General features: G+C 47.0%; 1 protein-coding gene and 1 pseudogene across 1 annotated transcript; both read left to right on the top strand.

Moving 5' to 3' along the window:
- Positions 1–2,935: 2,935 nt before the first annotated feature.
- LOC120864661 lies at positions 2,936–4,104 on the top strand (annotated as a pseudogene).
- A 22,730-nt stretch (positions 4,105–26,834) lies between these two features.
- On the top strand, positions 26,835–66,324 carry RASGEF1C (RasGEF domain family member 1C). Its single transcript, XM_040241407.1, has 14 exons — positions 26,835–27,074; positions 29,097–29,279; positions 29,449–29,571; positions 30,708–30,845; positions 37,976–38,176; positions 39,066–39,140; positions 50,516–50,605; positions 52,167–52,269; positions 52,811–52,890; positions 52,971–53,066; positions 56,452–56,547; positions 58,514–58,637; positions 65,042–65,114; positions 65,625–66,324. The coding sequence occupies exons 2-14, from the start codon at positions 29,130–29,132 to the stop codon at positions 65,647–65,649; spliced, it is 1,374 nt and encodes a 457-aa protein (XP_040097341.1). The 5' UTR covers positions 26,835–27,074; positions 29,097–29,129; the 3' UTR covers positions 65,650–66,324.
- The last annotated feature ends 5,355 nt before the right edge of the window (positions 66,325–71,679 follow it).

The following is a 71,679-nucleotide window of genomic DNA, read 5'->3' as shown; positions in this document are numbered from 1 at the left end:
TGGCTCTATAGTGCTTACAAGAGGCCCTCCCTCCAGGCTCTAACGGGGCAGGGCCCACAGAAGGGTCGTCCTGACCGCACCCACTCACTAGAGAGAGACACACGTCACAGCCTGCGGTGAGGAGGGGCCGAGGGCAGGGGCCGCCTCAGGGCCGCTTGCACAGCTCCCACCACGCTCACGACTCAGGCCTGAGGAGGAGGAGGACAAGAGAGGGACGCGAGCGGCTGCCGGTGCAGCCCTCGGCTGAAGCACAGACAGTGGCTCGGCTGAGGCCTGGGGCCGGGAGAAGAAGCTGGGGACGGCTGACTCCGGTCGGTCACGGGAGGGCGGGGAGCCTCGCCCGGGGCCCGGGCGGGGGCCTGGGCAGGCCAGGCAGGGCCGTGCCTCTCAGCCGGCGGGCGGGGGTTGGGGGAAGACTCAGCCGAAGAACAGCTAGCGCTTTCATTCCTGCGTCCTCGATTCACGCATCTCAGTGACAAATGTGTTTTCCACACAGTCTTGAAGTTCATTGTCTGTGGTAAATAAGACTTTTGTTTCCCCTCCCAGAATGAGCCACTCTCCTCCCTGGCAGCTGTCGCCTGGCTGGCTAGCCCCACGGAGCCGTACGGTCACCACTGGTAGCCTTGGCCGCTGGCCAGGCGCCCCTGAGCGCTTTCTCTGCCCTCATCTGTCTGCTGTCGCACCAGTCCCCTCCTCGTGGCTGTCGTTTGTTCATTCATTCATTCCTTTATTTAGCCCTGCAGCAAGTGCTAGGCGAGGCCCGTTCCAGATGGTGATGGTACAGCCTTGATCAGGGCTGGCAAAGCCCCACCCTCAAGAACTCATGGTCACATGAGGGGAACAGGGGCCAAACAAGTAAATAAGATACACAATAACTTCATGCCACAGGAATATGAAATGAGGAGGAAATGGCAACCAACTTCAGTGTTCTTCCCTGAAAAATACCAAGGACAGAGGAGCCTGGTAGGCTACAGTCCATGGGGTCTCAAAGAGTCAGACATGACTGAATGACTAAGCACAGCACCAGTGTGGAGAATGACTGGGCAGTAAATACCACGTGAACCTGTGGTCAGAGATGGCTTTGATGGGGGATAAGAGGGAAGCAGCCAGGTGAAGGCCTGGGGGAAGGGTGTTCCCAGTGGGGGAAGCACAGAGCCCTGAGGTGGGAATAAGTGTAGTGTATGCAAGGAAAGGATTTGCGGCGAGGTTGGAGAGGTGGGCTTGGAGCCCAGTTGGTGGGACTTCACGGACCATGAGAAGGACTTTAGAGGAGGTCCAGCCATTCCATGGGATGTAACCAGTGATGGTTCTGATCATGTTCCAGTGCTGCGCTGGGCACGGACACTCACAACCTCTCCATGCTTATGTGGGCTTATCGTCTGCACTGTGTATGGGGGGAAACTTGGGCTCAGGGAGGAGCCCACATACCCACCTGCCAACAGCTTCTCCTGTCCCAGCCTACTAGCCCTTCCCAAGTCTGTCTCTATAACCCCAGCTGCTCAGAAGACCCTTTCTTTACTCGGCTCCTCTTGTGGCCACCTCCAAATGCATTGGACCTAGCCCCCTGACCACTGCATTTCTGAAGGCTTCTTCTAGAAGGCGACACTGCAGCTGGATATTCAAAATGAACAGAAGGGTCTTCTAAAATGGAAAAAACAACTGAAAACTTGACTCACTGATGGGAGTGTGGATACATATGTGGGGCACAGCAGGCAGGCATTACTGGAGTAGTCTTGCTTACTATTTTTTTTAAATAAAAACTCATTTATTAAAATGAAAATATTCTGTAATGAAATTTTACATTTCTATCAGAATCACCATTATCACTTCCCACAACTTGAAAGTTTCCATGTAATGAAAACATGGAATGTTAATGTAATGAAAACAAACATTATTGATTTTTTAAAAGAATAAAACTACAAAAATATAAACACCAACATTTGGGTTGTAGGATCATGTAAGTATGCTCCATTCTGTCTCTCCCACTGACTGCAGCTTAAAATCAAACAGGATGCATGGAGTAGCTACTTTGAAAACTAAGTAATAACAGGCAGATTGGAAAGAAAATCATAATTTGAAGTACCACCTAATTGTCAGTGAGCTTACCATTTTTCCTCCACTGGTGTTCCCTGCCTAAACTCAGGGCAGCCTGAAAACTAAAAGGGACATCAACAATGACACAAAGAGCTTTGGGAGACATCTGCTGATTCTGGCTCAAGGAGCAAGTGAGCGGTCTCTTAGAGAGAGCAGGACACTACATTTAAGAATATCTTTCCTGTGCTCTTTTATACTCCAGCTCACAAGCAATTCCACAACAGCGTTTCATGGACCCTGTAAGAACCTAAAACTCTGAGGAAGGGGAGGCTTTCTCTCTCAACAGATGCGTTATTGCCCAACTGAAGGCAGGATGAACTTGGCACTTTTCTTTCTCTTTTGTCCTCCCACCGTTTAGCCCTAGGTTCAGGCATAGTCATGGGAAGTGCATAGCAGAACTGGGTAAGCTGGGTAAGCAAAGCCCTAGCTCTCTGGCTTGAAGACCAAAAAAGGGAGCTCCAGGACAATGGAAAATTCTAGAGGAGGTCAGGAAAGCTACCTCATAAAGTTTTTTAATTAACTCCTGGGCTAACCCCCAAGCTGCACAGGTTGGGATCTGACTCTAAAGAGTACATCATAGGTTTTGAACTTCCAGATGTTCAAGCTGGATTTAGAAAAGGCAGAGGAACCAGAGATCAAATTGCCAACATCCGTTGGATCATAGAAAAAGCAAGAAAGTTCCAGAAAAACATCTGCTTCGTTGACTATGCAAAAGCCTTTGACTATGTGGATCACAACAAACTGTAGAAAATTCTTAAAGAGATGGGAATATCAGGCCACTTTACCTGCCTCCTAAGAAATCTGTATGCGGGTCAAGAAGCAACAACAGTTAGAACTGGACATGGAGCCACCATCGCCGCAGGGGCCTGGTAGCTCTGCTGCTCTGGAGGACTCTTGTGTGATTAAAAAACCTCTGAAGAAGCCCTGACCAGATGGGCATGAGTTATTACCACACAGAACAAAAGAGCCTTCCCCACAACATTATGGGAGAACATGAAGAACGGGTCCTTTGAGGGACAAAGCCAAAACCTTCCAAAGAGTAAACAACTTGGAGCCAATAGGCTGTGCCTTAAAAATGATGCACCCCAAGCAAAACACAAAAAGAATAAAAAGAAAAAGGAGTATTTAAATGAAGATGCAAATGGATTAATGGAATATCCAAGACAAAACTCACAGACAGTTCACAATGGTGAGATGATAGCAACAGTCAGGAAGCAAGGGGAAAAATTGTAGTTGCCTTAAAGGATGACAGTTGCTGGGAAGGAAGACGATCAAAAAGACAAGCAGCAAAGAAAAATGCACTGGTATGTTTCCACTGTAGACAGCTGGCCATGGAATTGCAGATTGCCTTGCTGCCCTTGAGAATCAAGAAATGGGCACTGGAATACGTTACCGGTGTGGATCCACAAGGGCAAGGGTAAAGTAGACCCGGCTCTTGGTGAACTTCCTTTTGCAAAAACTTCCCATTTGTGGGGAAATGGGACATCTGTCCAGATCTTGTCCTGATAATCCTGAAGGACTCTATGCTGATGGTGGTGGCTGCAGACTATTAGGCTCTGTGGGACATTTGAAGACAGATTGTCCTAAAAGTCAGAACGCAGATCAAATGGTCGCAGTTGGTCACTGGGGCAAAAGGAACGAGTGCAGCCGATGAAGAAATTTTGGATGTGCCTAAACCACAGAAACCCGAAACAAAGATACCTAAAGTTGTTAATTTTTGATGATTAGTACTCTTGGTTGTTCAACATTCTGAACTGGGCCTACTTCACAAGTTAGAGCTGGACTGTTGCTTGGAGGCCTGTATTGTATATATCAGGTATGGCCAAACCAGTTCCTGAGTTCAGTCCATCAAAGAGCATTCTACCAGTGTTTGGAGAAAAGCACTGAAAAAAGTACAAGATGTTTAAAATGGATTTTCTAAAAGAATATATTTTTGACCAATAGAACTTAGGTATAACTAAGTGTCTGTATACCCGATTGTACATCTTTTTTTGTAATTATCTTTTTCTTAAAAACAAAAATATACATTAATATAAACTGTCCCTAAACATAGGATAACTGCTTTGCATTTGGAAATCCATTTGTGGCCCTATTATTTTCTTGGTTCAAATTATCAATTTATGTTTATGTTAGAACTTTATTTACACTTGCCACAAATGTATTATTTTTAAAATATTAAATAAAAACTCATTTTCTATTAAAATATGGACATGGAACAATGGCCTGGTTCAGAAGTCGGAAAAGAGCACATCAAGGCTGTATATTGTCACCCTGGTTATTTAACTTACATGCAGAGTACATCATGCAAAATGCTGGGCTGGATGAAGCACAAGCTGGAATCAAGATTGCCATGAGAAATATCAATAACCTCAAATAGGCAGATGATACCACTCAAATGGCAGAAAGCAAAGAGGAATTAAAGAGCATCTTGATGAAGGTGCAAGAGGAGTGAAAAACCTAAAACTCAGCATTCAAAAAACTAAAATCATGGTATCTGGTCACATCACTTCATGGCAAATAGATGGGGAAAAATGGAAACAGTGGCAGGTTTTATTTTGGGGGGCCCCCAAATCACTGCAGATTGACTGCAGCCATGAAATTAAAAGATGCTTGCTCCTTGGAAGAAAAGCTATGACAAACCTAGTTCAGTTCAGTTCAGTTGCTCGGTCATGTCTGACTCTTTGCAGCTTCATGGACTGCAGCACGCCAGGCCTCCCTGTCCATCATCAACTCCTGGAGTTTACTCAAACTCATGTCCATCAAATTGGTGATGCCATCCAGACATCTCATCCTCTGTCATCCCCTTCTCCTCCTGCCCTCAATCTTTCCCAGCATCAGGGTCTTTTCAAATGAATCAGCTATTCACATCAGGTGGCCAAAGTATTGGAGTTTCAGCTTCAGCATCAGTCCTTCCAATGAATATTCAGGACTGATTTCCTTAAGAATGGACTGGTTGGATCTCCTTGCAGTCCGAGGGACTCTCAAGAGTCTTCTCCAACACCACAGTTCAAAAACATCAGTTCTTTGGTGCTCAGCTTTCTTTATGGTCCAACTCTCACATCCATACATGACTACTGGAAAAACCATAGCTTTGACTAGAAAGACCTTTGTTGGCAAAGAAATGTCTCTGCTTTTTAATAAGCTATCTAGTTTGGTCATAACTTTTCTCCCAAGGATCAAGCATCCTTTAATTTCATGGCTGTAGTCACCATCTGCAGTGATTTTGGAGCCCCCCAAAATAAAGTCTGTCACTGTTTCCACTGTTTCCCCATCTATTTGGCATGAAGTAATGAGACCAGATGACAAACCTAGACAGCACTTCTGAAACAAACAGAAAGAAAGACTATATCAGCAAAGAAATAAGAGATATAAAGGACCAAATGGAAATCTTAGAACTGAAAAAATAACAATAACCCAAGTCTAACAGAATTGGTAATGAGAGAGAAAATGCTCAGTGATATTGAAGGTAGTTTGGTAGAAAGTATCCAGTCTGAACAATGGAGAGAAATTGAAAGAAAAATTAACAGAGCTTCAGGCACCTCTAGAATAACAGCAGAAGTCTAACACTTATGTCACTAGAGTCCCAAAAAGATAGGAGAAAAAGTGTAATTCAGAAAAAGTGTTTGAAGAACCAATGGCTGAAAGCATCTCAGTTTAATCAAAGATATAGATCCATATATTCACGAACCCCAAAATAAGGTGTATTCCAAACAGAATAAAACACAAAGGAACTCATGCCCAGATACATCATAATCAAACCACTGAAAAATAAACACAAAGAAAAAATCTTAAAGAGCTACCAGGAGAAATGATGCTTTACTTATAAGTGAAGAATGCGTCAAATGATTGTGGCTTTCTCATTAGAAACCATAGAGGGCAGAAATAGTTGAAACATTTTTTAACATGCTGAAAGAAAAGAACTGTTAACCCACAGTTCTAGAGCCATTGAAAAGGTCATTCAGGAATGAAGATGTTACAAGAAACACTCAGATGAAAGAAAACTAAGCATTTATTGCCAACAGACCTGCTCTTTTGCATTGTTAAAGGAAGTTGCCCTGGTAGAAAGGAAATGATGCCAGAAGGACACTTAAAACATCAAGAATGAAGGAAGGGTAATAGAAATGATAAATATCTATATAAATACAACAGACTATTCTCCCTTTGAATTTTTAACATGTGTTCGATGGTTGAAAACAAAGATGATAGCATTGTCAGATGAAGTTTTCAGTGTATGTAGATGTAACACATAGATGCTTACAATACAGAGGAGAGCGGGTAAAGCACCCTAATGGTGGCTGTTTTTTCTGTTTCACTTGAAGTGGTGAAAAATATTGATTCTAAATAGACTATGAAATGTACATACAAACATACTTCATTTTCTTGCACTTTGCAGATGTTTCATTTTTTACTAATTGAAGGTTTGTGGCAACTCTGTGTCGACTTAAAATAGTCACAACCTAAAAGTTAAGAGTTATGTTTTATTCAGTGGGAATTTTTGCATCTCAAGTCTCAAGTCACCCTGAGAGAGCTGCTCCAAGGAGGCAGTAGGTGAGGGGGAGGAACCAGGTTAAATAGAAGTTTGCAACAAGGGGCAGGTAATCTGAACAGTAAAAGATTGTTTTTAATTAAGGAAAACCAGATATCTCAAGAAATTGAGCACTGTTATGTCTACGGGAAGATGCAGGAGTCTAGGCTCACTGCAATCATTCGTTGCACGTCCATCTCAACTATCTGGGGCCAATTTGTCAGTACAGATCACAGGTATTGTTCCACAGGTGTTGATCTTCCTGTTTTCCCTGGAGAGCTGGAATCGCTGATGACTGTGACATTCTTGTTTATTGATGTGGCAGGAAATACTCCATTTCTACCCAACAGCCTTTGCCCACTTTGTGTCTCTGTGTTACAGTTTGTTAACAATATTCCAAACTATTTGATTATTACTGTAATTGTTATGGTGGTCTCTGATTAATGATCTTTGACAATACTATTGTAATTGTCCTGAGGTACCACAGACAGCACCCATAATGTAACAAATTTAATATATATATATATCCTGCTTGCTCCACCAACAGCCTGTTCCCCAACTCTCCCCCTCTCCTCCAGCCTCCTTATTCCCTGAAATGCAACAATATTGAAATTAGATCAATTATAACCTTACAAGGGCCTCTGAATGTTCAAGTAAAAGAAAGAATCACACATCTCTCACCTTAAATCAAAAGCTAGAAATGATTACACTTAGTGAGGAAGGCATGTCAAAAGCCAAGATAGGCTGAAGGGTAGGTCTCTTGTGCCAAAGTTAGCCACGTAGTTAATGCAAAGGGAAAGTTCTTGAAGGAAATGAAAAGTACTACTCCAGTGAACACACAAATGATACAAAAGTGAAATAACCCTATGACTAATATGGAGAAATTTTAGTGTTCTAGTTAGAAGATCAAACCAGTCGCAACATTTCCATAAGCCAAAGCCTAATCCAGAGCAAGACCATAACTCACTTCAGTTCTATGAAGGCTGAGAGATGTGATTTTGAAGCCCAAGAAAATAAAGGCTGTCACTGTTTCCATTGTTTCTCCATGTATTTTCCATGAAGTGATGGGACTGGATGCCATGATCCTAGTTTTTTGAATGTTGAGTTTTAAGCCAGCTTTTTTACTCTCCTATTTCACCTTCATCAAGAGGCCCTTTAGTTCCTCTTTACTTTCTGCCATAATGGTGGTGTCATCTGCATATCTGAGATTATTGATACTTCTCCTGCAATCTTGATTCCAGCTTGTGCTTCATTCAATATATCACTTCACATAATTTACTGTGCATATAAGTTAAATAAGCAGGGTGACAATATACAGCCTTGACGTACTCCTTTTCCAATTTTGAACCAGTTTGTTGTTCCATGTCTGGTTATAATTGTTGCTTTTTAACCTGCACACAGGTTTCTCAGGAGGCAGGTAAGGTGACCTGGTATTCCAGTCTCTTTAAGAACTTTCCACAGTTGTTGTGATCCACACAGTCAAAGGCTTTTGTGTAGTCAATGAAACACAAGTAGATGTTTTTCTGGAATTCTCTTACTTTGTCTATGATCCAACAGATGTTGGCAATTTGATCTCTGGTTCCTCTGCCTTTTCTAAATCCAGCTTGAATGTCTGGAAATTCTTGGTTCACTTACTGTTGAAGCCTAGCTTGAAGGATTTTTAGCATTACTTTGCAAGCATGTGAAATGAGTGCAATTGTGTGGTAGTTTGAGCATTCTTTGGGATTGCTCTTTTTTGGGATTGGAATGAAAACTGACCTTTTCCAGTCCTGTGGCCACTGCTGAGTTTTCCAAATTTGCTGGCATATTGAGTGCAGCACTTTCACAGCATCATCTTCTAGGATTTGAAATAACTCAGCTGGAATCCATCACCTCCACTAGCTTTGTTCGTAGTGATGCTTCCTAAGGCCCACTTGACTTCACATTCCAGGATGTCTGGCTCTAGGTGAGTGATCACACCATCGTGGTTATTCAGGTCATTAGGATCCTTTTTGTTTAGTTCCTCTGTGTATTCTTGCCACCTCTTCTTAATATCTTCTGCTTCTGTTAGGTCCATACCATTTCTGTCCTTTATTGTGCCCATCTTTGCATGAAATGTTCCCTTGGTATCTTTAATTTTCTTGATGAGAACTCTAGTCTTTCCCATTCTGTTGTTTTCCTCTGTTTCTTTGCATTGATCAGTTAGGAAGGTTTTCTTATCTCTCCTTACTATTGTTTAGAACTCTGCATTCAGAGGGGTATATCTTTCCTTTTCTCCTTTGCCTTTAGTTTCTCTTCTTTACTCAGCTTTGTAAGGCTTCCTTGGACAACCATTTTGCCTTGTTGCATTTCTTTTTCTTGGGATAGTTTTGATCACTGCCTCCTGGACAGTGTTATGAACCTCTTTCCATAGTTCTTCAGGAACTCTGTCTATCAGACTAATCTCTTGAATCTATTTGTCACTTCCACTGTATAATTGTAAGGGATTTGATTTAGGTCGCATCTGAATGGTCTAGTGGTTTTCCCTACTTTCTTTAATTAAAGTCTAAATTTTGTAATAAGGAGTTCATGATCTGAGCCACAATCAGCTCCCAATCTTGTTTTTTCCAACTGTATAGAGCTTCTCCATCTTCGGCTGCAAATAACATAATCAATCTAATTTTGGTATTGACCATCTGGTGATGTCCATTGTAGAGTCTTCTCTTGTGTTGTTCGGAAGAGGGTGTTTGCTATAACCAGTGTATTCTCTTGACAAAACTCTGTTAGCCTTTGCCCTGCTTCATTTTGTACTCCAAGACCAAACTTCCCTGTTACTCCAGGTGTTTCTTGACTTCCTCCTTTTGCATTCCAGTCCCCTAGGATGAAAAGGACATCTTTTTTGGTGTTAGTTCTAGAAGGTCTTGTATGCCTTCATAGAACAATTCAACCTCAGCTTCTTCAGCATTAGTTGTCGGGGCATAGATTTGGATTACTGTGACATTGAATGATTTGCCTTGGAAACGAACCGAGATCATTGTATCATTTTTGAGATTGCACCCAAGTACTGCGTTTCAGACTTTTGTTGACTACAAGGGATACTCCATTTCTTCTATGGGATTCTTGCCCATAGTAATAGATACAATGGTCATCTGAATTAAATTAACCCATTCCAGTTCATTTCAGTTCACTGTTTCCTAAAATGTTGATGTTCAGTCTTGCCATCTCCTGTTTGAGCATCCAATTTACCTTGATTCATAGACCTAACATTCCATGTTCCTATGCAATGTTGCTCTTTATAGCATCAGACTTTACTTTCACCACCAGACACATCTACAGCTGGGCACTGTTTCTGCTTTGGCTCAGCCTCTTCATTCCTTCTGGAGCTATTTCTCTGCTCTTTTCCAATAGCATATTGGGCACCAACCAACCTGGGGAATTCATCTTTCAGTGTCTTTTTTTTTTTTTTTTTTTTTGCCTTTTCATACTGTTCATGGGGTTCTCAAGGCAAGAGTGCTAAAGTAGTTTGCCATTCCCTTCTCCAGTGGACCTCATTTTGTCAGAACTCTCCACCATGACCTGTCCAGCCTGGGTGGCCCTACACGGCATGGCTCATAGTTTCGCTGAATTAGACAAGGCTGTGATCCATGTGGTCAACTTGGTTAGTTTTCTGTGGTTGTGGTTTTCATTCTGTCTGCCCTCTGATGGAGAGGACAAGAGGCTTATGGAAGCTTCCTGATGGGAGGGACTGGCTGTGGGGAAGACTGGGTCTTGCTTTGGGGGACAGGCCATTCTCAGTAAAACTTTAATCCAATTTTCTGCTGATGGGTGAGGTTATGTTCTGTCCCTGTAGTTAGGCCTGAGGCCAAACTATAGTAGGGTAATGGCAACCTCCTTCAAAAGGACTGTGACAGTTAGTGTCACTGACCCTGTGGCAGGCCACTGTAAACCTACACCCCTACCAGCGACTCCTGAACACTCACAGGCCAATCTGGCTCAGTCTCTTGTGGGGTCACTGCTCCCTTCTCCTGGGTCCTGGTGCACACAAGGTTTTGTTTGTGAGTCTCTGTTTCCCCAGTCCTGTGGAAGTTGTGTATTCAAATGGCACTGGCCTTCAAAGGCAGATTCCCTGCAGACTCTCAGTCCCTTTGCCGGAGCCCCAGGTTGGGAAATCAGTGTGGGGCCTTGAACTTTCACAACAGTGTGAGAACTTCTTTGGGATAATTGTTCTCCGGTTTGTGGGTCGCCTGCTCAGCAGCTCTGCTGCTGCTGCTAAGTCACTTCGGTCGTGTCTGACTCTGTGTGACCCCATAGACGGCAGCCCACCAGGCTCCCCTGTCCCTGGGATTCTCCAGGCAAGAACACTGGTGGAACTAATGGTGACCTCCTCCAAGAGGATTTATGCCAGACAACGCTCCTCCCAGGTCTGCTGCACCCAGAGCCCCTGTCCCCGTGGCCGGCCACTGCTGACCTGTGCCTCTGCAGGAGACACTCAAAGGCAGGTCTGGCTCAGTCTCTCGTGGGGGGGTCACTGCTTCCTTTCCCTGGGTCCTGGTGCACACAAGGTTTTGTTTGCACCCTCTGAGTATCTCTGGCAGGTATGAGGTTTGATTTTAAATGCAATTGCTCCCTTCCTACCACCTTGTTGCAGCTTCTCCTTTGCCGTTGGACATAGGGTATATTTTTTTTGGTGGGTTCCAGCATTCTCCTATTGACGATTGTTCAACAGCTAGTTGCGATTTTGGTGTTTTCACAGAAGAAGATGAGCACACATCCTTCTATTCTGTCAAGCTCTCATTTACCCCTCCCCCAAATCCTAGGGCCCTTAAGGACTACACTGAATCTACTCGGTGTGTGTTGTATCAGTGAAATGACAAAACCTGGATGACAGCACATCTGTTTACCTCATGGATTACTGAATATTTTAAGCCCATTGTTGAGACCTACTGCTTAGAAAAAAAAGATTCCTTTGAAAATATTGCTGCTCACTGACAATGCCCTTGGCCACCCAGAAGCTCTGATGAAGATGTACAATAAGATTAATGTTGTGTTCATGCTTCCTAACACAGGATTCATTCTGCAACCATGGACCAAGAAGTAATTTCAACTTTCAAGTCTTACACTTTAAGAAACACATTTTGTAAGGCTATGTGTGTGTGCTCAGTCACTCAGTTGTGTCTGACTCTTGGTGACCCCAGGGACGATAGCCTGCCAGGCTCCTCTGTTCATGAAGTTTTCCAGGCAAGCATACTGGAGTGGGTAGCCATATTCTTCTCCACGGATCTTCCTGACCCAGGGGTCAAACCCTTGTCTTGTGTATCTCCTATATTGGCAGGTGGATTCTTGACCACTACACCACCTGGGAAGCCCCTTTTGTAAGGTTATCTCCACCATCAATAGTGTTTCCTCTGATAGATCTGGACAGAGTAAATTGAAAACCTTCTGGAAAGGATTCACCATTCTAGATATCATTAAGAACGTTTGTGATTCGTGTAAAGAGGTCAAAATATTAACATTGACAGGAGTTTGGACAAAAGTTGTTTCCAACCCTCATGGATAACTTTGAGGAATTCAGGACTTCAGTAGAGGAAGTAACTGCAGATGTGGTGGAAACAGCAAGAGAACTAGAATTAGAAGTGAAGCCTGAAGATTTGACGGAATTGCTACAATCTCATGGTAAAATTTTAATGGAGGAGGAGTTGCTTCTTCTGGATGAGCAAGGAAAGTGATTTCTTGAGATGTAATCTACTTCTGGTGAAGACGTTGTGACAGTTGTTGAAATGATAATGAATAATTTATAATGTTACATAAATTTATTTGATAAATTAGCAGCAGGGCTTGAGAAGACTGACTCCAATTTTGAAAGAAATTCTACGGTGGGTCAAATGCCATTGAGCAGAATTGCATGCTACAGAGAAATTATTCATGAAAGGAAGAGTCAATCAATGTGGCAAACTTCATTGTTGTCTTATTTTAAGAAATCGTTGCAGCCACCTCAACCTACAGCAATCATCACCCTAATTACTTAGCAGCCATCAGCAATGAGATAAGACCTTCAACCAGCAAAAAAAAAAATGATTCACTGAAGGCTTAGATGATGGTTAGCATATTTTAATAATGACATCTTTTTAAAATTAAGGTATGTACATTTTTTGACATAATGCTATTGGACACTTAAGAGACTACAGTGTAAACATAGCTTCTATATGTACTAGGGAACCAAAAAATTTCATGTGACTCACTTTATTGCAATATTTTATTTATTTTGGTGGTCTGTAACCAAACGGACAATATCTCCAAGATATGCTTGTGTATTGTAATCCTTAGTTCAACCTTTGAAAAACAATACAAAAAGATACAGTAAAAAGCCAAACAGATAAATTAAAATAGAATATTAAAAAATGTTCAAATAATTCCAAAAAGGCAGAAAAGGGGAAATAGAGTTAAAATAGAGGCAACATATAGGAAAAAATGGTTTCTATAAACCTAAAACTACTCTGAAAATAAAGCATCTTTTAAAAAATATAAAATGTTAGCCCTTATCCAACACATCAATTAAAACATTAATTGTAAACAGTCTAAGCATGCCAATTAACAGACAGAAATTGTCAGAATGGATTTTTTTTTAATGATCCAATTTTATGCTCCCTAAGTTCAGTTCAGTTCAGTCACTCAGTTGTCTCTGATTCTTTCTGACCCCATGGACTGCAGCACGGCAGGCCTCCCTGTCCATCACGAACTCCCAGAGTTCACTCAGACTCATGTCATCACCATGAGTTGGTGATGCCATCCAACCATCTCATCCTCTGTTGTTCCCTTCTCCTCCGGCCTTCAATCTTTCTAGCATCAGGGTTTTTTCAAATGAGTCAGTTCTTCGCCTCAAGTGGCCAGAGTATTGGAGTTTCAGCTTCAGTATCAGTCCTTCCGATGAATATTCAGGACTGATTTCCTTTAGAATGGATTGGTTGGATCTCCTAGCTGTCCCAGGGACTCTCAAGAGTCTTCTCTAACACGACAGTTCAAAAGCATCAATTCTTCAGTGCTCAGCTTTCTTTATAGTCCAACTCTCACTTCCATACATGACTACTGGAAAAAACATAGCTTTGACCAGCTTTGACATTACTTTGTTAGCAAAGTAGTGTCTCTTCTTTTTAACATGCTGTCCAGGTTGGTCATAATTTTTCTTCCAAGAAGCAAGCGTCTTTTAATTTCATGGCTGCCGTTACCATCTGTAGTGATTTTGGAGCCCGCCAAAATAAAGTCTGTCACTGTTTCCCTTGTTTCCCCGTCTATTTGCCATGAAGTGACTGGACCAGATCTTAGTTTTCTTATTGTTCTTTTGTTCTTATTGTTCTTATTGATCTTACTTTTCTGATTGTTGACTTTTAAGCCAACTATTTTACTCTCCTCTTTCACTTTCATCAAGAGGCTCTTTAGTTCCTCTTTACTTTCTGCCATAAGGGTGGTGTCATCTGCATATCTGAGGTTATTGATATTTCTCCCAGCAATCTTGATCCAGCTGTGCTTCATCCAGCCCAGCGTTTCTCATGATGTACTCTGCATATAAGTTAAATAAGCAGGGTGACAATATACAGCCTTGATGTACTCCTTTCCCAATTTGGAACCAGTCTGTTGTTCCATGTCCAGTTCTAACTGTTGCTTCCTGGCCTGCATACAGATTTCTCAGGAGGCAGGTCAGGTGGTCTGGTATTCCCATCTCTTTCAGAATTTTCCACAGTTTATTGTGATCCACACAGTCAAAGTCTTTGGCATAATCAATAAAGCAGAAATAAATGTTTTTCTGGAACTCTCTTGCTTTTCCGATGATCCAACGATTATTGACAATTTGATCTCTGGTTCCTCTACCTTTTCTGAATCCAGCTTGAACATCTGGATGTTCACGGTTCACATACTGTTGAAGCCTGGCTTGGAGAACTTTGAGAATTAGTTTGCTAGTGTGTGAGATGAGTGCAATTGTGCAGTCGTTTGAGCATTCTTTGGCATTGCCTTTCTTTGGGACTGGAATGAAAACTGACCTTTTCCAGTCCTGTGGCCACTGCCGAGTTTTCCAAATTTGCCCCCTAAGTAACTTATTTCAAATATAGTTGATCCTTGAACAACACAGATTTGAACTGTGCAGGGCCACTTCTATGTTAATGATTTTTAAGTACATACATACTACAGTGCTATACAATCAATGGTGCTTTGAATCCATAAGTGCAGAACTGCATATTCAGAACTACAGATATGCAGTGCTGACTGTAAAGGTAAATGTGGATTTTTGACTACGTGGAGGTTCAGCACCACCAAAACCCTGCATTGTTAAAGGGTCAACTGTATAATGACTTAGTTAGATTTAAAGACAAAGAATGGTAAAGGGTACACCGTGAAAATATTAATCAAAAGAAATCTAGAGTAGCAATATTAATAACAGTAAACTTCAGAAACTTACCAAAGATAAAGAAGGATATTATATGATGATAAGAGGATCAGTTTACAAAGTGTACGTAACAGTCCTAAATGTGTATGCTTCTAACAGCAGAATATTAAAATACATGAAGCAAAACTGAAAGAACTGAAAGAAAAAATAGACAAATCTACAAATATATTTTACTTATGGACCTCAAAGTTTCTCTCTCACTAAACATTAGAACTAGTCAACAGAAATGAGCAAGGATGCAGAACTGAACAGTGCCATCAAGCAGCTGGGTCTCATTGATGTTTACACAACACTTCACCAAGCAACAGAATGCACTTTCTTTTCAGATGCACATGGAATATTCACCAAGATATATTATGTTGGATCATAAAACACATCTTAACAAGCATAAAAGCATTGCACTACACCTTTTGTCTTCTGACCATAAATGAATTATTATATTGGAAATCAAATATAGAACAGTAACAGAAATTAAAAGACGCTTACTCCTTGGAAGGAAAGTTATGACCTAGGCAGCATATTAAAAAGCAGAGACATTACTTTGCTAACAAAGGTCCGTCTAGTCAAGGCTATGGTTTTTTCCAGTGGTCATGTATGGATGTGAGAGTTGAACTATAAAGAGAGCTGCTGCTGCTGCTGCTGCTAAGTTGCTTCTGCTAAGTCGCTTCAGTCATGTCCGACTCTGTGTGACCCCATAGACTGCAGCCCACCAGGCTCCCCCATCCCTGGGATTCTCCAGGCAAGAACACTGGAGTGGGTTGCCATTTCCTTCCCCAATGCATGAAAGTGAAAGTGAAGTTGCTCAGTCGTGTCCCACTCTTAGCGACCCCATGGATTGCAGCCTACCAGGCTCCTCCGTCCATGGGATTTTCTAGGCAAGAGTACTGGAGTGGGTTGCCATTGCCTTCTCTGAAAGCTGAGCACTGAAGAATTGATGCTTTTGAACTGTGGTGTTGGTGAAGACTCTTGAGAGTCCCTTGGACTGCAAGGAGATCCAACCAGTCCATCCTAAAGGAGATCAGTCCTGGGTGTTCATTGGAAGGACTGTTGTTGAAGCTGAAATGCCAATACTTTGGCCACGTGATAAGAAGAGCTGACTCATTTGAAAAGACTCTGATGCTGAGAAAGATTGAGGGCAGAAGGAGAAGGGGACAACAGAGGATGAGATGGTTGGATGGCATCACCAACTCAATGGACATGGGTATGGGTGGACTCCGGGAGTTGGTGATGGACAGGGAGACCTGGCATGTTGTGGTTCATGGGGTCACAAAGAGTCAGACAAGACTGAGCAACCAAACTGAACTGAACAGAAAAGTCTCCAAAACACTTAGAAATTAAACAACACGTTTCTAAGTAATTTGTAGGTAAGTTAACAGGGGAAATCTGAAGAAAAATTAGGAAATATTTTTTGCTGAATGAGAATGAGAATATCAAAACTTGTGGGATATGCCTTAAAAAAAAAGAATTGATAGCATTAAATTCTCACATTAGAAGGGAAGAAAGCCTTACGTCAATAATTAAAAGGTTCCCCTTAAGAAACTAGACAAAGAAGAACAAGATAGAACCAAAGCAAACAGAGGGAAGGAAATATTAGAAATGTAGAAATCAATGATATTAAAAATATACTGTGCCCATGGGGAACACTCGACATAGTAAAGCTATCAGTTCTCCCCAAATGAATCTACAGATTTGCTACAGTTCCAATCAAAATCCCAGCAGGATTTTTTGTAGGTATAGACAAGGTCATTCTGAAATGTATATGAAAAGGCAAAGGAACTAGAATAGTTTAAAGCACCGAAATATGAGTAGTAAAAGAACAAGAATCTATTTATGACAATGCATGCCTGTAAAGAAGTTCCTCTGATTAACAAATGTTACTAATGAAATGCTGTTTGGCTTTGAGTTGTTCAGGGTGACACAGAGGAGATCTAAGTCAGGAAGATAGTTCTGTTTTTGGCTCTAGGAGGAATCTGAGACTCCTCTCAGTCTGCCAGGCATGGTGGCTTGCGATCTGTAGTCCCTCCTTCCACTACGGAGGACTGGGAATCCTCCAAGTTGGGAGCCAGCGCTTGGACCTGTAATGCAAGTGTTCCCTCTCTGGGCCTCAACTTCTCCACCTCCTGGTCCACCTGTATTCTCACCTGGCACTTTGAGACTCAGAGGTAAATTCCCAGCCTCTACATGGGACCTCTGTGGCCCAGAAATATGGAGAAATCTAAAGGTGCACAAACATCCTGATTTTCAGAAAGAAGGCAGGAGCTGTGGGCAGGAAGCCAGGTTGCTGTTGACATTGGGCAGTCCTTGCGCCCCTATGCAGACCAGAGCTAGACAAGGTCAGGTACCTTCCCACTCCAGTCCCACCAATTCAGTGAGAAAATGAGGCCCAGAGGAGGGAAGCATTCCATCCCAGGCTATACCATATATCAGTGGCCAAAATAGGACCAGGATCTAATAGTCATCCGTCCACTTACTCATTTCTTCATTTTAGATGTGTTTGGGGGTATAGTCACAGCCATGGTTTTTCATGAATGTCAGAGTTGGATCATAAAGAAGGTTGAGTGCCAAAGAAGTCATGCTTTCAAACTGTGGTGCTGGAGAAGACTCTTAAGAGTCCCTTGGATTGCAAGGAGATCAAACCAATCAATCCTAAAGGAAATCAACCCTGAACATTCATTGGAAGGACTGATGCTGAGTTGAGTCATTGAAAAGGACCCTGATGCTGGGAAAGATTGAAGGCAGGAGGAGAAGAGGGAGACAGAGGAAGAGATGGTTGGATGGCATCACTGACTCAATGGACATGAGTTTGAGAAAACTCCTGGAGATAGTGAAGGATAGGGAAGCCTGGCATGCTGCAGTCCACGGGGTCACAAAGAGTCAGACATGGCTTCGCGACTGAACAGCAACAACCATGTGCCTAAGCACAGTTCAGGCACTGGGGATGGTGCAGTGGACATGAATGACTGTTCCAGGGTTCTTGATCTTACAGGGAAACAGAGATGAAATAAGTAAACAAACAGACACGAGAATTTTGGTAGGTATCAAAGACTGAGAAAATAACCCTGGTGAAGGAGGTCTGTATGCTGTGATCTGAGATGATCCAGTGTGCATTTCTCCTTTACTTTCAGTGACCAAGCCTTGGGAGACACAGGGCTCTCCACAGTGTCTCAGCCTGGCAAGACTGAGGTGTCAGTCAGGCACTGGACATGCAGCAGAAGTCTGAGCAGTGAGAGTGGGCTGCTGTGTCGTTTCTATTCACTTTCATTCACCAGTACCCATTTTACCCCCTACTAGCCCCACCCCTCCCTAACCAGGTTCTAGCCAGTGGGGATAAGTGGTTCCTGGAAGTAAGGAAGCATGGCAGTTAGAAGGGTAAAACAAAACCACTTCACTGTAGTTTGGGAGAGCAACTGGCCAGTGTAGTTTGATTCCCTAATAAGAACTGGTGTCTTTCAGCCCAATGATGTCCGTTCTAGAAGTATGTCCTCAGGAAACAGTCAAGGTTATAGACTAAGAGTAAGGAACTGACCAGATGGATTATGGAGCAAGAGAGAGACCAACTTTCCCTTTTTGAAAGGCTCTGTTTTTATTTACTGACCTGTGGTAAGTATTGGTGCTGTCAACCTGCACTCCACAGATTGCCTGCAAGCTGAGCCCTGGGATTTCAGAAACCCTAGCTCCCCAAGATACGGAAGCAGCAGGCTCTGTCAGCAAGTTGAGGGCCATATGGAACACAAAAGCAACCCATGCCAGTCCTCTCCTCACAGTCAAGTATGTTGGCTGGCCTCCCAAAGGTAAGGCCAGGTGCATTCCCATGCTGGGTAAGTGCCACCTCTGGGCTCAGGTCTGGGGGAGACTCTAGCACCCTCACAGTATCCCTTCAAACAGTAGGGAACAGGGAGGAGCCTTTCATGAGACCCAAACTGAAAAGAGATGAGTATCCCAGCTCCAGGCTTTGTTTAGGGAGGGAGGGAAGGAGGACCACAGAGTTTGTTGAGCCTTGGACAAGATGCTGCCATAGCTCAGAGCAGCCAAGTGTGAGATGGCATAGTCCAAGCCCCTACCTCAGTTGGACCCTTTCCTCCTCTGAGGTTCCAGTGAGGGTGGGGGAAGGGCTTGGCCATATGCTGCAACTTCTTCTTGAGCTGAGTCCTTTAGGGGCTGCTCAGGGGGTTTCCTGCCAGATGGAGGCTGGGCCATGCTGAGATTCCCAGTAATCAGGTTGCCATCCTCAAACTCTCAGCCTCTGAGCACAGCTCCCCCGTTAAATTTCTGAGCTGTGTCTGTCTTCCACTCAGCATTTGCCTGTTTCCTTCCCAGGGCCAGGGGTAGGAGCTGGGTCTGGAGTCTGGAATCTGGGTAATAGTTACTAGCTGGTAACCTTGTCCACTCTACTTTACCTTGTAGGGCCCAGACTTGCTCACCTATGGAAGTGGACGATCATTCCCATATGGTCATTTTAAGGATTAAGTGACATGTGAGAACAAAAGACACGTAAAGCCTGATGTAGAATCTTTCTTCTTGAAGTGAAACCCCTGAGGGTCAGAAACTGTCTGGATCAGATGGGGCAAGTACTTGATCCAGGACCCTTGAAACAGCCCCAAGTTTAGCTCCCCTTCCCCTAGGGCACAGACGTTCCCTGTTCCTTCCCAATCAATCCCAATCCCAAAGATGCCCACTTGACTCTCTCAGTCATACTGTGGGCCAGCAGAGGCTCCAGATGCCCTACCTGGGGAGCAGGTCCTGCCTGGACCCTGTGAGAAAAGCTTGGAATTTAGGTCTCTTCTTAGAGCTTCAGATAGCCATGCACAGAGGGAAGTAAAGCTGAAATATGGGCCCGAAGAGGCCATCTAGATGGGTTTCTCTTTCTTTCTTTCTTTTACAATTATTTTTAATTGGAGAATTGCGTTACAATGTTGTGTTGCTTTCTGCTGTACCTCAGTGTGATCAGCTATAAGTATACATATATCCCCTCCCTCTTGAGCCTCCCTCGCACCCACCCCCATGGGTGGCAAGAGCTCATAGCAGGGGAAGAGGAGGCCTCGGGCTTTCAGAACGCATACAGATTCAGGGACTGTGTGGCCCCAAACCCTCCCAAAAAGCTGCGAGGGGATTAGGAGCATCATCCTACAAGCCTCATCTCTGTCCCAGAGCACATGTGGCCTTGATGGAGCTATGGAACAATATAAGATGCTCGTTCCCACTAGTATTGTTTTTGTTGGAGTGTTTTCCATGGTTGGTTTCTGGAAAATCCAAGACTATTAGAATTAATGAGGTATAAAAATCCATATACAAAACCTACTAGCAATACTCAATTAAAGATATAACGGGGGGACATCAGGGAAGACAGTGGCATAGAAAGTACCAGGATTCCATCTCCAGCTCTATGACAGTAAAGCTAACATAATCTGTCTAATGTAATTATTTTCACACTCTGGAGTCTATTTAAAGGCTTGCAACTCCAAGAGAAAGACTTAAACAGTGAGTCTTAATTAATTTTGGTCAGTTTCAGGTCTGAATATGCTAACAATATCCTCCACCCTTCAGCCTCATGGCAGGCAGCCATGCCCATGGCGAGCAGTTTGTTCATGGTTTATGGGAGCCAGGGTGGGCAATAAAGCCCTTGTTCTCCAAATATTGGGGGCCTGAACTTTTATGCTTATTGCTTCTGATCATGGAGGCACAGATCCAGAAGCAAGCCAACTTAAACAATCCCAACTAGCTGAATAGGCTTCAGGGAATATAAAGAGCCAGAGCCTGGTTAACCCCTCTCTTCTTTTTTGTTGTATTCCTCTTTTGGGAACCAGCCATTCAAGGATTAGGACTTTTTATTTGTTGCTTAATAAGCAGCCACATGTAGGAGAGAAATTTTAAAGTTACTGTACATGCCTGTAGAAAAGTGCAGGTTCAAAAAGATCCAGAATTTTAGATCTTAATCTTACATATTAGGCTGATCCCAGCACAAAGGCACTGTGAAGAAATTAAAAAAAAAAAAAAAAACAGGAAACCCTGGGGAAATCTGATTTCCAGATTTCAGTTACTACATAGTAAGACTCAAACATCCAGTTTTCAACAACAAATTAAAAAAATCTTAAGGCATACAAAGAAATGGACCATTGGAAGGAGAAAAAACACAAACCATCCCTGAGAAAGACCAGATGATAGACTTATTCAACAAAGATGAGGTGACCAGTTAAGAAAACTATTCAGAAACAAAATATAAATATCAATAAAGAGATGGAAAACATAAAAAAGAATCAAAAGAAATTTTGGAGCAGAAAAGTATAGTACCTGAAATAAAAAATTCACTAGATACATTCCAAAGCAGATTTGAGCAGATAGAAAAATCAGTGTACTTGAAGATAGGATGATTGAGATTACTGAGTCTTAAGAACTGAAGGAAATAAAGGAAAAATACTGAAGAAAAGTGAACACAGCTGAAGGAGCCTGGGGAACACAAATAAGCAAACATACACAGTGTGAGGCTCCCAGAAAGAGAGATAAAGGAGCATAGAGATTGAGGAAATGACTCCCAAGATTTGATGAAAAACATGATTATGAATGTTCAAGAAGTTCAATAAACTCCAAGTGAAATACACTCAAAGAGACACATGATGAGATACATTGTAACCAAATAGTGAAAGATATGACAAACAGAACATTGAAAGCAATGAGAGAAGCCAATTGCCATGTACAGGAGACCCTCAACAAGATTATTTTCAGATTTCTCATCAGAAACCTTGAAGGCCAGAAAGCAGTGGGTTGATATAGTCCAAGTTCTGACAGTAAAAACATTGCCAACCAAGAATTCAATACATAGCACAAGTATCCATCAGAAACTAGAAAAAGAAGAGCAATCTAAACCCAAATCTAGCAGAATGAAAGAGTTTATGAAGATCAGAGACTAAGTAAAAAAAAATATGGGATAGAAAACAATTATAGAAAATCAATGAAACCTAAGGTTGTCTCTTCAAAAAGATTAACAGAAATGGGAAGCATTTAACTAGATTGACAATAAAAAAGGAAATTACTCAATTACTAAAGTTAGAAGTGAAAGTGGGGACATTACTTCCAATTCTACAGAAATAAAAAAGGCGTATTAGAAAGTACTGTAAACAATTGTATGAGAACAAATTGGATAACCTCAGTGAAATGTACAAATTCCTAGAAACACAAAACCTATCAAGAATGAATCACAAAGAAAATCTAAATAACCCAGAGAGATGATAAGAGGAGGGAGGTGGGAGGGGGGTTCAGGATTGGGAACTCATGTACACCTGTGGCGGATTCATGTCAATGTATGGCAAAACCAATACAGTATTGTAAAGTAAAAAAAAAAAAAATTAATAAAAATAAATAAATTAAAAAAGAATGAATCACAAAGAAAATCTAAATAAACCTATAATTAGTAAGGAGATTGAATCAGTAATCAAAATCCTCCTGACAAAGAAAAGCCCTGGAGCTGATGGTTTCACTGATGATTTCTACCAAACATTTAAAGAAGCATTAACACCAATCCTTCTCAAACTTTTCTTAAAAAGAGGAAAGAACACTTTCTTATTCTATGAGAGCAGTGTTTTTCTGATGTGAAAGCGAGACAAAGACACTGCAGAAAAAGAAAACTTTAGACCAATACTTCTCATGAACATTGATGCAAAAATCCTCTACAACATACTATCAAATTGAATTCAGCAGCATATTAGAAGGACCCAATGGGATTTATTCTTAGAATTAAAAGGTGACTCTCCCTGGTGGAGCAGAGGTTAAAGCGTCTGTCTGCAATGTGGGAGACCTGGGTTCTATCCCTGGGTCGGGAAGATCCCCTGGAGAAGGAAATGGCAACCCACTCCAGTATTCTTGCCTGGAGAATCCCATGGACGGAGGAGCTTGGTGGGCTAGAGTCCACGGGTCACAAAGAGTCGGACACGACTGAGCGACTTCACTTCACTTTCACAACATATTAAAGTCAGTTAATGTAACACGTTGCATTAAGAGAAAGAAGGAAAAAAATCATTTTGATTGATGCAGAAAAATAATTTGACAAAATCCAGTATCCTTTAATGATAAAAACAGTCAACAAACTAGGAATAGAAGGAAAGTACCTCTACAATAATAAAAGCCACTCATGAAAAACCCACAGTTAACATTATACTCACTGATCAGGAACAAGACAAGGATACCAATTTTTGCCAGTTCTTTTCAACATGTTGTTGGTGGTGTTCATTGGCAAAATCATGTCCAAATCTGGGATCCCATGGACTGAAGAACACCAGGCTTCTCTGTCCTTCACTATCTCCAGGAGTTTGTTCAACCTCATGGCCATTGAGTTGAAGTCATCCAACCATCTCATCCCCTGTTTTTCCCTTCTCCTGTCCTCAGTCTTTCCCAGGATCAGGGTTTTTTCCAGTGAGTCAGTTCTTTGCATCAGGTAGCCAAAGTATTGGAGCTTCAGCTTCAGCATCAGTCCTTCCAATGAACATTCAGGGTTGATTTCCTTTAGGATTGACTGGTTTGATCTCCTTGCAGTCCAAGGGACTCTCAAGAGTCTTCTCCAGCACCATAGTTCGAAAGCAAGACTTCTTTGGTGCTCAACCTTCTTTATGGTCCAACTCTCACATCCATACATGACTACTGGAAAAACCATAGCTTTAATTGTATTCAACATAGCTTTAACTCTATTCAACATAGTGCAAGAATTTCTAGCCAGAGCAAGTAAAAGAAATAAAAGGCAACTAAATTAGAAAGAAGTAAAATTCAGTTCAGTTCAGTTCAGTCTCTCAATCGTGTCTGACTCTTTGCGACCCCATGAATCGCAGCACACCAGGCCTCCCTGTCCATCACCAACTCCCGAAGTTCACTCAGACTCACGTCCATCGAGTCAGTGATGCCATCCAACCATCTCATCCTCTGTTGTCCCCTTCTCCTTCTGCCCCCAATCCCTCCCAGCATCAGAGTCTTTTCCAATGAGTCAACTCTTCGCATGAGGTGGCCAAAGTACTGGAGTTTCAGCTTTAGCATCATTCCTTCCAAAGAAATCCCAGGGCTGATCTCCTTCAGAATAGACTAGTTGGATCACCTTGCACTCCAAGGGACTCTCGAGTCTTCTCCAACACCACAGGTCAAAAGCATCAATTCTTTGGTGCTCAGCCTTCTTCACAGTCCAACTCTCACATCCATACATGACTACTGGAAAAACCATAGCCTTGACTGGGCGGACCTTTGTTGGCAAAGTAATGTCTCTGCTTTTCAATATGTTATCTAGGTTGGTCATAACTTTTCTTCCAAGGAGTAAGCATCTTTTAATTTCATGGCTGCAGTCACTATCTGCAGTGATTTTGGAGCCCCCCAAAATAAAGCTGTTTGCAAATGAATGACGTTATGTGGAAAACCCTAAAGATTGCACACCAAAACAAAACAAAACAAAAAAATCTGTTAGAACTAATTAACAAATTCAGCAAAGTAACAGGATACAAAATCAACCCCAGAGAATTAGTTGTGTATCTATACACTAACAATGAACAATCCAAAAGGGAAATTAAGAGAAAAGCTCCATTTACAATAGCATCAAAAAGAATAAGCTCAGAAACTTATATTTAGAAATCAAATCCGTTTAGCCCAGGAGGCAAAACACTTATACCCTGAAACCACAAAACTTTATTAAAAGAAATGGCACCAACAAATGGAGATAACCTGTGTCATGGATTGGAAGACTTAATGTTGTTAAGATGTTAACACTATCCAAAGCAATCTGCAGATTTAATGCAACCTGTTTCAAAATTACAGTTGTGTTTTTTGCAGAAATAGAAAACTATCTAAAATTTATCTGGCATCTTAAAGAACCCTGAATAGCCAAAACAATCTTAAAATAGAAAAACAAAGTTGTAGGAGTTGTACCTCCTGATTTCAGAATTTACTACAGAGTAATCAAAACAGTATGGTATTGTTGTAAAGACAAACACATAAACCAATGGAATAGAATAGATAGCCCAGAAATAAATGACAGTATATAGTCAAACTATTTTTGACAAGAATGCCAAGACCATTCAATGGGCAAAGAACAATCCTTTCCCAAATGATGCTGGGAAAACTGGATATCCACAGGTCAAATAATAAAGTTGGACCATTTTCTAACACCATATGCAAAAATTAGTGCAACATGAATAAAAGACCTAAACATAAGAGCGGAAACTATAGAACTCTTAGAAGAAAACACTCGGGAAAAACTTCATGACCTTGCATTTGGCAATGATTTCTTATATATGACATCAAAGGCACAGGGAACAAAAGAGAAAAATAGATGAATTGGACTTCACCCAAATGAAAAACTGTGGTGCATCAGAGAACACTGTCATCAGAGTAAAAAAGCAACCCACATAAAAGAGGAAAATATTTGTAAAACACAAAACTAGTGAGGTATTAATATCTGGAATATATAAAGAACTCTTCAAACTCAACAACAACAAAAAAAGCTTAATACAAAAATTAGCCAAGAATTTGGACATTTCTCCAAGGAAGATGTATATGAATGGCCAATAGACACATGAAAAGGTGTTCAATGTCACTGATCATTAGGGAAATAAAAATCAAAACCATGATAAGATGGCATTTCATACCCTAATGGTGACTACTATCAAAAATAAAGAAAATTGATATTAGCATGGATGTGGGGAAATTGGAACCCTTTTATTTTATATTGCTGGTAGGAATGTGAAATGGACAGCTGCTGTGGAAAGCAGAGTGACAAAGCGGGGAGCCACCCAAATATCCATTGATGGATGAGAGTCAGGCTGACGGTGAGAGTGAGGGTAATAAAGAAAATATAGTACAAACATACAGTGGAATAATTATAAATATCCAGCCATAAAGAAAGGAAATTCTGACACATGCTACAACATGAATGAACCTTGCTGACCTCATGCTAAGTGAAATAAGCCAATCCCAATAGGACAAATACTGCTGGGCAGCATGGGTAGTATAGTGGGGAGCATAGCTGCCTTCCAGAAAGACAAATACTATATGATTCCATTTATACAGGTAGCTAGAATAGTCAAATTCTTAGAGAAGAAAGTGGAATGATGCTGACCAAGACCGGGAGGGAGTGGAGAATGGGGAGTTATTGCTTAATGGACATAGAGGTTTATTTGGAGAAGATGGAAATTTTCTAGAAATGGTGATGATTGAGCAACTAAATGGTTAATGCCACTGAAGTGTACACTTCAGAATAGTTAATTGGGAAAAAAAAAAAGGACCCACCTGCCAGCGCAGGACACAGAAGAGACATGGGTTTGATCCATGGGTCAGGAAGACCCCCTGGAGGAGGGCATGGCAACCCACTCCAGGATTCTTGCCTGGAGAATCCCATGGACAGAGGAGTCTGGCAGGCTGCAGTTGGGGTTGCAGAGAGTCAGACATGAGGCAACTTAGCACCCAGGCACACCAGTGACACCGCTGGACCTGGACTTCTCTTCTGGGATGCTTTTTGATTACTACATTGTAGAGAAAAAGGAAGTAGATTAGGGGTTGTTTCAGACCACCAGCTTGTGGCTGATCGCCTAGTAACTGCTAAGGGGATGAGGGTTTCTTTTCTGAGAGTGACAAAAGTATTCTAAAATTAGCTTGTGGTGAGGGTTGGACAACTGTGTGAATATACTAAAAACACTGAATTGTTCACTGAGTGAGTGGACTCTATGGTATGTGAGTTATATTTTAGGAAAATTGTTTTAAAAAGCAAAAAATCAGAATAGTTAAAATGGTAAATTTTACATTAAGCAAATAACTATATGCTTAACAATTTTTGAAAAAGATATAATGGAAGAGAGGGAAGAAAAGTGACTCTGATTTGAAGTTGTGACCTACCACAAGGATAATCGCCAGCAGCTGTTGATAGCTGGTTTCAGGAGCACCAGCCACAAAGCCTGACGAGCAGGGTAGCGGGCCATTAGGCCACAGCCAGCTGGGACAACCTGGAGAAGCACAGGAGTACTGTCGACAAGGCCTTCTGGCACAGATCTCCATTGGCATTTGGAATTGCTACTCACATTGTGTCCTAGGCCCTTGCAGGTGGTGAGTGCCCGTGGGGAGGGCTGACCCTGGTGGTCCTTTCTTCTCCGTGCCCGGTACTGTGCTGAGGGCTTTGTGTACTTACTCTCACCGGCTCCTCTCCATAAACAGAAGAGGAGAGATTCTCTTCCTGTTCTCAGTGCACAAAGGCACTCTTCGGGGCCAGTTTCTAGGAGTGTTGTCTCCCTCTGTCACCTTGGTCAGGCCAGACCCAGTGCCCACTCAGGAAAGGATGCTTGAGAGAGCATCTCTTCTCCTGTCCCCTGGACGCACTGCACTGGCCAGCTGAACACGTTTCTTCTGTGCGTTCTTCAGAGTTCCATTTACGGCAGCCTTTTTATGCCAACGAGCAGTGCTGGGGGTGGGAGCAGCGGAATGGGCCTTGTAGACTGGCCACCCAGGAGCCAGAGATGTCGTTTCTAATTAGGATTTGAAACAGGTTCCAGGGAGAAGATCCCAGGTGTCTGGCAGGAGAAAGCAAACCTTGCTGGCCTCAGAGGGTTCTGTTAATATTTAGTGGGACTGGGGTCCAATTTGGGCTTTGCATGAGGGGCAGAGGCGGCACCCACCCGAGAGCTGACCAGCATACCCCACTGAGCACTGGCAGCCCCCGTGTGTCCACACGTGCAGCCGCTTGCCCACTGAGGGACAGGAGACAATTTTGTGAAATGTTTAGTTTCATCAGCTGAAAACTGGACATTTACAACTCTGCTGGAAAGGTACAATAAAGCTGGGGCTGCCCTGGCAGGTGTCTCCACTGGTTCCCACACCCCCAGTCACTGTGGCCCCCTACCGTGTGCCCTTAGGACAGCCCTCCGTGGGGCTCCTTCTGGTACCCAACCTCAGCTTGGACTCTCCAAGTCCAGAGGACAGAAACAGGCTGGGGCCAGGGTCTGCCAGCGGGGTATCCGGGGTAAGGTGAGCAGGGTGATGGGGAGATGAATCCCTGGAAGGCCCCTGGAGTGAGCCTGCAGGACTCCACAGTTAAGACTGTGGGGGCAACTTGAATGTCACATGGGGGATGGTTAATTAGTCACAGGCTTGGCCAGGACTTGTTTCCACATCTGCCCCAAAGGCTTCATTCAGGAAGACTGGTCAACAGGGATATATGTAGAGCCTGAGAGAGGAAGTGCTGTCCACTGCACTCTCATGGATGGGCCCCTGCTGCAGGCCGGGCCCTTGACCTAGTACTGGAGCAGAATACATGCCTGTTCTGGCCCCACCTGAAGGAGGTCTGGCTGGAAACGTTTCTTCACACCGGCTGCTGGCTGCACCCCAAGCACTCCGCAGTGCTGACAAGGAGAGACTTCTGATGTCCACCAGAAGGCAGGCCCAGCCTTGATGGGGTCGCTGCAGGGAAGCTTTCAGCCATGGCCAGAGGGAATGGAGGATAGAAGATGATGGGAAAGCCTTCCTGCAGGGGGAGACAGCTGGACAGGTCAGTGGGTTCTCATCGCAAAGACCTGGAAGTCCAAGCTGTGGAGGCCGCGCCTAGAGAAGCTCAAACACACTCATGTTATGGAGCAGTCCACAGAGCAGCTTCAGGCACAGCAGGATCCAGGCCTCAGCCTCTGAACTCAGGAACGCGCTTTCCTGGCTCCTTGAGGGATAAGATGGTCCCAACAGTGCCATCACATCAGCTCAGGGACCTCGGGGAAAGAGCTTTCAAGTAGCACAAGTTCTAGGACTGCATCTGCCCCCTCTAGTTAGGATCAGGTCCACCTCTGACTCATTCTTGTGGCCAACAGCACGGCAAATGTGCTGATTGCCTAAGCCTGGTCAAAAACAACCTTCACTGTAAGACTCAACACTGGAAGCAGCCAATTCCTAAATGGCCAGGACTGATAATGAAACAGAGCTGGCTCCTGGGGGATGCAGTGGCTTGGGGAGCTGCCATCCCTGGCAGACCTCCCAGGAAGTGATCACTGGGCTCGAGTGGGCACAGAAGTGCCTATGGGAGGCAGGGCCTGCCCAGCCAGGGATCCTGGGGGACCAGCAGATCCAACTGCCACCTTGCCATTGCAGGTGGGCACGCCCCAGACACTCAGCGCATCCGACATGGTTACCCCGGGCAGCCTCGGCCCACCCCCGACCGAGCCCACGGATGGCGAGCAGGCTGGGCAGCCCCTCCTGGGTGGAGCTCCGTCCTCAGCCTCCCTGGACACCCTGATCCAGCACCTGGTGCCTACTGCCGACTACTACCCTGAGGTGGGTGATCCACCCAGCGGGGAGGAAGGGTAGCAAAATGGGCTCTGTCCCACCATGCCTGGGGGAGACAGCAGAGCTGGGGCTGGCTGGGACTGGGGGTGCAGGGGCTGGGAGGCACATCCTCCCGGGCCTTGTGAGCACATGCTGCCTTTCTCCTGTGCCCCCCCAGAAAGCCTACATCTTCACCTTCCTGCTGAGCTCGCGCCTCTTCATCGAGCCCCAGGAGCTCCTGGCCCGGGTCTGCCACAGGTGCATTGAGCAGCAGCAGCTGGACAAGCCAGTGCTCGACAAGGTGAGAGGCAGGGCAGGGTAGCGGGCCTCCGAGTGTGCGGCTCCCCCCTGACATGCCCTGTGAATCAATATCTTAGACAGGCAGAAATTGCCCCTATTCACTTGCCAGGGGGTTCTGACTTGTCTGAAGCCCAGAGCCAGAAGGGCAGAGTCAGAATCTTTAACCCCAGTGCTGTTTTCCAGGGTCTTAGGGGAGCCCCTGGGCTCACACAGCCCAGAACTGGGCCCCCAGAGGATCACGAGAAGAGCCCCATCTGTGGCCGGGGGTGGTCCTGCAGTGCCTGCTGCACTGCCTGCCCCCCGCATCTTCATTCGATCCTTTCTTCTTCCGCTGGTCTGCTGATGGCTCAGCCTTCCCTCAGCACCCCACATCCTTTCCTCCGTCCCTCACTGTATTCCATAAGCTGCGACTGTCTATTTATACACGAGTCAGTAGGGTTCCACTGTCCCGTGACAGAAGCCTGGTTTCAACAGACCTAAGACCAAGGGACTTCACTGGCTCACATGACTGCAGTCTCGAGCTACTGGGGCTCCAGGGCCTCAAACATCAGTTGTCTTTCTCCCTAAGACCCCTTGCTTTGTTTTCCTCTGGGCCAGCCTCTCTCTTGCTAAGGCAAGTTCTCTGCCTGGTGACAGGTGGTCTCCGTGGGTCCAGGGTCCTGGCCTACCCTTCCCAATCCTATGGAAGGAGGATTCCAATAAAGATCCTGATCTCGTTGGCTTAGCTTAGGCGGCATGCCCCTCTGTGGGCCAGTGCCACACCCTGACTGGCCAGCACTGATCTGGCTTGTTCCTGAAGCCCTGGGGGAGGGCCAGCTGAAAATGAGGGAGAGGGAGGGCCCCACAGGGAAACTGAGATCCCGTCACCACAGAAAGGGAGATAGAAGGACTGGCGGTTATAAGTAAGAGATGACCCCCATTCCAAACATGTGTCTGCCCCCTCTGCTCTCCGTGGTCAGCCCCCATGCCCGTCTGTCTCCTGGAACAGAGGAAGGAGAGGCCCACCTGCCCCCAGCCATTGCTGCTGCCCTAGGGCAGCCGACATGCACAGTGAGTGGCTAAGGCAGGGGCCGCTGTGACCCCCCATCTCCCAAGCAGCCCTCACCAAATGCAGACGACTCTTGGCTTGCCTTTCAGGCCCGGGTCCGGAAGTTTGGCCCCAAACTGCTCCAGTTGTTGGCCGAGTGGACAGAGACGTTTCCGCGGGACTTCCAAGAGGAGTCAACCATCGGTCACCTGAAGGACGTGGTGGGCCGCATCGCCCCCTGTGACGAGGTGGGCGAGCCAGGCCAGAGTCCTTTCAACCTGTCTCCACCCTCACACTTGGGACCTGGGCCTGTTCCCAGGCTGGCCTCTGGGCCCTCATCTCCCTACCCGTACCCTGGGGCCCCTCTGAAATCAGCCCTTCCTGCCCCATCAGAGAATCGGGCACTGGCAGAGCTGGCAGGGAAATCAGGCCTCTAGGTCTAGACCTGGGCTCTTGAGCTCTCTCCTATCCTGGTCTCATCAGATGGCAAGAGATGGGCTCTTACAGCTGCCTGGTCAGGCCAGTGACCCAGCACGCTGGCTTGGCAGAAGCCTCTTCCCCAGTAGCTTGGGAGGCAGCCTATGTAATGGGCATTGGGAGAACCATGCCCTGTTCTCCCAGCTCCATTACTCTGGGGAAGGCACTTAAGTGAGAAAGAGGAACAAAACTCCTACCTCCCAGGACTAGGGTGAGAACACAGAGGGGAGAGCATGTCACTTGTCTTGGGAGGACTCTGAATGCGGCAAGCTGATAGCCCCACAGTGGGTCTGAACCCAGAGCCGCAGGAGCCAAACGAAACTGCTAAGGCAGGCTGAGCAACAGGAAGCTGCAAAGTCCAAGGCCTAATGAGGCTCAGAAAGGGAGGCCCTGCCCTGATTCAGAGACAGGGCAGGCAATGAGTTGTTCTGAGAGCTTGATGAGATGAAGGTCCTCTCCTCCTCTGCATCCCTTGATCCATCTGGGGATTGATATGACACTTGGCTTAGGTGCAGCAGGAAACGTTCAGGGAAGGCTCAATGACTGGATAGATTAGGAGACGGGAGCAGGGAGGGGAAACGGCGACTGGTTCGCTACATAGTTGGCTACTTTGATGGGTGAGTGGAGCTGGGAAGAGAGATGTTTGGGCAGTTGGGTAGGCAGGGAGATTAATAGGATAAGTGGCTGTGGAAGACTGATGGAAAGACATGAAGGAAAAAGGCAGAAATGATAACTAGTGAGTGGGTAGATGGATGAACAGATGGATGGGAGGGTGGGTGAATGGTTAGGTGGATGGGTGTGTGTGTGGGTGTGGACGGGTGGGTGAGAACGTGGATGGGAAGGTGGGTGGGTGGGTGGATGGATGGATGAGTGGGTAGATGGATGAGGACAAATGTTGGAATGGAGGGAGGAAGGGTAGATAAATGAATTGATGGATCTGTGGGTGACTTTATAAAAGGGGAGGTGGGCATCACGGATGGATGGAAAATAGATGGGTACAGAGACAGTAGATGGATGGATGGATGGATGGATGCAGTAGAGGGTTTGTAGGGGGATGAGAGCCCAGTCCTCTGCTTTATCTCCACTCCCCCACCCCCCTGACAGTAGGCCTCAAGCAGTGTGAAGTCTAAGCCATTGACAAAATGGATTATCTGCCCTTGTCGGGCCTGCCTCTCCATTGGCAGAGCCATTTCAGAGGCAGACCCTGCCATTCTGGCCACAAGGCTTTGGGACAGGTGTAAATCCTGGGCTTGTTTCTTTGAGAAGCAGCGCCTCCTCACTATGCCCTCAAGAATCCGCTGGGAAATCTTTTCTAACCACCGAGTGGATGAAAACAAGACACAGCCAAGATCTGTGAATGGGCTGTCAAAAGCAGTCATCCACCAGGTGTGGATTTTCAGAGCTAACTCATTTAGAGTTAGCTGCTGCTGCTGCTGCTGCTAAGTCACTTCAGTCGTGTCCGACTCTGCGACCCCATAGACGGCAACCCACCAGCCTCCCTCGTCTCTGGGATTCTCCAGGCAAGAACACTGGGGTGGGTTGCCATTTCCTTCTCCAATGCACGAAATTGAAAAGTGGAAGTGAAGTCGCTTCAGCCGTGTCCGACTGTGTGTGACCCCATAGACGGCAGCCTACCAGGCTCCTCCGTCCATGGGATTTGCCAGGCAAGAGTACTGGAGTGGGTTGCCATTGCCTTCTCCTTAGAGTTAGCTAAATAAGTGTTAAGTAACTCATTTAGAGAATTTCTCATCCCTTCCTGTGGAATCCAGTTAGGTATGCTAAGTGATGTAAACCAGAGCTGAGATTCCCTAGTCCCCGTGCCACCCAGCCAGGTGTAGGCCAGAGGTGCCCCATCTGTCTTTGTGAGTCCCACGTTGCCCCTCTCCAGAAAGCACTTACTCCCAGGGGATGTGTGGTAGATGTCACTTCCCTTTCCTGATGCTTCAGGCAGCCTGCAGGCAGCTCCCTTCCCAGCACAGACATAGTCTTAGCTGAGAAAGGAATTGGTGAGCTCTGAACCAAACTGGTAAGTCAGGACCCACGGGACTCAGAACCTGAGGTCAGGGTCAGACCTTCTGAGCCCACAGCTGTGTGACTTTGGGCGAGGTGCTTCCCCTCTCCAAATTTCAGTTTCTTCATCAGTCAAATGGAGATTATAACTGTTCCCACCACACAAGTCTGAGGCAGAATCCCTGCAGTCACCTGTGCTTGTATTTCAGCACTTGGTAAACGCAAGCTATGATGAGGAACAAATTCTCTCCAAAACCCAGGCACATGGAGATTATTTTTAACTTTCATGAAACTTTGTTATGGAACTTTTCACACATATACAAATATAGATAGTAGTAACCATGAAGTCCCGTGTGCTCACCGCCTAGGTTCATCAGTTATCAACATTTGGCCAAACTCGTTTCTTCTCTCCTTTCACACACTTCCCCTCCCTCCAAATGTTGGTTTGTTTGGTTTTTTTTAATCATAGACATTATATATTTTGCTCCAAAACCATTTCAGAACCCTCTTGTAAAAGATTTCTTACCCAGAGATGATAAGATCAAATGATACAAAGTGTTGTGCACAAAACCCTGGGGAAAGCACCAGTGTTTCCAGAACGTGTGTGTCTTGGGGTTACCTAACCTCTCTGGGCCCGAAATTATTTTCTGTAAGAGGGAAGATGATAATCCCTCCCTCGCAGGGCAGTGAGGAAAACAGGGCTGTTCAGGAATGTGAAGGAGGTAGGACAGGCCAGTGGGGAGCGGGGCTTCCCCGTCAAAGTGGCTGTGAAAGCTGACGCCTTTCTCTTCCTGCCTGACTCCCTGCCGTCTCCTGGAAGCCTCACGTCCTCCCTGTGCTCCCCACCACCTCTCAATAGCCCGGGACAAGGGGCTGGAGGGGCTCTGAGGAGGCCCTGTCCGTGCCTGTAGAGTCTGAGCTGCTCCGTCTTCGGGTCCCCCTCTGCTGGGCAGGAGACCCTGCCTTAGACGGTGGCTCCCATGCCCTCCACCCCCCAGAGGTTGGCCCAGCCATTTCACTTCAAGAAACCCAGCAGTTTCACCTTTTGGTGATCCCGAAGCTGAAAGAGACGGGGGGCCCCAGGGAGGCCTAGAGGGTCAGATACCTGCTGAGAGAGACAGGCCAGGGAACAGCAGTCCCCTGGCCACACGCACTGGGCCCCTCAGGAGACTGGACGGGCAGCCCTCTCGGCCACCAGGCTCGCTCTCCAACTCACACGGCTGTCTGCCGGCTCCCCGGGGCCACGGGTGGCGGCCGCCGACTTAGAGAACAAGCTAGCGATGGGTGCAGAGCTCCCGCCTGTGCTGCTGGCCATCGGCCACGGGCTCGCTCAGGAGGGAGCTTTCAGGAACTTTAGAAAACAAGGGTCTTTACTTGTCTGGATGGAAACCGACCCTAATCACAAAACACCGGGTCCAGGAGAACTTGGAAGTCCCTGGAGAGCACTGCCCCTCACCCAGGCCGCCCTGTGACAGCGACCTCTGCACTGATAGCCGGCTCTGCACGCAGCACTGTGAGAACTGAGGACGACAGAGAAAACAGTCCGGCCCCTGTCCTCCACCAGTGGGGGAGCTGGGGCGGCAGGGCGGGCCGGTGCTCCAGAGGTAGGCCGCGACAGCGACGGGAACACCTGGGCTTTCTCGGGGGTAGGGCCCCGGGCCTGCCTGCATTCACCAAGATCACACAGCCTGCATCCACAAGGCGGAGAGATCGCTGAGCAAACGAGACAAGGTCGAAGAGAAGGTCAAATACCCTCCCCACATTCAGAGTCACCAAAAAAAACCCCAACAGATAAGCTTGAGGTTAACAGCACTAGAAAATTTTTAAATGAATTAGCACACAGTCAGTGGCAATTTGGAGTGGATATGGGTTTTATAGAAACAAGTCCTGCTACATCGTTTGCACAGTTTTAAAAATAGGGGCAGTGCGCGGCTCTATCAAACTACAGCCACAGACACACTTCATCCTTGACCTCGGTAGGCTCTGCAGTCTGCCTTGGAGAGGCTGACTGACGACAAGCAGGTGGAGGCCAGGTTTGTCCAATCCACTAATGTGTGTGGGTCCCTCCTATTCATTCTGGGTACCAGCAAAGAGAGACCCAGCGTGGCCTTCATGGAGCTCGTACTCCAGCGAGAGGCTTGGGCAAGGACTGTGAAGGAAGGGAATGGAGCTCGGAGGAAGAAGGCTACAGGTCCTGCCTTGGCTGTGGGGCAGGAGAGACAGCGGGTTAGAGGGTGGGCAGGTGGTCTGTGTCTGGAGCATGGAGAAGAGGAGCAAGGGCTACATGGAGGCCACTAAGCACGGCCAGAGCTGACCTCAGGACCCCTGAGCCATGCCGGGCTTTTGTCTCTGCAACAGTTTAGGGAAGGAGGGTGTGGTGGTTAGATGTGTTTGAAACAGAACGCTCTTGCAGCAGGGTGGAGTAGACAGAGGCTGGCGGGAATGCACGGGGCCCACTGAGGTGGCCTACGCCACATACACTGTGGTGAAAGACACGGAAATGGAAGCAAGCAAAATCAAGAGGGCTGCTGATGGTCTAGAGCGGCTTCAGGGAGAAGGTAGCTTGAGGATGGCTCCGAGGTGGGAACCTGAGACAGGCAGCAGGTGAGGGGGCAGCCCTGCGGAGGGCAGCGTGGCTTCTGATGGCATGAGTCTGGTCCGGGTGGCCTTGCCCACGTGGCGCTGGAGACCAGAGGAGAGCACTGTCCACACACTGCCCACACTAAACGAGACGCTGGAGGTGAGCCAGAAAACCCAGGAGTGAAGCACAGAGGATGATCAAGAGAGGAGGAGATGAGGCAGGAGGAACCCAGCATGCAGCCACAGGGCAGACCAGCAGACAGCCCAAGGCAGCAGAGCTGGGGAGCTGAGGCCGCCGCCGCCTGAGAAACGAGCCCCTGGCTCTCATGCCAGGAGGTCCTCGGTGACAGCGAGAGTCAGCCTGGTGATGGCGGTGGAGTCGGGTGGGGTGGTGGAGGGCTGAGTGGGAGACGCAGGAGCTCGACAGCCAGCGTAGGCCCCTCCAGACTGAGTAGCAGAGAGACACCAGGGGCGGGTGGAGGTGCAGGGGCTCACTGCTGACTGATGTGTGTCACTGGGGCTGACTCTGCCTGGACCTCACTCGCTGGCTTCCTGGCACTCAGATGAAAACCTGGGAGGCAGCATGTGTGATAAGCATATTTTGCGATACAGCCCTGAGAGCTCAGTTGGTAAAGAATCTGCCTGCAAAGCAGGAGACCCCGGTTCAATTCCTGGGTTGGGGAGATCCGCTGAAGAAGGGATAGGCTACCCACTCCAGTATTCTTGGGCTTCCCTTGTGGCTCAGCTGGTAAAGAATCCACCTGCAATGTGGGAGACCTGGCTTCGATCCCTCAGTTGGGAAGATCCTCTGGAGGAGCGAACAGCTACCCACTCCAGTATTCTGGCCTGGAGAATCCCATGGTCTGTATAGTCCATGGGGTCACAAAGAGTTGGACACGACTGAGCAACTTTCACTTTCAAGCTGAGAGGGGGGTGTTCCTCCCACCAGCAACAAAGGGAAGTCAGACCTCAGCTCACCCACACACTGGCCGCCTTCTCGGTCTGTCCCTCACGACTCTGGGAGTCGGGGTCAGTGTTAGGGTTTGGGTTCAGGATCAGGCTTCCTGTGTCCTGAGGGCTCTACCAAAGCTGTCCTGGCCACTCCACAGAGAAGCACTTTGATAAAGTGTGGGGACACCATCTCCATCGCCAGAGCATTCGGCACCAACAAGGGTGGTCCTCAGTGCTCCTCCGAGCCCCGTCAGAGACTTAAGGAATTACTGAGGTCCCCAGGCAAGCCCTGCACCCTGTTGCCCACTTGCAAAATGCCTCTGGGATTGTGTGTATGAAGAACCTGCATTTTTCCTATCGGGAAATTACCCAGTGGTAATGACTAGTCAGCACCTTCTCCTGAGGCCTCTGGGACCAGGCCCCACTGGAAACCCCACTTGCCTGCCTGACACCTTTTTGCTGCCAGGAGTCCAGACCCCAGATTCCCACTGCTGCTCCCAGGCCAGCTTCCGGCTCGAGGGGGTTGAATCCACCTCTGGGGGAGCCATTTGCTGACAGACTGGGGGGCCTGTTCTGTGGGTTATCGACAGCCCTTTGGGAAGGTGAAGACGTCTTGCTTCATAAACCCAGCTGGTCTGATGTGCCTTCCTTGGAAATAGGGGTCTCTGAGGGGCAGTAATTGGTTTCGCTGAGGGGTGGGAGGGTGGGGGGTGGGAGGGTGGTCCCTGTGCCAAGCCCAGGGCATCTGAGCTGCATGGCGAGGGGCCCTGTTGCTACAGTAAATGGTTATCAAGTGTCCACTGCATGCCCAGAGCTGTAACACAGGGCACCTCAGATTCTCTGCTCTCCAAGCTATCACTGCAGGGCAGTAAACAACCGCAGTCATCTCCTACAGCGGTCCCACAAGGAAGTCACATAGGGTGAGCTGGAGAAGAGTGCCCGGGGCAGGGGATGGACAGCAAGGCTGGGCAAGGAAGGCCTCTCTAAGCTTAGCCTGGGAGACAGGCAGCGACACCTATTAAAGCCAGGCAAAAGGCTAGCACCCAGGGAAGGGCCCGTCCCACGCCTCCCTTCCTCCACTCCCTGCAGAGCCTGCCCCACCTAGACAACTCGGGCAGCTTTGCACCCCAGCCATCCTCCCCGAGGTGTGCTGTACTAGGCTTCCGCTGGTGATCCTGCAGCCTTTGCCCCAGCCAGCCTTGCCTGTGAGCCCCAACCAGCCTGTCCTGAGTTGGGTCCTGAGACAGGTAGGTACACCTAGGAGTAGCCCATCCATGTCACCTGGGAAGCCCTTCTGTCTTAGACATTGCTATGTGAAGGCAGGTTTCCCAGCCTGAGCACCATCTCTACCCCGCTCCAGGCGTACAGAAAGAGGATGCATCAGCTCCTGCAGGCTCTGCACCAGAAGCTGGCAGCTCTGGGCCAGGGACCGGAAAGCCTGCTGGGCACCGACAAGCCCGTCTCCTACAGGACCAAGCCTCCAGCCTCCATCCACAGGGAGCTTCTTGGCATCTGCAGTGACCCCTACATGCTGGCTCAGCAGCTGACGCACGTGGAGCTGGTGAGCAGGCCTGTGCCACCCTCCACCCAGACCCAGAGCCTGGAGTGCTGAGCGTTCAGCCACCCCTCCCCCATCTTTCCCGCACCTCATCTCAGCCTAACCTGGGGTCTGAGCCCATCCCTTTAGGGCCACCCCGACATCGGCAGAGGGCCCTGACTCAGTCTCTCCCCATGCCTGGGGAGAGGAATAGAAGGGCTGCAGGTACCAACCTTGCCTAGCTTTGACCTCTGGCCTGAGTCCAGGCCTCAGACAGAGGAACAAGGTTCGGATCCTGGCTCTGACACCGCCGGATGTGTAATCAGCCCCACAGCTAGCACCTTCCCCACCCAGGTCTCAGTTTCCCCCATCCAGGACTCACACAGCCACTGCACCCACTCCAGCTTTCCAGAGAAGCGCAAACAGCCTTTATGGTCAAGACTTACATTCACCGTCTCATTACATCTTCCCAACACCTGGGCAGGTAGTGTTGTTATTATTCTCTTTTCACAAATGAGGAAGCTAAAGCCCAGAGGTGTAGTTTAAGTGATTTGCCACAAGTCAAACAGCAGGAACAGAGCCAGGATTCTTTTCTGACCCAGACCCCATGCTCTTAGCCCCCAGGCCCACCCGGGAGGGAGCAGTTCATTGCGATGACCCAGTTTTGAGCCTGGTTTCCTAGGTATCTCACTCCACAAGCACTCCCCGTGGAGACGCCGACCCTGCCCCCGTGAAAAGCAGCAGCCCCTGGGCAGAGGAAGGGAAGGGCTGACATCTTCAGGATGGTGCTGAGCTCTGTGACAACCCGGAACGGGGCTGTGGAGCCCCTGTGAGAAGGGCCGTGGGCCCATGCCGGGCGCCCAGTGGACATCCCTTTCTCCTCTTCCTGACTCCTCTTCTCTCTCTGGTGCAGGAACAGCTGCGGCACATCGGACCTGAGGAGTTCGTCCAGGCTTTTGTGAACAAGGACCCTCTGGCCAGCACAAAGGTAGAAGGCCCGTGGACGGACTGTCCAGGCAGGGACCCCTACCCACGAGTCCCTCTGTGGGATTCCCAGAGCACCAGCTCAGCCAGCTCCAGAGGGGCCCGGAACAGAGCAGATGGGCTTGGCGGGGATGTGCCCATTCCACCCATGCGCCTAGCCTAAGGCGGGCACATGCCAGCAGCCCTGAGTCCCAGGGAAGCCTGGGAGGGCCGGACAAGCCTGCCGGGGTCAGCCACCCAGCAAGGATCGGGGGCACTCCATGATCCTAAGCCCTGGGTGGGTCAGAGCGGGGAGGTTCAAACCCAGGGCACTACAAGACCCCGTGTGCCCTCCCGATGTGTTGCGGTGGGTGCCGATGCCCTCTAGTGGCCACTTGGGGAACGCAGGCCGATGCACGCTGTCCAAGAAGTTCAGGGCACACGCTCTTCCCTCTGAAGGCAGATTACACACCGAATTTCAGAGCCTGCCCCTCTTTCTGAGAGCCCATCCATCAATCTACTTGGTGTTTATCAAGGAGTTAAATCTGAAGCAGAACTGGAAATATTATGTCTTCTTCCCTGGCACCTAATAAAAGAGTGCAAACTAAATGTACAATTGCATTTCACCTCCAGGATAAGCAGAGGTTAAAGTGTGTGTGTGTGTGTGTGTGTGTGTGAGTGTAGGGAAAGGGACAGTCTCACAAACAAACAGCTGGCAGGGGGTGAAATTGGCACAGCCACTTTGGAGAGCAGCGTGACAATAGAATCAACACTTTAAATGTACACTCTGGACCCCAAATTTTCACACCTAACGATTTATCCTACAGGTATACACAAACACGTGCATACACAAAGATATCTTGGATATTTTTCTGTGTTTTATGACCAAAGATTGGAAGCAAACTACCATACCATCCACAGGGACTCGATTAAATATCGCAATACATCCATACACAGAAGGCTATGCAACTATTAGAATAAGAGCATCTGTAAGAATGGAATGAAGGACATTTGCATGGCATTGCTGGTGGCTCAGATGGTAAAGAATCTGCCAGCAATGCAGGAGACCTGGGTTCAGTCCCTGTGTTTGGAAGATCCCCTGGAGATGGGAATAGCAACCCACTCCAGTATTCTTGCCTAAACAATTACGTGGACAGAGGAGCCTGGCAGGCTATAGTCCATGGGGTTGCAAAGAGTTGGACGTGGCTAACACTTTCTTGGGCCTCCCTGGTGGCTGAGATGGTAAAGAATCTGCCTGTGATGAAGGAGACCTGGGCTCGATCCCTGCGTTGGGAAGATGCCCTGGAGGAGGGCATGGCAACTCACTCCAGTATTCTTGCCTGGAGAATCCCCATGGACAGAGGAGCCTGGTGGGCTACAGTCCATGGGGTCTGCAAAGAGTCGGACACAACTGAGTGACTACGCACAGGACACAGCAAAAGTGGGATATTTGCCAAAGACCCATTGTTGAGAGGTGAACAAGCGAAGAGCAGTGACAAAGAGCGTGTGACCACCTGTGTAACAAAGGGGGACGCGTAAGGCACATCTGCTTGTACGCACGTGTGGACAATCTCTAGGAACCCTGGCACTCTGAGGAGCTCATCACGGCCCTGGCAGCAAGAGTGCGGAGGAGACACTGCTCTTAGGGGGTTGTTTTTCTGTTTTGTTTCGTTTGGGGTTTGGGCCATTTCCAAGTATTATTTTTAATTGTGAAAAACATCATGATCGTTTACCCGGTCTACTGTAAATGAACATTTCTGTGTCCTAGCCTCTCAGCTACTATAGATATTGCTGCTATGAACATTCTTTTACATTTTCTATGTATGTGGGTACATTTTTTTCTAGAGCATCAGTTCTCAAGTGGTTTAGTGCCAGGACAGCTTTCAGTCTTAAAAATTATGGAGGACCCCAAAGAACTTTTGGTTATGTACAAGAAACTTCCCTACATACGAATGACTTCCATTTTGAGAGCACGTTCGTAAGTCCAATTTGCTCATAAGTCCAGCAAAGTTAGCCTACGTAGCCAGCTAACACAATTGGCTATATAGGTCTGTGCTGTAAAAGGTTTGTAATACTTTTCACACAAATAATACATTTAAAAAACCCACAAAAATAGAGAAAACATTTTAAATCTTACATTACAGTGCTTTGAAAATCACAGCACAGTACAACAGGGGGCATACAGGGGCTGGCGTCACGTGACTAGGGAAGAAGGGTTACTGACTGGAGATGGGAGAGGAGGGGGGAGACTGTAGAACTGAAGGATCAACAGCAATAGGAGATGGAGGGCAAGCTGCCACTTCACTCCTGTCTGATGTTGATGGAACGCATGTCAACATCTTTGAAAGTTCACGACCTGCATGTTCACACGTAGGCAGCTTATTGTCATAACAGCTTGCTGCCGCTGCTGCTAAGTCGCTTCAGTCGAGTGTCTGACTCTGTGCGACCCCAGAGACGGCAGCCCACCAGGCTCCCCAAACCCTGGGATTCTCCAGGCAAGAACACTGGAGTGGGTTGCCATTTCCTCCTCCAATGCATGAAAATGAAAAGTGAAAGTGAAGTCGCTCAGTCGTGTCCCACTCTTAGCGACCCCATAGACTGCAGCCCACCAGGCTCCTCCGTCCATGGGATTTTCCAGGCAAGAGTACTGGAGTGGGGTGCCATTGCCTTCTCTGGTCATAACAGCTACCTGTATTTATTATAATGGGCTTCCCTGTGGCTCAGAGGCAAAAAATCTGCCTGTCAATACAGGAGACATGGGTTTGATCCCTGGGTCAAGAAGATCCCATGGAGAAGGAAATGGCAACCCAATCCAGTACTCTTGCCTGGGGAAATCCCGAGAGAGGGGCCTGGTGTATTACAGCCCATGGCATCGCAAAGAGTTGGACACGACTTAGCAGCTAAACAACATTTATTATATTAGCCAGTAAGGCCAATAACTTTAAAAAATATTTATTCAAAATCATAATAATCTATTATATGTTAATAAGTTACATATTTTATGAAAAATAACTCTATTTTCCAAAAAAATTAATGAGAAGAGTGATATTGTTTTACGGTATTTTTAAAAATTTCTCTCAGTTCTGTTCAGTCATTCAGTCATGTCCAACTCTTTATGACCCCATGGACTGCAGCACACCAGGCCTCCCTGTCCATCACCAACTCCCCGAGTTTACTCAAACTCATGTCCATTGAGTTGGTGATGCCATCCAACCATTTCATCCTCTGTCGTCCCCTTTTCCTCCTGCCCTCAATCTTTCCCAGCATCAGGGTCTTTTCAAATAAGTCAATTTTCCGCATCAGGTAGGGGCTTCCCTGGTGGCTCAGAGGTTAAAGCATCTGTCTGCAATGCAGGAGACCTGGGTTCAATCTCTGGGTCGGGAAGATTCCCCTGGAGAAGGAAATGGCAACTCACTCCACTGGAGAAGGAAATGGCAACTCACTCCAGTATTCTTGCCTGGAGAATCCCATGGACAGAGGACCCTGGTGGGCTACAGTCCACGGGGCCGCAAAGAGTCAGACACGACTGAGCGACTTCACTTTCACTTTCACTTTCCCCATCGGGTGGCCAGAGTATTGGAGTTTCAGCTTCAGCCATCAGTCCTTCCAGTGAATATTCAGGACTGATTTCCTTTAGGATAGACTGGTTGGATCTCCTTGCAGTCCAAAGGACTCTCAAGAGTCTTCTCCAACACCACGGTTCAAAAGCATCAATTCTCATCAATGCTCAGCTTTCTTTATAGTCCAACTCTCACATCCATATATGAATAGTGGAAAAACCATAGCTTTGACTAGACAGACCTTTGTTGGCAAAGTGATGTCTCTGCTTTTTAATATGCTGTCTAGGTTGGTCATAACTTTTCTTCCAAGGAGTAAGCATCTTTTAATTTCATGGCTGCACTCACCATCTGCAGTGATTTTGGAGCCCAAAAAAATAAAGTCTGTCATTGTTTCCATTGTTTCCATATCTGTTTGCTATGAAGTGATGGGACCAGATGCCATGATCTTAGTTTTAGGAATTTTGAGTTGTAAGCCAATCTTTCCACTCTTCTCTTTCACTTTCATCAAGAGGCGGCTCTTTAATTCTTCACTTTCTGCCATAAGGGTGATGTCATCTGCATATCCGAGGTTATTGATATTTCTCCTGACAATCTTGATTCTGGCTTGTGCTTCATCCAGTCCAGCGTTTCTCATGATGTACTCTGCATGTAAGTTAAATAAGCAGGGCGACAATATACAGCCTTGACGTACTCCTTTCCCTATTTGGAACCAGTCTGTTGTTCCATGTCCAGTTCTAACTGTTGCTTCCTGACCTGGATACAGATTTCTCAGGAGACGGGTCAGGTGGTCTGGTATTCCCATCTCTTTCAGAATTTTCCACAGTTTGTTGTGATCCACACAGTCAAAGACTTTGGCATAGTCAATAAAGCAGAAATAGATGTTTTTCTGGAACTCTCTTGCTTTTTCCATGAGCCAACAGATGTTGGCAATTTGATCTCTGGTTCCTCTGCCTTTTCTAAAGCCAGCTAGAACATCTGGAAGTTCACCGTTCACGTACTGTTGAAGCCTGGCTTGGAGAATTTTAAGCATTACTTTGCTAGCATGTGAGATAAGTGCAATTGTGCGGTAGTTTGAATATTCTTTGGCATTTCTTTTCTTTGGAATTAGAATGAAAACTGACCTTTTCCAGTCCTGTGGCCACTGCTGAGTTTTCCAAATTTGCTGGCATTTTGAGTGCAGCACTTTCACAGCATCATCTTCCAGGATTTGAAATAGCTCAACTGGAATTTCATCACCTCCACTAACTTTGTTCACAGTGATGCTTCATAAGCCCCACTTGACTTCACACTCCAGGATGTCTGACTCTAGGTGAGTGATCACAGCATCATGATTATCTGGGTCATTAAGATCTTTTTTGTACAGTTCTTCTGTGTATTCTTGCCACCTCTTCTTAATATCTTCTGCTTCTGTTAGATCCATACCATTTCTGTCCTTTATTGTGCCCATCTTTACATGAAATGTTCCCTTGGTATCTCTAATTTTCTTGAAGAGATCTCTAGTCTTTCCCATTCTATTGTTTTCCTCTATTTCTTTTCATTGATCGCTGAGGAAGGCTTTCTTATCTCTCCTTGCTATTCTTTGGAACTGTGCATTCAAATGGGTATATCTTTCCTTATCTGCTTTGCCTTTCACTTCTCTTCTTTTCATAGCTATTTGAAAAACATCTCTCTAATGACTGGCAATAGAAGATGGCTGAATTCTCTTAATTTGGATTCAATCTCTTGACGTAACATTATTTTGACTGAAAATCCAACTTCCTCACACAAATATGTAGTTGGAAAAAGAAGGAGTATGTTATGGCCTTTTCAAATAGTTGTGAATATTCTTTGATACTACACTGAAATTCAACAAGGGATAATTTTTTATGATTAATTGTAGTTTGGAATCTGAACTCCATCAGATTAAAGTCATTGGTCCATCTTGAAATGGCAACCCACTTCAGTATTCTTGCCTGGAAAGTCCCATGGACAAGAGGAGCCTGGCAGGCTACAGTCCATAGAGTCACAAAGAGTTGGACATGATTGAGCAACTAAACTGCACATCTTGAATGGATCTTTTTACCCATGTACAATTTTGACATATATTGGCCATTTGGAAAATATGTGTTCACCTAATCAAGCAGACCTTCTGAATGTTGACATATTTCATTAGATGATATTTTTAAATAATATTCATTGTATATATTCACTACTAACATCATCCAAAAAAGTTCTTAAGTATTGGGAAGCTGTCAGGCTCCAGAGGCAGATATGTGTTTTTTAGGTTCCCAATTCTCTCTTGAAAACTTGAATTTTATCCTTGGCAACAAATACTATCAATTGTTTTCCTTGGAGTTACAGGATCATTTTAATTGATTTAAAGGAAGTATCAGCCAAATACTGAATTGTGCATAACCATATGGGTCAGTCTTTTTTCAGGTAAAGTGGTGTTCCGTGGGTAAAGTTCAGCTCACGTCAGGCGCACCAGTGTGCTTCCACAAGAGCACCATGAGACCTGTGTGCACAGCAGAAGTACCGTGTTTACAGTCCTCCCTGAGCACCTGCAGGTTCTGCAACCGCAGACCCCACCACTCTCAGATTAGTAATATTAGAAAAAATTGAAATTCAAGAAAGTTCTAAAAAAACAAAACTTGAATTTGCTGTGTACCAGGCCACTATTTACATAGTTTTTAGATGGTATTGGTTATTATAAGTAAACTAGAGGTGATTTAAAGTGTACAGGAGAATGTGCATGAGTGCCGGGGTCCAGCCCCGGTGGATCCAGGGTGATTCGAAGGCGGGGGGACGGTGTCGGCATCTTTGGAAAAATACAGATATAGAGAGAGATTAGAAACGGATAGTGTAGTAGGAGATAGTGTAGTGGAGAAAAGAGGCTGAATTCAGCCAGAGAAACGGGAGCAAGAAAGAAGCGACATGGTGGAGTCAGTCTTTCAGGAAACTGATCCGATTTCTTTATTTTGGGGTTTGCTTATATACCTTTTGTTACACATAGGGATGAATACAGAGTCACGTGGGGGTCAGCAGTCCTGACCTTTATCAAAATCAGATGCTTCACATAAATGTATAACGAAAAAAGGTCTTATCATCTTCTGGCCATGAGTGAGACCTGCTGACATTCTATGATCCTTTCTTTCTGATAACCAAAAACCTTATTTCTTCCAAGGGTGGTTTTTCTTAAACCAGGCACCACCCTCCAGATAAAGTTGCATTCCTATAGGGTGAGGATGTAGTGAGTTGCAATCAAGAAAGGAATTTATTTAACCCAAGGTTAACAGGATTAATCTTAAAGGATAATACTTATTTCTCCTATATGTTTAAAGGTTAATACTTATTTCTCCTATATGTTAGTTATATTCATTATACGGGCAGGGAATATGGAGATTTAGCAGCAAACATCAGCCCAACAAATGAAAATCCTTTTACCAATGTTCCCCTTAAGATCTATTTAGTCTTAAGATAGTGATAAAGTTACATTTTTACATAACAAAGACACAGTGATTTATAACAAAGCACAGTGATCTATTACAAAAGAGAAAATCCATTAACTCAAAAAGTCTAGTATTGCTAACATCAAAAACTACTATTATTTCCTTTTCTATATTCCAAATACATTGATTAATATATTCCCAGGTGCCTAAGGATATGGAGGCCTGGCTGCAATCATTGACTCAATGATAAGAAAAAGCCCTATGCTAATTAAGACTCTCAAATACTCCAAAACTCTCTGTGCTGTTTATGGTTAAGAGGTATTAAGCAATCATGTGGCAGGAGTATGGATAATCCTGTCACACAAGCTAGTCTGTCAGCAGAGAGGTTTGACCTGAGACATCCTTGTCCACCCAGAGCAGGGAATTAGCAGCAATCATTGACACAACAAATGAAAAACCCTTCACCAATATAATTCCTAACCAATCCACTATACTAATAATTTCTAACTCCCCAAAAGAATTTGCCTTTAGTAAGTCTAAAACATCTCATGCCTCTCAGATTGGGAGGCTGTAAACAATCACATGTGGCCGGACGAACCTATACAGGCGGGCTAGATAACCTTCAGAGGAGTCCATAAACTGAAACACTCTTGTCACGCCCAGGAATTTTTATTGCCTTGGAGCTGCACGTTTACTCCTTCTCCGAGAGAAACGGTTATGGGGCAGAGCCCCCTGTAAAGTCAGAGGCGTAGGTGAGAGCATAAAACAGACTCTGGTTTTGGGGTTAGATGCTCTGGAACAGGGGGTTTCCTGAGGCTTGATCACGCCTTTGCGTATGCCAAGCCTCCTTCCTCATGACCTTTGCCATGGGCGGAGTTCCTCACGCTGGCCCCCAACACATGAGTTTATGCAAATACTATGCATTTTACATAAGGAACTTGAACATCCTCACATTTTGGTATCCAAGAGGGGTGATGGAACCATTCACCTAAGGATGCCAAAAGATGACGGCACTCCCCTTCTGTCACACAGAATATGAAAAAGGCATGTACTCAGGGTTGAGATTTAATAAAACTGAAGTTTATGTTTTCAAGAACATCCTTAAGTCACACTCACTTTTTTTCTTTTACTGGGAGTATGTAGTAGTGAAGAACACAATGGTATCATCTGGGGCTTCTGCCTCAGTTCAGGCTAAGGCAGCAGTAATTTTACCCATCGTCCTATTATGTATGAGTGCAAATGTTAAGACAGTGAAAAGGCAGGAATATTTTATGACTATCCCCAGGAGCCCAGGGACAACACTTTGAGATGTTGCTTTAGGATATACCTGTGAACGGAATCACTGCCTGCCCTGTGTCAGTCAGTCACAGGCGATGCCAAGTGAGGCTGTATCCATTTACACTGCCACCAGGGAGTTGTTCTTGCTCCACGGCCTCATTGACACTTGAAGTTGTCAAACTTAAATTTTTGTCAAACGGTTAAATGGAGCATCTTTTCATGTGTTTTGGACCTTCTTGTTTTCTCTTCTATGAAATGCCCGTCCCTAATTTTTCTTCAGTTTTCTATTACTGATTTGTCTTTTTTCTTAAGGATTTTTAAGAGTTTTGTGTGAGTATTTAAAATATGTACTAGTTAATTATCCTTTGTCAGTTAGATGTACTGCAAATTTTCTTCCCCTGGTTGATTGCTTTGCCTTTCATTCTCATTTTTGTGTCTTTTAATGAATAGGTGTTCTTAATTTCCTCCTTATAAGGAATTTACATTTTTGGATTATTTCTGCCTTCACATTTTAAAGCTATGCTATTAGGTACAGACAAATTTAAACTCCTGCTATATTCTCAATAACTCAAAAATTTTATCTTTATGCAGTTACCCTTTAAACTCTTCTAATGCTTCTTGCCTTAGAGTCTTTATTTTTTTGCCTTAAAGTCTATTTTGTCTAATATTAAGATAGATATGTGTATTTATCATGCATATTTTTCTATTTTTATTTATATCCCTGTGTTTGGGATGTAGCTCTTGAAAACAGCAGGCAGTTGGATTGTTTTTTTAATTAGTGACTAAACAAATCCATATAGAGTAATTTCTGATCTGTGTGGATTTGTTTTTACTGTCTTCTGTTGTACCTTGCCTTCTTTACCTATTCTTCTTTTTTCTTTCTTTGCTTCTTTTGGATTCTCTGAAATTGTGATACACTTATACAGTGGATTTATAAAATTATGTTTCCATTTTAAAAATTATGTTTCTAAAGGATATTTGCTAGCACATGAGAAGGTTCATGTGGGAAAATATGAAAATATATAGATAGAAACATATGTACATACATATGATTGATGCTCATTATTTGCCATCCTTATATCCTATAGTCATCATGAACACGGAATTGGCAAATACTGAGTCCTTACTCCCAAGGAAAATATAAGATTAGTTTCCTTGTGAGCGTCTCATCACAGCCTTTTCATCAACCAGTCAATATATAACCTTGATTTGTGTGTGTTTCTGTTTAATGAGACCTTCTATTGTTGATTCAGTAACACTGAATTCATGGCCAACAGTACTACGGCACACGTCTGAATGAAGCTTATCAAACACATATTTCTTCCCTTAGGGCACATGCCAGCCTCCATGTGCTTGGGAACACGAGGCAGCATGGCCACGCTGCACGGGACGGTTCCATCTCTGTGCCTGGGGCCACTTTGACCAGTGAAATCACCAACAAACAACATGAAAATGAAAAAAAAAAATGACACTAAGTAGATTAGGAAAAGGACACTTGTTTACAGTGCAGAAGCTGAAACCAGAAGTCAGGGCATCAGCTCAAGCTCAGCTGGGAACTCACAGGTGCGCTGGGTGACAAACGTCCTGCCGCCCGGTGCATGTCCACAACGACCAAGAAGTGGTGTGAGCGTGGGTTTGCAGGTTACAAATGAAAAGAAAAGTTAGGGACCAAACACAAAATTTACGAGTAATGAGCGTTACCTGTGTGTAGGGGCATATGATATATACATACATTAAGTTACATCTTTCAGTTCAGTTCAGTCGCTCAGTCGTATCCGACTCTTTGTGACCCCATGAATTGCAACACACCAGGCCTCCCTGTCCATCACCAACTCCCGGGGTTCACTCAGACTCCCGTCCATCGAGTCCGTGATGCCATCCAGCCATCTCATCTTCTGTCGTCCCCTTCTCCTCCTGCCCCCAATCCCTCCCAGCATCAGAGTCTTTTCCAATGAGTCAACTCTTCGCATGAGACGGCCAAAGTACTGGAGTTTCAGCTTTAGCATCATTCCCTCCAAAGAAATCTCAGGGCTGATCTCCTTCAGAATGGACTGGTTGGATCTCCTTGCAGTCCAAGGGACTCTCAAGAGTCTTCTCCAACACCACAGTTCACAAGCATCAATTCTTCAGCGCTCAGCTTTCTTCACAGTCCAACTCTCACATCCATACATGACCACAGGAAAAACCATAGCCTTGACTAGATGGACCTTTGTTGGCAAAGTAATGTCTCTGCTTTTCAATATGCTACCTAGGTTGGTCATAACTTTTCTTCCAAGGAGTAAGCGTCACCATCATGGCTGCAGTCACCATCTGCAGTGATTTTGGAGCCCCCAAAAGTAAAGTCTGACACTGTTTCCACAGTTTCCCTATCTATTTCCCATGAAGTGATGGGACCAGATGCCATGATCTTCGTTTTCTGAATGTTGAGCTTTAAGCCAACTTTTTCACTCTCCACTTTCACTTTCATCAAGAGGCTTTTTAGTTCCTCTTCACTTTCTGCCATAAGGGTGCTGTCATCTGCATATCTGAGGTTATTGATATTTCTCCCAGCAATCTTGATTCCAGCTTGTGCTTCTTCCAGCCCAGCATTTCTCAGCAATATGTGAATCATGAACTTCCAGATGTTCAAGGTGGTTTTAGAAAAGGCAGAGGAACCAGAGATCAAATTGCCAACATCTGCTGGATCATTGAAAAAGCAAGAGAATTCCAGAAAAACATCTACTTCTGCTTTATTGACTATGCCAAAGCCTTTGACTGTGTGGATCACAATAAACTGTGGAAAATTCTGCAAGAGATGGGAATACCAGACCACCTGACCTGCCTTTTGAGAAACCTATATGCAAGTCAGGAAGCAACAGTTAGAACTGGACATGGAACAACAGACTGGTTCCAAATAGGAAAAGGAGTACGTCAAGGCTGTATATTGTCACCCTGCTTATTTAACTTATTTGCAGAGTTACATCTTTAGGTGTATAGAAAATATAACTAGAAGGATATGTCAAATCTGTGGATGGTTTTGAGGTTTTGACGTTTCTGAGATCGTCTATAATGATGATGGCTGACTTTTAAAAAGTTATTTGTGTTCAAAAAGTTATTGACAAAAAGTCTGAGCGTGGTTCTTGTGTCTTTCCTAGCCTTGTTTCAGTGAGAAGACTAGCTACCTGGAAGCTTATGTGAAATGGTTCAACAGACTGTGCTACCTCGTGGCTACTGAGATCTGCATGGTGCGTAGGAAGCCAGACCTTGAGCTGGCATGACCAAAGCTGGCCGGGACTGGAGAGGAGCCCCCCTGGGGGGAACCAGAAGACCATGATGAGCCCATCTGTCTCCTAGCCCAGAGCCAGGCTGAGCACCCTCTGGGACACCAGGTGTTGCCTGGCCTGCCTGTAGAGACATTCCCCCCTGAGTAGAGCCTGACACGAATCCACCTACTGTTCCCGGAGGGAGTCAGAGAGATGCTTGCTGAGGGAGAGGGGAGTAGGTTATCCACTTCTCCCACCTGTGCCTGGGGTGGCCTGGCTTGCAGCTGAATTCTGTGTGGCTCACTTGAGACTTAGAGGTAGAAATAATCCAACTTTAAGAAGTGGGAGATCGCCCTTTGAAATCTAGGTCCCTGGCATCTCCCAGAAAGCCGGGAGACTCGGCAACACCGAGCTGGACGTGCTGGCCACTGGATCTCAGCCCTCCTGAGCCAGACCCTGCTGAGCCTCCTCCCCTCCTTACGGCAGCGGGACCCTCTCCCCAGCCCATTCCTCCACTGTGAGGTGAAGCCCAGGGCCCCCGTCTCAGGGACAGTTTGGAGGAAGCGTATGTGCTGGGGTGGGCTCTCTGGAAGCAGACAGAGCTTGAGGGATAAGGGGTTTGTTTATGGGGCCGAAGCCTGCAATCGAGAAAGTGGGAGAGGCTCCAGCTCCCGTCAGGACACCCACACTCCGCCGTGGTCGAGCCTGCTCGTCCGCCTTGCTCGGTCACTGTGGCCATCGCTGTGGGGGCTGCCCTCCAAAGCACAGCGGGACCTCAGGCGGCAGCCCCTCTGAAGGTTTCAGGTGTCGCAGCTCCACCAGTAACACAACACACTTCTCAGTGGCAGTAAAGACCACACCGCACGTCTGGGAGGGAGGCGATCTCCTTAGAGAAGACACTCTGGGGTTCCCTGAGCCCTGCCTCTTCTGACGTCGCATCCCTGGCCTGGGAGCCAAGAGAGATGGGGCTTTACCGAGCAAAACCAGGACCAAGCTCACCCCAGAGCTGGGCAGCACTTGGCCAGAGAGGGACACAATCTGGTTCTGAGCCGTCAAAGAGGTCAAAGTCTCACACACTCAGCTGGCATTGGGGGTGAGGTTGCACAGTCAGTTGACAGAAAGCAGTGGTGGGGCTGCTAGGGGACAGGGCCTCGGGGTCACTGTGTGGCCACCACACCCCGTGCAGAGTGAAGGCTGTTTGGTGCTGGGAAGAAAGGTGAGGTGGCTCTGCTTCCTGCACGTGAGGGAAGAGATGCTGGACCTGAGCCTGAGAGGAGGGGACATGAGAGGCCCCCAGTGCCCCTATGTTGCAGGCAGCTTGTGGGTCCCTGCAGAAGTCCCAGCACCCCCCACTTGACCCTCTGTGCAATGGACTCTGTGCTGCCTCCCCCCCGGGGCGTGGTGAGACCCTGAGTCCTCAGGCTGCAGATCACCCTGGTCCGAAGCATCTCAGCTGGAAAGTTTAATGAGGGGCAAGATGCCTAAGCAGGTCAGCGCAGGGTGGGGACCCCTCATCACTGAGGCTCAGGTACCCTGTCCCCAGCCAGCCAAGAAGAAACAGAGGGCCCAGGTGATTGAGTTCTTCATCGACGTGGCCCGGGAGTGCTTCAACATCGGCAACTTCAACTCCCTAATGGCCATCATCTGTGAGTGGGCCGGCCAGGCCTGGGGCCCCCGGGGCAAGCGCTCCCAGAGAGGGTGGGGTGGGTGCAGCCAGGCAGTGGGGCGCAAGCCAGGATGTGCCTCTGAGCAGGAGGTGGGTGCAGGCTGGGCCCCAATTCCCCTACCCCACCCCGAAGGTCCTGGGGAGGTGCCCATTTAGAGGCAAGCCCAGTCCTTTCAATGTGCTTGGTGAGAGCTTGGCAGCATGTACCCAGATTCAGGGTGAGTGGGGACCAAGAGCAGGCTCCTGGTCACAGTAGAGGCCCGTGTTGTGGGCATGGGGACAGGGGCCTGCACATACAGAAGCCAGGCCAGCCTGGACACAGCATCCATTAGCGCCCACCCACCCCTCATCTGGCAGGCTGAGGCTTCCCCAAGTGTCAGCCCTCGTCAGGGTGTAGCCTGAGAGGATTAGGAGATCAGCCAGCTGGGGGCTCCCCAGAGGACCTGTGTAGCAATAAAACTATGCGGCCCAGAAGAGCCCTGCCAGGCTGGCCCTGCACAGCTCAGCCATCCCTCTTCCAGCGGGCATGAACATGAGCCCGGTCTCCAGGCTGAAGAAGACTTGGGCCAAAGTGAAGACGGCCAAGTTTTTCATCCTCGAGGTAAGCAAGGCTGCTGGGCTGCTGGGGCCCACCAGCATCCCCAGGACACAGTTGCCCAAATGCTGCCTGTCTCCTTGCAGCACCAGATGGACCCAACGGGCAACTTCTGCAACTATAGAACAGCCCTGCGCGGGGCAGCCCACCGTTCCCTGACTGCCCACAGCAGCCGGGAGAAGGTAGGTCAGAGGCTTGCCTAGCCCTCAGAGCTCCTCCCTGCTCCGGACCACCTGGGCTCAGGGGGGCTGTATCAGAGATCCTAGGTGGGGACTGGAAGATCACTTGGTCCAATCCCTGCCCTTCTACAGCCCCTGTAACAGATAGTCATGCCACCTTGCTTGAATGCCTCCAGTATAGGGAACTCACCGTTTCTCCAAACAGATCAAGACACTCCCCAGCGGCTCTAACTGGTGGCTAGATGGACGGATGGGTCAGTGGAAGAATGGATGGGAGAAGGGTGAATAGATGGGTGCAAGGGTGCGAGGAGTGGAGGGAGGAGAGATGGAAGGAAGAATGCGAGGCTAGAGGTTGGAAGGAAGGTAGAGGGAGGAAATGAAGGAGGGAGGCAGGGAGGAAGTTTGCAGGTGTTGCCGCAGCCCTCCAGTGCCCCAGGCCGAAACTCTGAGGCCAGAAGTTCACTCTGCTCTCTTCCTGCCCGTGGCTGGCTCCTTCCGCCCCTCCCACTCCCCTCGTCTCTGTCGTGAAGCCCCTCCACACAGGTCTGTCTGGGTGACCTCCGTGTTGAGCTGGGTTCTCAGGTCCAGAAAACAAGGGCACAGGTTTACAGTCGTGAAGATGCACAGAAGTGGTGAAAAATCCTCCCACGTGGGAAATGCTGCCACCCCGAGGACCGCTCCAACGGCCCTGCCTCCAAGAAGCCTGCACCAGGCACCCGAGGGGCCACCTCTGTCCCCAGAGCCCCACTGCGCTGAATCCCCAGCCTCCATCCATCTCAGCGGGGCTCCCCATTCCAACTCCATTAGCCATCACACCCCAGAACTGGACTAGGAACTCAGCACCACAGTGAGGGGCTGGAGACGGATGGAGACCACCCCACTCTGGGCCCAGTGAGGAAGAGGGCAGGACAGGGCTCTGGAGCAGAGCCCGCTGGTCCTGTCCTGCGTGCACTGCTTACCACTCTATGAGCTCTTATGAGCTACTGTACCTCAGTTAGTAAAGAATCTCCCTGCACTACAGGAGGCCCACATCCAAATCCTGGAGAAGGGATTGGCAGCCCACTCCAGTATTCTTGCCTGGAGAATCCCATAGACAGAGGAGCCTGGGAGGCTACAGTCCATGGGGTCGCAAGAGTCAGACACGACTGAGCGACTAGACCACCACCATGAGTTACTTAACCCTGAGTCTCAGCTTCCTCATCTGTGAGATGGGGTATTAAGAGCCCTACTTCACAGGACAGTGATGAGGATGGAATGTGATCCCATCTGTACGCAGTTTAGCACACGAAGTGCTCAGGTGCACCACTGACACCCTGGTGACCAGGGCGCAAGTGGAGATAGGAAGGGTCTAAACATGGCATGGGGAATGGCAAAGACGCCCCTCACTGTGTAGGTTGTCCCCCACCATACTGGTATCAGGAATGAGTGTTGTGCCATGCTCTCACTGTCTCCAAGCCCTGGCACAGAGAAGACATGAGCAAATGGTTGCTGAATGGACATATATCTAGAATAACCAGTTCACCCCAGTTTGCCTGGGACTGCCCCAGGTTTAGCCCCACAAGTTCTGCATTCCAGGACACTCCTAGTGAGCCTGGCTCTGGCCCTGGCTTGGTGGTCACTAGCTAGATGACCTTGTGCCAGGCCCTGACACTCCATGGGCCTCAGCCGCCCCCGCTGCCCTGCCCAGCTGAGCCAGCCATGCTTCGATGCCGTGCCGAGTGCTCAGTGCTCAGGTTCTCACCTCCAAGCCCTTGTCAGCTCGGATGGGGAACGATCTCGGCATTCCCTGAGCCAGAAGTGTCAGGACTTGAGGGACGGGCTGGAAGCTGGCTGTAGCTGGACTGGCCACATGGGCCCAGCTCTGGAGCCTGAGGGCAGAGCAGATGTGTTATTTCCTGGCCTGGCAAAACACGGCACATAAGCTAGGTAGCTTACAACAACAGAAATGTCCTGTCTCAAGTGCCAGAGGCCAGAGGCCCGAAGTCAAGGTCGGCAGGGCCACGCTCTCTCCCGAGGCGCTATGGAGGGAAGGATTCTTCTTGCCTCTCCTGGTTTCCGATGGCCATAGGCGCTCCTTGGATAGTGACGGCATCACTCCCACCTGTCTCTGTTTTCACCTGACTATGTGAAACAGATAGTATATGTCCAAATTTACCTCTTTTTATAAAAGTGCCTGCCCACATAATCCAATGTGACCTCATCTCCCCTTGATGCCATCCATAGCAAGACTGTATCTCCAAGTAAGTTCCTGTTTGTAGGCACTGGGGTTTAGGACATGAGCACGCTTTTTCTGAGGGGCCCGATTCAATCCACACACACGGTTCAGCCAGCTGACTCCCAACAGTAGTCTGAGCTGTCAGTAGCTGATCTCCTTGCTTGCACCAAGTACCCAGTCACTTCAGTCATGTCTGACTGTGTGACCCTGTGGGCTGCAGCCCACCAGGCTCCTCTGTCCACGGGATTCTCCAGGCAAGAGTACTGGTGTGGGTCGCCATGCCCTCTCCAGGGGATCTTCCCCGCCCAGGGATTGAACCCACATCTCTTACGTCTCCTGCATTAGCGGGCAGGTTCTTTACCCCTAGCACCACCTGGGGTCACCAGGTGCAGAATAAGGAGGGAGAAACAAGACATTCCACAGTGAAACAGACACCTGGCCCTTCTCAGGCTGAGTGCAGAAGCCCGTCCCTTCAGGAGCCAGAGTAGGGATGTTTCCTGGCCTTGCCCTGATATGGCGCGATCAGATCTTTAGCTTCAAGAAAGACATTGTTAAATATATTTGTAAAAGAGGCCACAGAGTTTCACAACAGATGATTCGCATTCCATTTTTTTAATTCATAACACCAAAACTTTTTAAAAATTGTTCTATTTCCATCTATTTATTCTTGTTTTAATATTTATTTTACATTTAGCAGTGTGCTCAGCACACACCATTCCTCCTGGGGCACGTGAGTGGGGACGCCTGTCTGTGGACCCATGATCCATGGGGGGAAGTTCTCACTGGCCTCTCCCAACAGACGATGGGAGAAACGTTCAAAGGCCACTGAAACTGCAGCTTTCCCTCGGCGCCAACACGAGGGGGGAATGGCATTGTATACAGCAGGAGCTCAATCAGCACTGGGGTCCGATGGGGCCTGGGAGAAAATAGTCCGGCTCCAGTTAGTGCCTCCTTTGTGGTTTCCACATTGCCCGCCCCCATGGTGCATACTAAGTAGTCTATAACCTGTGGATCTCTGAGACTGGGCAGCCTTGCCCGGGAGGTCTCTTCTGCCCTCTGCATGGGGGTATCTGAGGGCCCTGGGGCAGGGGGCTGCTGACACGGCTGCCTCGCCCCTGTGCAGCCCCTGTGGAGAGGCCAGCTGAGAGCTGACCTGCACCCTCTCCCTTCCAGATCGTCATCCCCTTCTTCAGCCTGCTCATCAAGGACATCTACTTCCTAAATGAGGGCTGTGCCAACCGCCTCCCCAATGGACATGTCAACTTTGAGGTAGGGTCCAGGCCCTCGGAGGGCCTGCCACCAAGTTAGACAGACTGATAAGAGCTCCCCGAGCTGGCCCCGAGTGGTTGGATTAATGTAGGGCTCTGAGGCAGAGTGCAGCAGTTTGCAGCCAGCATCAGGGCGGGATTGTTGGGGTCCTTCCGCATCTTCTGCAGGAAGAGACTGAGGCTCATGAACACGTGGACCCTCACTCTGTAGAGGCCTTGTGCCCAGCACAGGTGAAGTAGCATAATTTTCAGTCCTTAAGAAGCACCAGGCTGGTGAGAGAGAGAGCTGTGCAGACCCACGGTGACAACTGACGAGGTGCTGTGACAGGAGCCACATAGGAGCACAGTTCAAGGTCAGGAGAGGCCTTGCAAAGGAGGGGCGCTTAGCAGCAGCAGGAAGTGATCCTGCAAAGTGGAAAGAAGGGGATAAAGACTTCCTCTCCCTCTGCAGATAACGCATCACTGGCAGCTCAAGTGTTCTTCCCTCCTCCAGGAAGCCCCCACTCACCTCACAGGCAGAGGGAGGCCCTTTACATAGCGGGCTGTTATCCATCAGTCACAGCACTCAAGTCCCCAGGCTCTTTAGAAGCAAGGCCAGGCTGATCCACTCAGTCTTGACCCGACACACAGACTCACCCAGCACGTGTCTCAAAATGGCTTGTGGGCCGGGCATGGAAGCGGAGCAGTGGAAGAGGAGTCCCAGGGGCACAGGCTAGTGATAGCAGATGGTCACTGAGTCAGACAGAGCATGGCATCAGCAGTGATTCCCAATCCACAGGAAAGCAGGGGCTTTTCTCCTGCAAGTGGGCCAGCCCTACCCTGGTACAGCCCCACTCATTCTCCAAGTGGTAGCAGTTCTGGGCTGGCCCTTCACTCTGTCCAAGTCTGTCTCTCCCGCCATGGACAGGGCTTCCACCACGACCACACAGAGGGCCTGGGAGGCATGGACATGCAGCAAGGCTGGCCAAGGGGTCTGCCACTACCTCCTACTGACAGGGCCCACAGTGAATGCCTGGACTCTCTCACCTGGAGCTGCCTCTGCTGTGGGCCTCACCTGGACACCCCAGCAGGTCTTCACATGCTACCCACAGGCCTGATGGCCTCTGAGTGCTGGGCATGGCTGGACGAAGCCCAGTCCAGCAGATGGCCTGGGTGCCGCATCCCAGGGGAACAGTCCAGGCTGCAGGCAACAAGGAAGAGGCTGGGCTTGGGAGAGACCACAGAGGCTAAGGGGCCAGGGAGTTCACAGTGCACACCCTGTCTTTTGCCTTTCTTGAATTGGTCCTTATAACCAAGGCCTAGGAGGAAGGGTGGGTGATTGGACAAGAAAGCAAGGTACTTAAGTGGCCACAGATCCCTGGGCGTGGGCAGTGGGGGCTAGAGGCAGACACCAAGGCTGATCAGAGGAAGCCACAGAGTGGGGTTCTCACCCAGTCACAACTTTGTATTTAAAAAGCCTTCTTTAAGTTAGCAGTTTTTAAAATTTTAAATGAATGCATTTAAATTTTACTCAAAATTCTACTTCAATGAGTTAAACTTTATTTAAATACATTTATTTAAATGCATTTGCATCTCAGACTTGCTATAAGTAGGGATATATCACTTGCCATAAGTTGAGATAAGCACAAAAATAAGCAGAATGAGACTAAAGCAGGAGTCACCTCTAGCTTAATGCACTGCCTGCTGACGGCCATAGCCCAAGACTGCCTTTCCCCCAAGACAAGAGAGGGGGATGAGCCTTAGGTATTGGGTGTGGCAAATTCTTCACAGAGAATAAAGAGAGATGACCAGCATCCAGATTTCCTGAGTGACTCTGTCATTTTCTGCCCCATGATCCGCTCTGCCCGCCCTAGAAGCAGGCCTCACTGGGAATGATGAGAGATGACGAGGCAGGGCCAGCCCCGCTGTCACAGGTGACCTCCAGGCACTAAGAGCGCCTGCACTTTATGTCTCTATGTTGTTGGCAGAAATTTCTGGAGCTGGCCAAGCAAGTAGGAGAGTTCATCACCTGGAAACAAGTGGAGTGTCCCTTTGAGCAAGACCTCAGCATCACCCACTACCTGCATACTGCCCCCATCTTCAGCGAGGATGGTAAGGCAGCCCCTGGCCTCCCTTACCCTCAGCCATGAAGCTCGTGGGAGGCCTCTTAGTCACATCACAGTTCAGGGCCCTTGCTGTGAGCAGGGATGCACCACACCCGAGTGTGCTGGTTCTGGGAGGAAGCAGAGAAAACTGCATCCCCCAGCTGGGTAACTGCTGCCCCCAGAGCACAGGACAAGGAGATGCAGGTTGTGGCCCCAAGGCCACGCTGCTCCCTGGGCACACTTTGGAGGCTGTTGGACACTGTAAATCTGAACGATGTTTGGCCCTAATTCCCTCATCAGAAAAGTGGGCATGATGATAAAAACAGCCCTCCCCAGGCTCGTGGGGATGGTAAAGCACTAGGCTGACTGGGTCTTTTCACGGCTGGTGTTTGCATATGTATGTATGTATGCAGTGTGAGTACCTGTGTACATACGTGTGCCTGTGTAATACACACTGTCATGAAATGAGGCATCCATTCTCCCAAGCACTGTTAATATCTGTCCCCTTAAATAGGTTAGCATTTCCATCTGATCGCTTGTCAGATACAACAGATTTGCTTATGAATTTACTGAGTATACTCCCGGAGCTGCCTCCTCCAGAAAGAGAAAGTAATGGAGAAGCAAATAGTCATCTGGGGCTGAGTTGATGACCTTCTCGGGGGCAGTGTGGCCCCATGGTTAGCTGCTTTCTGGATGCAGGAGGACCCTGCTTAGCACACAGGAGGCCTGATTCTCATCATAGCAGGCATTCTACACATGGACCCATACACGTGCTCAGGAAAACATCATCTGCCAAAAATAAAAAATTAAGGGAAAGAATTTTTTAGTGACTTGTTTCTGAATTAATATTTTCAATTTGGCTATTTTATTTTTTATATTTTGAAGTTAGTAAATTTGGGGGGTCTCACCCATATCTGGAGTCTCCCCTACCACACATAATGATAAGCTCACCAGCCTGGGTGCTCCCACCCCAGAAGCGGTGTTACCTATTGGTACCTATTGCATCTATAAAGTTGGGTAATGAGAGAAACTACTTTCGAGGGCCATGGTGAGCGTTAACTGACAGGGCACCAGCAAAGCCCACGGGACTACATTCAATCAATACTAGTTGTATTTGTTTCTTATTGATGTTGTGACAGATCGCCACAAATTTGGTGGCTCAGAACAACACAAATTTATCCTCTTATGACTACAGAAGTTAGCAAGTCTGAAATTAGTTCTACTGTGCTGAAATCGAGGTGTTGGCAGAACTGGTTATTTCTGGAAGCGTTAGGGGGGGAATCCATTTCCTGGCCTTTTACAACTTCTAGTGGCTGCTGCCTGAATTCCTTGGTTTGTGGCCCCTTCTTCCATATTCTTCTTATACCAGCTTCTGCTTCCACCACCATATTGCCTTCTGCTTCCATCATATTGCCTTCTGAAGTCAACTCTCCCTCTTTCCCTCTTGTAAGGATACTTGTGATTGCAGTTAAGACCCATCCAGATAATCCAGGATAGATAATCTCCTCAACTCTAGATCCTTAACTAAATCATATTTGTGAAGTGCCTTTTGACCATATTCAGGGGATTAAGACCCGTATCTCTGGGGCCATTATTCAACCTACTACACTAGTTATTATGATGATTATTGTCATTAGTGGAACCTGGGCAATAAAAAGTGTCAGAGGCACATTAGGAGAGAGGTGGGGAGAGTCTAGGCCAGGAAGAGGAGAGGTTTGGGGGGTGCATTTCATTCACTTTTTTAGTCTACAATATTTCTAGAGAGTCTGCTACCTGGCAGTCAGACAGACTCCCATGAACAGATAAGTAAAATCCTGGCCCTTCTGGAATGCCCTTAGAGGGAAGCACCTTCCATTTTAACCCTCCTTTCTTCCTATCCTTCCCTCCACCCTCCCCCGCCCCCGCCAACACACACACACACACATGCAAAATAAGGCTGAGAAAATAAAAAAAAGGAACATAAGATGTATTAGGCCCCAGTTAGGATAGTCAAAGCCTCTGACAAAAGCCTGGCCCTGCCCTCAGTCCCATCAGACCTCTCCTGACAGGACGTGCTGGCAATCCAGTCAGCTCCCTGAAACAAGAGAAAACAGAGAAAATCTCAGCAGAGACATAGAATATATACGGAAGAGTCAAATGGAAATTTTAGAACTGAAAAAATGCAACAACTGAAATAAGAAAACTGAATGGATGGGTTCAATAGCATAATGGAGAGAGCAGAGGAAAGAATCAGTCAGCTGAAAGACAGAACAATAGAAACTGCACAGTCTTGACAACAGAGAAAAAATAGACTGAGCCAAGCCGGAGAGGCCAGTGGGACTGTAACAAAAGAGGTAGCACTCACGTCATCAGAGTCTGGGAAGGAGAGGACAAACTGGGTATGGCTGAGAAGTACTCAAAGACGTAATGGCAAGAAATGTCCCTGTGTGGAAAAGACATAAACCTACAGATTCGAGAAGCTGGGTGAATCCCAAACAGGATAAACTGAAAGAACCTGTACCGTGACATATCATAATCAAACATCTGGAAACTAAAGAGAAAAAACTATCTTGAAAGCACTGAGAGGGAAATGACAGTACCTATAGGAGAAAAACAATTCAAATGACATCAGGTTCATCATCAGATACCATAGGGGCAGTGGTACATTTTTCAAGTGCTGAAAGGAAACAACTATCAACCCATAATTTTATATCCAGTGAAAATATCCTTTAGGAACTTACTGTAGCTAAGTCGGAATGGAATTCTAGAAACTGTTCAAGGAACCCATAAGAAAAGAAAAGCAAAACACAGAACACAAAGAAAACAATACATGAGTAAATAAATAAACAGGCAGGCTTAAGCTCTAACATATCAATAATTATATTAACATAAGTGACCCAAATACAGAGATTGGCAGAGTAAATTAAAAATGTGACCCAACTATATGCTGTCTACATGAAACTCATTTTCAAATATATTGATATAGACAGGTTAAAAAGTAAAATGATGAGGAAACATTAATCAAAAGAAAGCAGAAATGACAGTATTACTCTAAGATAAATTACTTCAGAGCAAAGAAAATTTCCAGAGACAGAGAGGAACATTCAGTTCAGTTCAGTTTCTCAGTCGTGTCTGACTCTTTGCGATCCCATGAACCACAGCACAGCAGGCCTCCCTGTCCATCACCAAATCCCAGAGTCCACCCAACCCATGTCCACTGAGTCGGAGATGTCATCCAACCATCTCATCCTCTGTCGTCCCCTTCTCCTCCTGCCTTCAATCTTTTCTAGCATCAGGGTCTTTTCAAATGAATCAGCTCTTCACATCAGGTGGCCAAAGTATTGGAGTTTCAGCTTCAACATCAGTCCTACCAATGAACACCCAGGACTGATCTCCTTTAGGATGGACTGGTTTGATCTCCTTGCAATCCAAGGGCCTCTCAAGAGTCTTCTCCAACACCACAGTTCAAAAGCATCGATTCTTCCATGCTCAGCTTTCTTTATAGTCCAGTTCTCACATCCATACATGGCTACTGGAAAAACCATAGCCTTGACTAGATGGACATTTGTTGACAGAGTAATGTCTCTGCTTTTTAATATGCTGTCTGGGTTGGTCATAACTTTCCCGCCAAGGAGTTAAGCGTCTTTTAATGTCATGGCTGTAATCACCATCTTCAGTAATTTTGGAGCCCTCAAAAATAAAGTCAGCCACTGTTTCCACTGTTTCCCCATCTATTTGCCATGAAGTGATGGAACCTGATGCCGTAATCTTAGTTTTCTGAATGTAAACCAACTTTTCCACTCTCCTCTTTCACTTTCATCAAGAGGCTCTTTAGTTCTTCTTCACTTTCTGCCATAAGGGTGGTATCATCTGCATATCTGAGGTTATTGATATTTCTCCCAGCAATCTTGATTCCAGCTTGTGCTTCCTCCAGCCCAGTGTTTCTCATGATATACTCTGCATGTAAATTAAATAAGCAGGGTAACAATATACAGCGTTGACGTGCTCCTTTTTCTATTTGGAACATTATGTAATAATAAAATGGTCAGTCCCCCAAGAAGATGTAGCAATCCTAAATGTGTTTCCACCAAGCAACAATGTTTATGAAGCAAAACTCAATAGAACTGAAAGCAGAAATAAATAGATCCACAATTATTAATATTATTGGTGACTTCAACACCCTCTGTTAACAACTGATATAAAAACTAGGGAGGAAATCAGCAAAGACAAAGCAGAACTCACCAATACCATCAAAGAGGATCCAATGGACATTTATAAACAATTCCATATAACTACAGCAGAATACACCTTTTTTTCAATTGCTCATAGAACATATACCAAGATAAAGCATATCATGAGCTACATAAGACAAAGTGCAACAAATTTAAATAACTGAAATCATACAGTATATATTCTCTGATCACAATAGAATCAAACTAGAAATCAATAACAGAAGACAACAGGAAAATCTCCAAATGCTTAGAATCTAAACAACATACTTCTAAATAATCCATAATTTAAGAAGTCTTGGGGAAATAAAAAATAATTGAACTAAATGGAAATGCTATCAATATTTGTGGGACATAGCTAAAGAAGGGCTGAGAGAATTTTACAGCATGGAATGCATACATTATAAAAACTGAAACACCTTGAATCAATCATCTCAGTTCCCACTCCAAAAACCTAGAAAAAGAGGAGCAAAATAAACCCAAAGTCAGCAGAAGAAAAGAAATAAGAGCACAAGAGAACAGAAATCAATGAAATGGAAAACAGAACCATTTTTAAAAGTTAATTAAAGAGCTTGTTCTTTGAAAAGCATAATAAAATTTCCATCCTGTAGCAAAGAACATCTTGACAAAGAAAAATGAGAGAAAGACAGAAATTATTAATATTAATGAAACAGAGTATCACTACAGACTCTGTCAACATAAAAGACTCATAAGAAAATACTATGAACAACTATATGCATGTAAATTTGACAATTTAGATGAAATGGACCAATTTCTCAAAATCACAAACTTCCACAACTCAACATAAAATAGATAATTTGAATAGCCCTATAGCTATTAAGAAAACTGAATTTTTCATTTAAAAGCACTCCAAAATGAAGTATCTGAGCCCATATGGCTATACTAGAGAATTCTACCAAATATTTAAAGAAGTAACACCGATTCTGTACCATCTCCTTCAGAAAAAGAATGAAGAGGAGGGAACTTCCCAGGTTGCCTTATAAAGCTAATATTATGATATCAAAATCAGACAAAGACAGTACAGATAATACAGACTGATGTCCCTCATGTATACAGATGCAAAAAAATCCTTCAGAAAATACTAGCAAATATAATTCCACAATATACAAAAATAAGTATATATCATGACTTATTCCAGAGATGTAAGGCTATTCAATATTTAAATAGATAACAGAGAACCCAGAAAGAGACCCACATGAATATTCCAAGTGATTTTTGACAAAAGTGCAAAAGCAATTCAGAGAAGGAAAGACAGTCTTCACAACAAATGATGCAAGTGTATGTGGACATCCATAGGGCAAAAAATGAACTTCAACCTAAGCCTCACATTTTATGCAGAAATTAACTCAAAATGGATCACAGGCTTGAATGTAAAACTATAAAACTTTTAGAAAAAAAAAAAAGAAGCAAGAGAAAAATCTTCAGAATGTAGAACCAGACAAAGAGTTTCTTATAAAACTAAATATGCAACTACTATATGAGTCAGCAGTTATTCTCTTGGGCATATGTTTATTCCAGAGAAATGAATGTTTACATGTTTTCACAAAAACTGATACACCAATGTTTACAGAAGCTTAATTTGTTACAGCCAAACACTGGAAACAACCCAGATGGCCTTCAGTGGGTGAATGGTTAAACAAAGTATGGTATGGAATACTATTCAGCTACAAAAAGGAATGAACCCCACTGATACACACTACAGCATGGATGAATCGCCAGAGAATTACAGAGTGAAAAGAGCCAATCCCGAAAGGTTACATACTGTGTGATTCCATTTATATAGCATTCTTGAAATGACAAAATAAAGATACAGGGAACAGATAAATGGTGGTCAGGGATTAAGGAAGGAGTGGGGCTAGAAGGGAGCTGGGTGTGGATGTAAAAGGGCAGCATGAGGGATCCCTGTGGTGATGGGATGTTCTGCACCTTGACTATGTTGACACCAATATCCTGGTGATTATCTCGTCCTATAGTTTGGCAATTAACCAATTGCCAAATGGGGAGAAACTGGGTAAAAGGTGCATGGATCTTCCTGTATTATTTCTTACAATTGCATGTGAATCTGCAGTTACATCCCAATAGCAAATTAATTCAAAAACAAAAAGCAGGTGAGACTGTTGAGTGTAGAAGAGGTTATTATCATTGATCATAAATGCATAGTATCACTTTATTTTCTGATTAGGTCTCTATTTGGCTTCTTATGAAAGTGAGAGCCCAGAGAACCAAACAGAAAAAGAGAGGTGGAAATCTCTAAGGTGAGTCTATATGCCAAGACAGGGTTGGAGGGGGAGGGGGCAGGGAAGAGGGAGGGGAAGGATGCTTGGGGAGGATGCTTGGGGCCAAGTCAGAACTGAGGAACTTCATCCATACCTGGTTGTCAGCCTCCTGGGAGGCCCTCCGTGGGGGTGGGGGCAGGTCAGACCAGGGTCTTAGAGGTTAGGGAGGAACTCAAGCACTGAGGTATGGAGAAGAGGCGAGGACCATGACCCGCCAGAGCTTGAGGCTGCCTCGTGGGCAGCTGAGATGTGTGCCCCAGGGCCTGGAACCCTAGTCCATACTCATGCTAGAAAGGTAGACGCGCACCATCTCTCCTTGTTCGGCCTGTTAATAGAGCTAAACAAGGTCAGAAAGGAGGAGCAGCACTAGGCTCTGAGGACTGAGCCACGAAGATGGCACATGCCTCTCTGGGGTGGGGGTCACGGGGGTATATAACCTCAGGCCAGGCCAGCAGGTTCTCACCACCCTCAGCATGTTTAAATCTGCAGGTCTTCTATTCTGGGGAAGACGTGAGAGGCGCTGAGCTGGAGGAGGAGGAAGAGGGAGAGGAAGAGAGGAAGCCAGCCTTCTGCAGCCTTGCCTGCCCCAGCCAGCCCAGTGAGAGGCGGAGGCACTGATGCGTCACTGCTTTGCAAACTGTGATCCTGTGGCCTGCCACCCGCCACAGTGACCACACGGCCCAGGCGAACTTTCTCCACCTTTTGTGAAACCTCAGCCCTGGAAGGGCCCAGGGCCTCCAAACATAAGAGGGGCACGTGCCTCGGGGGCCCTGCCTTCAGAACAGTGGTGGTCACATTGCTGGACAGTCTGTCTGTCCTCGGCAATGATCCAAGAGGTTGGGCAGCTTATGGTCTCACCCTCGCCATGGAGGTAAACACCTAGCCTGTCTCCAGGTGACCTGGGAACCTTCATATCTCCAGCAGACGTCACGGTGGCATGGGAGGGGGCACAGCCCACTTGTGGCGCCTGCCATTTTACTAATGGACCCAGTCCTGCCCATTGAGATGGGCTGGTTTCTGTAGCCCTGTGTATACCCTTTCAGCATCCTGCTGGTATCAGGATAGCTTCCTGGTGAGAGCTATGACAGCAGGTCAGCAGGACAAATTTGAGTCATGCACTTGACCATGTGTACAATACATTGTAAATTTTAGAGCTGGTATAAACACATTGGTATACCCTGTGTATTCACATCCACTTCACATCTCTCACTGGTGACTTTCTGCCAGGATGCAGGGCAATGTCCCAGTTCAGGCCCGGGAACGCAGTGGCCACAGATCAGGAGGGGGACTTGGGGGCCATTTCCATGCCATAGACCCTATATCCTGCTGAAACTTGCTGGTGCACAGTAGGTATTTGGTGAGCTCCAGTGAGTGGATACTGACAGCCATGTGTGAGGCCAGATGCCTCGCTTGTTTGGGTGGATAGTGATGGAGTCGGGGAGGACCCACAGCCCACAGGAGGTCCCCCAGGGGGCTCTCACTCTGCGCTTCACACACTGAGCCACATTTCTGGGCCTGGAGCAAATGGGTCATGGAGCTGCTGAGCCCCGACCTGGTATGCAACCAGGTCACCCAGTCAAGAAGTCAGGGAGTGTGATGGGCACCCCCAGTCCTAGTCAGGGCCTGAGCACAGAGGACTGTGTTGAAGATGAAGTGATGCATCCTGGCCAGCCCCTGACATCAGGCCTCTCAGAGTCCAGACCTGGCTCAGCTAGGACCAGCCTCAGTTGTCTTGGCAGTGTGGCCTTTGGTCCCACCTGGAGGACAGGCAGAGACAAGACAACCAACACCCCAGATGCCTCCCCCAACTCGAAGAACTCTGCCTGATGAACCCAGGACCTCAGCAAGGACCCTGCAGCCTGAAGAGGCATGGGAGTGTGCCTGTTCGGCTTGAACAGAATCTGCTCTACTCTAGACCAGCCTACCCCTGTCCATCTGAGACCCCAGAGAGGCTGAGGAGTACAGCAGGTAGCAGAGACGATCTGGGTTTCAGTGAGGCCCAGGCTCCCACCCTGCCTCACACCATATCTAAGCTCTCCACAGGGGTGGGGGTGGGGTTCTGGGGCCAAATCCAAGGGTTCCTGGGGGTCCCAGAAGCTAACTAGAAGCACTTCCTGATCCCCTCAGGCCTGCCCAGCACACTCCCTTGGTGTCTGGCACCTCCTGGGGCAACACTAGACCAGACTCCTAAAGCCATCAGCAGGGACCCAGAGCACTGCCTGTCGGAGGTTGGGGCAGGTACACGGGACAGGTACACAGAGCGGGTTAGTGGCCTGGAGACGCAATGGCAGGCCCAGGGCTGAGGCCTGGGGAGCTCCAGGAGGCCTCCCCAGGTTATCTCCTTCCCTCCTCCCCAGCCACAGGGAGGCAGGACACGCTGGATGGGGGCCCCAGTTCCACAGGCCCAGGCCTTGCCAGTCATGACTCCAGCTCCCTATTCTTGAGCAGCTCAGCTCAGGAGCCTGTGAGGAAACCCCAGAATACTGAGCTTCAGGAAGCATCAGGTGAGGTCAAGGAGGCGGGGGCAGCTGGCCACAGTGCGTTCTCTGCCTCATGCAATCCATCACCCGGGCCCAGGATCCCAGACCCCAAATTCCTCCCCCAGCCACACCCCTCAGAGTCCTCTCCCTCTCCTACCAGAGGACTGCAGCTCCTCCAGGCTGTGGGGAACATTAGGAAAGGATGCTGGAGAAATAGTACAGGCCTGGGTGGCACTCCGGGGGTTAGCTGTGAGGCAGGTCAAGAACGTCACTGCTCACAAAGCCCTGAGGCTGTCTCCTGTTTCCTGGTTCCGTGGCCTTGTACTGGGTGTTCCCACTGCCCGGCACGCTGTAACTCAGTTTGTCGATCTAGTAAGAGCTGCAGCCTCAGACACTGCAGTCCCCCTTCCAGGGAGGGTCCCTGACTTGCAGCACTCACATCCACAGCTGCTCCCTCCAGCCTGCCAGTCCCTTTGGCCCAGGGCAGAATAAATGTCAGCTGATGATGGCGAGGTGAGACCTGGGCTCATGCCCATCTTGGAGAGAGTCCAGGCAATGAGGAGGCAGAAGCCCATGGCCAGCCCCACAGAGAACAACAGGGCCAAGGGACTCGAGCTGAGCGTACTTGTATCTCAGATTTATCCAGGGACCCTGCTCCCCACCTCTGTGAGCAGCTGCTTGGTACCAAGCCCCCAGTGCCCAGGCCAGGAGGACCTTGACTCAGTAGCTCCACAGGTGGGGATCATGGTACCCCTTCTCAAGTGCAGCCTCAGGGCCCAGGGAGGATTGGTACCTGGCTCATGGCCTGCAGATGGTTCCTTCGCCACATCCCAGGACTTGTGGCCCCTCCCTGCAGAGGCCCTGCTGTCCTCCTGCTCTCCTAGCCTCAGTCCCTGTGGCCAGGTCAGATGGCCTACCTGGGGGTCAGCAGATGGAACCCAGGCCTTTGGACCAGGTGTCAGCAGCACAGATGGTGCCCGAGCGTGATGCCCAGAGGCCCAATCTAGTGCCGGGTGACACAGCTCCCTGCCACACAGCAGGTCTGTGGCACCCAGCTCAGCACACTGCAAGCACCAGGACACAGGGCTCGGGGGTGACCTTCATCCCCATGATGCCCAGGAGGCCAGCGAAGGGTGGGGGCTGTGCTCATTCTTTGTGGTCTTGTACTTTTTCTCTAGTCTTCCCCATTCTATTATTTTCCCTATTTCCTTGCACTGATCACTAAGACAGGCTTTCTTATCTTTCCTCACTATTCTTTGGAACTCTGCATTCCTCAGGGATCGGTGCAAAGAAACAGAGGAAAACAATAGAATGGGAAAGACTAGAGATCTCTTCAAGAAAATTAGAGATACCAAGGGAACACTTCATGCAAAGATGAGCACAATAAAGGTCAGAAATGGCCTGGACTTAACAGAAGCAGAAGATATTAAGAAAAAGTGGCAAGAATACACAGAACTGTACAAAAAAGATCTTCACGACCCAGATAACCATGATGGTGTGATCACTCACCTAGAACCAGACATCCTGGAGTGTGAAGTCAAGTGGGCCTTAGGAAGCATCACTAAGAACAAAGCTAGTGGAGGTGATGGAATTCCAGTTGAGCTGTTTCAAATCCTGAAAGATGATGCTGTGAAAGTGCTGCACTCAATATGCCAGCAAATTTGGAAAACTCAGCAGTGGCCACAGGACTGGAAAAGGTCAGTTTTCATTCCAATCCCAAAGAAAGGCAATGCCAAAGAATGCTCAAACTACCGCACAATTGCACCCATCTCACATGCTAGTAAAGTAATGCTCAAAATTCTCCAAGCCAGGCTTTAGCAATATGTGAACCGTGAACTTCCAGATGTTCAAGCTGGTTTTAGAAAAGGCAGAGGAACCAGAGAACAAATTGACAACGTCTGCTGGATCATTGAAAAAGCAAGAGAGTTCCAGAAAAATATCTAAATCTTCTTTAGTGACTATGCAAAAGCCTTTGACTGTGTGGATCACAATAAGCTGTGGAAAATTCTGAAAGAGATGGGAATACCAGACCACCTCACCTGCCTTTTGAGAAATCTGTATGCAGGTCAGGAAGCAATAGTCAGAACTGCACATGGAACAACATACTGGTTCAAGGCTGTATATTGTCACCCTGCTTATTTAACTTACATACAGAGTACATCATGAGAAATGCTGGACTGGATGAAGCACAAGCTGGAATCAAGATTGCCGGGAGAAATATCAATAACCTCAGCTATGCAGATGACACCACCCTTATGGCAGAAAGTGAAGAAGAACTAAAGAGCCTCTTGATGAAAGTGAAAGAGGAGAGTGAAAGAGTTGGCTTAAAATTCCACATTCAGAAAACTAAGATCATGTCATCCAGTCCCATCACTTCATGGCAAATAGATCGGGAAACAATGGAAACAGTGACAGACTTTATTTTGGGGGGGCTCCAAAATCACTGCAGGTGGTGATTGCGGCCATGAAATTAAAAGATGCTTACTCCTTGGCAGGAAAGTTATGAGCAGTCTAGACAGCATATTAAAAAGCAGAGACATTACTTTGCCAATATAGGTCTGTCTAGTCAAAGCTATGATTTTTCCAGTAGCCATATGTGGATGTGAGAGTCGGAATGTGAAAAAAGCTGAGCACTGAAGAATTGATGCTTTTGAACTGTGGTGTTGGAGAAGACTCTTGAGAGTCCCTTGGACAGCAAGGAGGACAAACCAGTCCATCCTAAAGGAGATCAGTCCTGAATATTCATTGGAAGGAGTGATGTTGAAGCTGAAACTCCAATACTTTGGCCACCTGATGCAAAGAGCTGACTCACTTGAAATGATCTTGATGCTGGGAAAGCTTGAATGTGTGGGCAGAAGGGGATGACAGAGGATGAGATGGTTGGGTGGCATCACTGACTCAATGGACATGTGTTTGAGTAAACTCCAAGGATTGGTGATGGACAGGGAGGCCTGGTGTGCTGCAGTCCGTGGGATTGCATAGAGTCGGACACAACTGAGGGACTGAACTGAAGTGAACTTTTTCTCTGAGCCCTCCAGAGAAGGAACAGGGATGTTAGGACGGGAAGATATTCCTGACTGGGGTTTGCCTCAGAGACCCCTGGGCCTGGCTGAGGTTCAGAATCAATTCATCTCATATGGCTCATCTTTGGGGGTCCCTGAAACCCCTGCCTCCTACATTGCTTCCCTACCCACCTAGTTTCTTGGGGTGGGTGACACCACTGTGGCCAGTTACTTACCCCAGGAACTCAGCCACATCCAGGCTCCTGTGGAGGCCCGTCTGTCCCACTGACAGCTCTCCAGGGCAGGACCTCAGAAAATCCCAGGGTGGTTCTCAAAGTTGTGTCCAAAGTTATCCCAGGGGACACCACAGGCCGTTTCCCTAACAACCAGAGACAGCCAGCCACAAGCGTGGCCCCTCATCCTTCAGATGCCTCAGGCAGGTATCAGACCTGGGGCACTGCATCCCCTTGCTGCAGGGCTTATGTGAGTTTCCAAAGGAAGGGGCACCCCACCCACAGAAGCCCCCAAAACAGTGCCCTTCCCAGTCTCTAACTCCTGGCCACTGATATACCCCATCCGTGAGTCAAGGGGGCACAGAGTCAGATAACTGAGTCAAGAGCCACAGTCAGGGCGCGCCTCATCTGAAAGCTCCATTTCACCCCAAAACTCAAATGCTTCCAGGCTTTATACACAGCCTAACAAATCCCATGACATGGGTGCTATCACTGTCCACCTTGGCAAGTGACAAAATGTGGGCTCAGAAAGGCAAAGCCATTGCCCAAGGACCCTGAGCAGGCAGGGACAGAGCCTGGCCCCAGCAGAGTCCGCTGTCCACCAGGGCTCTGTTGCTGACGGTGCCGAGAAGCCAAGAGGAGCTCTGACTGGTCTCCGGGTCCTCCTCCAAGCACAAACACAGTGACACGCATCTTTCCTCCAGTCTTGCCTCTTCCTCTTGGGAGGGTTGCTGAGTTCTGCAGTATCCCCTGGGGTTTCAGGTGAGCCTCTACTGTCTCAAGCCTGCTCAAGACAAAACCTCCCAGCTCCCCTACTGCACACACCCCT

The sequence above is a fragment of the Oryx dammah genome, unplaced genomic scaffold (genome assembly GCF_014754425.2).
Source record: "Oryx dammah isolate SB20612 unplaced genomic scaffold, SCBI_Odam_1.1 HiC_scaffold_5, whole genome shotgun sequence".
Taxonomy (NCBI): Eukaryota; Metazoa; Chordata; class Mammalia; order Artiodactyla; family Bovidae; genus Oryx; species Oryx dammah.
Note: the sequence above shows the minus strand (reverse complement) of the source record. Positions and strands in the feature narration are given on the sequence as shown.

What these genes read in the sequence shown, in the direction of transcription:
- RASGEF1C (XM_040241407.1), top strand. Translation starts at nt 29,130, where the DNA reads ATGGTTACCCCGGGCAGCCTCGGCCCACCCCCGACCGAGCCCACGGAT. An exon ending in TGGCTACTGAGATCTGCATG is followed by an intron (nt 50,606 to 52,166) that starts GTGCGTAGGAAG and finishes CCCTGTCCCCAG; the next exon opens with CCAGCCAAGAAGAAACAGAG. An exon ending in CTCCCTAATGGCCATCATCT is followed by an intron (nt 52,270 to 52,810) that starts GTGAGTGGGCCG and finishes TCCCTCTTCCAG; the next exon opens with CGGGCATGAACATGAGCCCG.